The sequence below is a fragment of the Macaca mulatta genome, chromosome 7, assembly GCF_049350105.2.
Source record: "Macaca mulatta isolate MMU2019108-1 chromosome 7, T2T-MMU8v2.0, whole genome shotgun sequence".
In the NCBI taxonomy this organism is placed as follows: Eukaryota; Metazoa; Chordata; class Mammalia; order Primates; family Cercopithecidae; genus Macaca; species Macaca mulatta.
Window position 1 is genome coordinate 130,537,529 of NC_133412.1, and position 72,089 is coordinate 130,609,617.

Consider the following 72,089-nt stretch of genomic DNA (forward strand, 5'->3'; position numbering starts at 1 on the left):
CCCAGCACAGTCCCAGTGGTGGTGGCCACAGGGGTGTTACAGCTTCAAGTGGCTCAAAACAAGGGTTAGGAGGGAGAAGGGGGCAGCTTCTTGTCTTGCAGAAAGTAAAGGAAGAGAATAAGAGTCTGCCTGGTAATCCAGAGAAATCTCCCAGATCTTGTTCAAGACTGTCAAGGTGGTACATCTATGAGTCTGTAAGAACCACAGCATTACTGAGCTTGGGGTGCCCCCTAAAGCAAATACAGCTTAGATCACAACGCTCAAGTTCTTTCAAATATCTAGAAAGCCTTCCCAAGAAGAACAGGTACAAATAAACCCAGACAGTGAAGACTACAATAAATACCTAACTTCAGTGTCAAGACACAGACGGACATCTACAAGAATCATGAGAATCAAGGAAAACACGACCTCACCAAATGAACTAAATAAGGCACCAGGGACCAATTTTGGAGTAACAGAAATATGTGACTTTTCAGACAGAGAATTCAAATAGCCATTTTGAGGAAACTCAAAGAAATTCAAGATACCACAGATGAGGAAAGGGAAATGAGTGTGTGAAGTTTGCATGTGATCACACAGCTAGTAAGTGTCATGAAGAGTTTTGACCCTTGGTCTTTTGTTTTTAAATTCAGTACTTTGTGCAATAAACACTATACTGGGCAACATCTTGTATTTTGACTTTTTTTTTTCCTTCCCAGAGGTAGCTATTCAGGAAAACCAAGACACTGTCTTACATGAAAATGTAAAGCTAGGTAGACCTGTGACATAAGCCTAACAATAGCCTGACTCCTTCTATGACTTTTGCCACAACTTAAATAGAATCCCGTTGAGATATCGATTCACAATATTCTTCTGCCTTGTTTGGGATACAGAGGGACAAGATTGTCTGTAAATTGCATGTATTAAGGCAAAATAGTGATTTATAGATACTACATATATCCTTACATTGCTGCAGAAAAATCATTACATGCCAATAACAGAGGGTCTCAGACTCCAGGTAGGAAGTTCTTCTGAATTAAATTTATATTGAATAAGCTTACTCCATGGGGCCGAGAAGGTGAAATGAGGTAATCCATGTAATATGCTTGGCATCATGGCTGGTACAGACTAAGTAATTGACACTAATATTATCAATAGTAATATTACCAATATCAATGTTAGCCATAATTGTTTTTAACATATTATACATTATTTGGTTTATTAAAATGCTTCTTTTTAATTTTTCATTTTTGTGCATACATAGTAGGTGTATATATTTATGGGGAACATGAGATATTTTGATACAGGCATACAATGCATAATAATCACATCAGGTAAATGGAGTACTCCTCACCTCAAGTATTTATCCTTTGTGTTACAAACAATCCAATTATACTCTTAGTTATTTTAAAATTATTATTGACTATAGCATCCTGTTGTGCTATCAAATACTAATTTACATTCCCAACAACAGTGTATGAGGGTTCCCTTTTCTCCATATTCTTGCCAGCATTTGTTATTGCCTGTCTTTTGGATAAAAGTCACTTTAACTGGGGTGAGATAATATTTCATTGTGGTTTTGATTTGCCATTTCTCTGATGATCAGTGACATTGAGCACCTTTTTATATGCCTGTTTGCCATTTGTGTGTCTTCTGAGAAATGTCTCTTCAGATCTTTTGCCCATTTTTGAATCAGATTATTAGATTTTTTTTTCTATAGAGCTGTTTGAACCCCTTATATATTCTAGTTATTAATCCCTTGACAGATGGATAGTTTGCATATATTTTCACCCATTCTGTGGGTTGTCTCTTCACTCTGTTGATTGTTTCCTTTACTGTATAGAAGCTTTTTAACTTGATGTGATTGCATTTGTCCATTTTTGCTTTGGTTGCCTTTGCTTGTGGGGTATTACTCAAGAAATCTTTGCCCAATCCAATTTCTTGGAGAGTTTCCCCAATGTTTTCTTGAAAAAGTTTTATAGTTTGAGGCCTTAGATTTAAGTCTTTAATGCATTTTGATTTGATTTTTGTATATAGCCAGAGAATAGGGGTCTAGTTTTATTCTTCTGCATATGGATATCCAACTCTCCTGGCACCATTATTGAAGAGGCTGTCCTCTCCCCAATGTATGTTCTTGGCACTTTTGTCAAAAATGAGTTCACCTTAGATGTATAGATTTGTTTCTCGGTTCTCTATTCTGTTCCATTGGTCTATGTGTCTGTTCCTATGCCAGTACCATGCTGTTTTGATTACTATAGATCTGTAGTACAATTTGAAGTCAGGTAATGTGATTTCTCCAGTTTTGTTCTTTTTGCTCAAGATAGCTTTGGCTATTCTGGGTGTTTTGTGGTTCCATATAAATTTTAGGATTGTTTTATCCATTTCTGTGAAGAATGTCATTGGTATTTTGATATGTGTTGAATCAGTTGATTACTTGGGGTAAAATGGACATTTTAACAATATTGATTCTTCCAATCCATGAACATGGAATATCTTTCCATTTTGTTGTGTCTTCTTCAATTTCTTTCATCATTGTTTTATAGTTTACATTACAGAGATCTTTCGCTTCTTTGGTTAATTCCTAGGTATTTAATTTCATTTGTAGGTCTTGTAAATGGGATTTTTAAATATTTGTTTTTCAGCTTGTTTGCTTTTGGCACATAGAAATGTCACTGATTTTTGTATGTGAATTTTGTATCCTGCAATTTTGCTGAATTTGTCTATTAGTTCTAATAGTTTTTTTTTTGGTGGAGTCTTTAGGTTTTTTCAAATATAGGATTATATCTCCTGCAAACAAGGATAATTTGACTTCTTCCTTTACAATTTGAATGCACTTTATCTCTTTCTCTTGTTGGATTGCTCTAGCTAGGACTTCCGGTATTATGTTGAATAACAGTGGTGAAAAGGAGCATTCTTATTATGTTCCAGATCTTAGAGGAAAGGCTTCTGGTTTTTCCCCATTTGGTATGATACTAGCTGTGGGTCTGTCATATATGGCTTTTACTCTGTTGAGGTATGTTTCTTCTATACCCAATTTTTTTTTTTTTTTTTGATGGTTTTATCATGAAGAGATGTTGAATGTTAACAAATGCTTTTTCAGCATTGATTGAAATGATCATATGATTTTTGTCCTTCATTCTGTTGATATGTTGTATCACATTGATTGATTTGCATATGTTGAGCCATCCTTGCATCCCTGGGATAAATCCGACTTGGTCATGATGAACGATCTTTTTAATGTCTTGTTAAATTTAGTTTACTAGTGGTTGCTGAGAATTTTTGCATCAGTGTTTGTCAGGAATATTAGCCTGTAGTTTACTTTTCTTGATGTGTATTTGTCTGGCTTTGGTATCAGGGTAATCCTGTCCTCATAGGACAAGTATGAAAGTATTTCCTCCTCCTGTATCTTTTTAATAGTTTGAGTAGGATTCATATTCTTCTTTAAACATTTGTTGAAATTCAGCAATAAAGCCATCAGATCCTGATCCTGGGTTTGGTTGTGTGTGTGTGTGTGTGTGTGTGTGTGTGTGTGTTTTTTTTTGCTGGGAGACTTTTTATTATGGCTTTGATCTCATTATTTGTTATTGGTCTGTTCAGAGTTTGGATTTCTTCATGGTTCAATCTTAATAAGTTGTATGTGTCTAGGAATTTATCAATTTATTCTTGGTTTTTCAATTTACTGACACATAGTTGCTTGTAGTGGCCTCTAGTGATCTTTTGAATTTTTGCCTTATCAGTTATAATATCTCCTTTTTAACCTGTGATTTTACTTATTTGGGTCTTCTCTCTTTTTTCCTTAGTTGTTTGGGCTAAAGGTTTGTCAATTTATTTATCTTTTTAAAAAACTAACTTTTTGTTTTGTTGATTTTTAATTTTAATTTTATTTATTTCTGCTCTGATCTTTATTATATCTTTTCTTCTATTAATTTTGAGTTTGGTTTGCTTTTGCTTTTCTAGTTCTTTAAGATGCATTGTTCTTTAAGATGTTTATTGGAAGTTGTTTTACATATATATATATGTAAAAGCATATATATATATATGCTTACAGCTATAAATTTTCCTCTTAGTAGTGCTTTTGCTTTATCCCATAGATTCTGGTATGTTATGTTTTCATTATCATTTTTTTCAAGAAAATTTTGTTTTCTTCTTAACTTCTTCGTTTACCCACTGGTCATCCAGGAGTATATTGTTTAATTTCCATGTGTTTGTATAGTTTTCAAAATTTATTATGTTACTAATTTCTAGTTTTATTCCATTGTGGTCAGAGAAGATACTTGGTATGATTTCAATTTTTTTCTTAATGTTTTAAAACTTGCTTTGTGGCCTAACATGGGCTATCCTTGAGAATGATCCATGTGTTGAGGAGAAGGACATGTATTCTGCAGTCATTGGATGAAATGTTCTGTAAATATCTATTAGGTCCATTTGGTCTGCAGTGTACATTTAGTCTGATGTTTGTTGATTTTTGGTCTCAATGATCTGTCCAATGCTGCTGAGAGTGGGGTGTTAAAGTTTCTAGGTATTATTGTATTGGGATCTATCTCTCTCTTTAGCTTTAATAATATTTGCTTTATATATCTGGGTGCTCCAGTGTTGAGTGCGTATATATTTATAATTGTTATATCCTCTTGTGGAACTCACCTCTTTATCATTACATAATGTTTGCTTTTATCTCTTTCTACAATTTTTGTCTTGAAATCTATTTCATCTGATATAAGTATAGTTACTCCTGCTCTTTTTTGGTTTCCATTTGCATGGGTTATCTTCTTCCGTTCCTTTATTTTTAGTTTATATGTGTCTTTATAGGTGAATTGTGTTTCTTATAGACAACAGATCATTGGCTCTTATTTTTTAAATCCATTCAGCCACTATATGTCTTTTGATTGGAGAGGTTAGTCCATTTACATTCAATGTTATTGATAAGTAAGGACTTACTCCTGCCATTTTGTTATTTGTTTTTGGATTGTTTCCTAGTCTTATCCTTCTCTCCTTCCTTCCTGTCTTCCTTATAGTGAAGGTGATTTTCTCTGGTGGAATGTTTTAATTTCTCACTTTTTACTTTTTGTGTATTCATTGTATGTGTTTTGATTTGAGATTACTGTGAGGCTTGCACATTATATTTCATAACCCATTATTTTAAACTGATGACAACACTGATTGCATAAACTAATAAAATCTCTACATCTTAACTTCTTCTATCACTTTTTAACTTTTTGTTGTTTGTATTTATAAATTTTGTACTGTTTGTGTTGAAAAGTTGTTGTATTCATTATTTTTGATAGGTTCATCTTTTAGTCTTTCTACTCAAGATATGACTAGTTTACGTACCATAATTACAGTGTTACAATGTTGTGTGATTTTTTTTGTGTGTACTTACTATGACTAATGAGTTTTGTACCTTCAGATGATTTCTTATTGCTCATTTTCTTTCAGAAAAAAGTTTTCTTTCTGAAAAGAAAGAAAAATATTTCTCCTTTTCTTTCAGACTGAATAGCTCCCTTTAGCATTTCTTGCAGGACAGGTCTGATGTTGATGAAATCCCCCTCAGATTTTGTTTGTCTGGGAAAGGCTTTATTTCTTCTTCATGTTTTAAGGATATTTTCACTGGATTTTCTATGCTAGGGTAAAAACAACTTCTTTGCTTCAGCACTTTGTATATGCCATACCACTCTCTCCTGGCCTATAAGGTCTCCACTGAAAAGTCTGCTGCCAGACATACTGAAGCTACACTGCATGTTATTTGTTTCTTTTTTGTGTGTGTGCTTTTAAGATCTTTTTTTTATCCTTGACTTTCAGGAGTTTGATTATTAAATGCCTTGAGGTAGTCTTATTTGGGTTCAATCCACCTAGTGATCTGTAACCTTCTTGTACTTGAATATTGCTATTTTTCTCTAGGTTTGGGAGGTTCTTTGTTACTGTCCCATTGAATAAACTTTCTACCTTTCTCTCTATTTCTTCTGTAAGGCCAATTACTCTTAGATTTACCCTTTTGATGCCATTTTCTCAATCTTATAGGCATGTTCCATTCTTTTTTGTTCTTTTATCTTTTGTCTCCACAGATTATGTGTTTTCAAATAGCCTGTCTTCAAGTCACCAATTCTTTTTTCTACTTGATCAATTCTGCTATTAGAGACTCTGATGCATTCTTTAGTATGTCAGTTGCATTTTTCAACTCCAGAATTTCTGCTTGTTTTAATTATTTCAATCTTTTTGTTAAATTTATCTGATAGGATTCTGAATTCCTTCTCTGTATTATTTTAAATTTTGTTGAATTTCCTCAAAATAGCTATTAATTTTTTGGGGGGTGGGGGACAGAGTCTTGCTATGTCACCCAGGCTGGAGTGTAATGGCACCATCTCAGCTCATTGCAACCTCCACCTCCCTGGTTCAAGTGATTCTCCTGCCTCAGCCTCCTGAGTAGCTGAGATTACAGTTGCATGCCACCACGCCTGGCTAATTTCTATATTTTTAGTAGAGAAGGGGTTTCACCATGTTGGCCTGGCTGGTCTAGGACTTTTGACCTGTGATCCATCCACCTTGGCCTCTCAAAGTGCTGGGATCACAGGCATAAGCCACCGCACCCCATCAAAATAGCTACTTTTGAATTCTCTATCTGAAAAGTCACATATTCCTTTCTCTCCAGGATTGGTCCCTGGTGCCTTATTTAGTTCTTTTGGTAAGGTCATCTTTTCCTGGATGGTCTTGAGGCTTGTGGATGTTCATCAGTGTCTGGAAATTGCAGAATTAGGTATTTATTGTAGTCTTTGTAGTCTGGGGTTGTTTGTATCCATCCTTGTTGGGAAGGCTTTCCAAGTATTTGCAGGAACTTGGGTGTTGTGATCTATGTTTTTGGTCACTGCTGCCACATTTGCATTAGGGGGCACCCCAAGCCCAGTAACACTGTGGCTCTTGCAGACTCTTGCATGTGGTTTTGGATAAGATCTGGATGAATTCTCTGGCTTACCTGGCAGAGACTCTTGTTTTCTTCCCTACTTTCTCCCGGACAAATGGAGTCCCTCTCTCTCTCTGTGCCGAACTGCCTGAAGCTGATTGAGGGATGACACAAGCAACCCTGTGGCCATGATCAGTGGGACTGAGCTGGGTCAGATCTGAAACCAGCACTGCACTGGGTCTTACCCAAGGCCCACTGTAACAACTCTCTGCTTATGTTCACTTAGAGCCCTAGGACTTTACAAACAGCAGATGGTAAAGCCATCCAGGCTTATGTCCTTTCCTTTAGGGTGATGAGTTCCCCTAAGCTCTGGGTGGTCCAGAGATGTTGTCTGAGAGTCAGGGCCTGGAGTTGGATATTTTAGGAATCAATCTGGTGCTCTATTATACTGCAGCTGACACCCAAGCCACAAGCTAAAGTCTTCCCTCCTCTTTCCACAAGCAGAGGCCACCTCTGTGGTCACCACTATCATAGGGCCACGAGGAGTATCGCCAGGCTACTACTGATGTTCACTCAAGGCCCAAGGGCTCTTCAGTCATCTTGTGGTAAATGTTGTGAAGCCTCAGACTCACCCTTCAGGGCAGCGGGCTCCCTTCTGGCTTAGGGCAGGTCCAGCAATGCCACGCAAGAGTCAAGGCCTAGAACTGATGACCCCAAGAGCCCACTTAGTGCTCAAACCCACTGTGGTTCAGCAGGTACCTATGCTGTAAGACAAAGTCCTCTTTACTCCTCCTTCTGCTTTTCTTAAGCAGAGAAATCTCTCCCAGTAGTCACCACAGCTGGTAATATGCTGGGTCATGCTTGAAGCAAGCACATCTGAGAATCTTAACCCCAGGCCAACAACATGTACTACAAATAGACTATAAATTCCACAGAAGGGGACACATCTTTTTTGCTCATGTTCTTTGCATCTCACACAGTGCCTAATGTGTAAGAATTTGTTGAAATAATAAATAATGATAAGAGGAATTTAAAAGGACACAGGAAGAAAACTACAGCTAAATTTTGCCTCAAATAGATTGAGACCTTGGGGAAAAATCCAAGGCAAATGCACCCTTGTGTTTGTTTTTTGTTTTTAGACAAAAATCAGTCTCTCTCTTGCTCGCCCCTCAGTTCCTCTCTGTTTCTTTCTACTTTGCTATCTCTCTTACCCTTTTTTTTTTTTGAGGTGGAGTCTCGCTCTGTCATCCAGGATGGAGTGCGGTGGCGCGATCTCAGTTCACTGTAACCTCTGCCTCGTGGGTTCAAGCAATTCTCCTGCCTCAGCCTCCTGAGTAGCTGGGATTACAGGCATCCGCCACCATACCCGGCTAATTTTTTTTGTATTTTTAGTAGAGATGGAGTTTCACCATGTTGACCAGACTGGTCTCAAACTCCTGACATCAAGCGATCCGCCTGCCTTGGCCTCCCAAAGTGCTGGGATTACAGGCATGAGCCACTGTGACCGGCCTCTCCTACCTTTTAAAAAAATAGAAACCCATAAATTTGTTTAAGTTCCTTGTAGATTCTGGATATTAGCCCTTTGTCAGATGGATAGATTGCTGAAATTTTCTCCCATTCTATAGGTTGCCTGTTTACACTGGTAATAGTCTCTTTTGCTGTGCAGAAGCTCTTTAGTTTAATTAGATCCCATTTGTCAATTTTGTCTTTTGTTGCCATTGCTTTTGGTGTTTTAGTCATGAACTCTTTGCCCATGCCTATGTCCTGAATGGTATTGCCTAGGTTTTCTTCTAGGGTTTTTATGGTTTTAGGTCTAACATTTAAGTCTTTAATCCATGTGGATGAAGCTGGAAACCATCATTCTCAGCAAACTAACACAGAAACAGAAAACCAAACACTGCATGTTCTCACTCGTAAGCGGGAGTTGAACAATGAGAACTCATGGACACAGGGAGGGGAACGTCACACATTGGGGCCTGTCGGGGGATGGGGGTCTAGGGGAGGGATAGCATTAGGAGAAATACCTAATGTAGATGATGAATTAATGGGTGCAGCAAACCACCATGGCATGTGTATACCTATGTAACAAACCTGCACGTTCTGCACATGTATCCCAGAACTTAAAGTATAATAAAATATATAAACAAATAAAGACAGGAAGATACCCGCCCCCCCGCCCAAAAAAAAAATAGAAACTCTGTTATCTCAGTGAAAAATGTAACAAAGGGAAATGGAAGTTATTCTCTTTTGAAGGTAAGGCTTTGGAAGATCTGAGATGCTCCACTAGAGTCTGAATTAAAGCAACTCCATCAGGGGCCCTTGGACCCCTATGTTTATAATTAACTTCTCTCACTTTCATTTGGTTCTTTAAACAAATTCTTCTACAGTTTTATTTATTTATGAAACTTTTTAACAGAAAATTTCAAAATTATATAGAAGAAAATAGTATTATAAACTTTTATGTATTAATCACCCAGTTTTAATAATTAATAACATTTTGTAAAGTTTGTTTTATCTTTCTCCTCCTTTGGTTGTTGGTGGTGGTACTAAAGTAATTTAAAGCATATGTTAATGTCATATTTTATTCATAAATAGTTCAGTAACTAACTTGTACACACAGGATTTTCAAAAACATATAACCCTAATACCATTATAAACCCTTATAATAATAATAATAATATTAATTCTCTCATATAATTTTAATATTACCTGATTCCCTGCCCATGTTATATCTTTTCTTTTGTTTAAAACTTGTCCTAAATTGACTGTTTTAGATTAGAATCAGACAAAGACTGGACATTGCATTCTCAAGTCTCTTTTAAGCCATAACTGTCCTTTCTTCTCCCATCTTTTTAAATTTCACCTTTTGGATGGAGGAACTGAATCATTTATCTGATACAATTTCTGTTCAAGTTGTTCTTTATCCCCTCCATTTTCTATAAGCTGGTAGCTACATTTCTAGACTTGATTACATTCAGATTGAGCCTCTTTGGCAAGAACAACCTCTGGGTGGTTATGTGGACTTCTTGTTTCGCACATCAGGAGACATATGATGTCTGGTTGTTCCATTTTTACCAATTTTAAGATTGGTCAGCTGATTAGATCATTAGAAGACAATTCTCCATGGGGATTTTGTGTTTCTCTTGATCTTACAAGACAAGGCTCTAACTGCCTGCTGTCTGTATTGTATTTTCAAAGATGTTTGTATAGTCAATGGTGTTGGAAGAAAGTGGTAGTGTCTCCCTCTGGAGCAAAGGGCAGGCAAGCTTCTTGGAGTATAAAAGTATTAGAATTACCTAAACGCAGAGTTTCTTTGCTCAAATGCAGCCCATTACATGTACAAGGTCATCTGTCCCTCTTTGTGTTGCTCTGTTAGAACTGAGTCTTGAGAAACCAGTGCAGAAATTATGATACTCTGGCTACTGCTATTGCTATGAGTAATAAACTGTCTTTGGTCTCTGTATCTTAGTTTGGGTTCTCCAGAAAAGCAGAACCAATAGGATATATCTATATGTATCATATATCTATACCTATGTTCATACCTGTATCTTTTTGTATTATCTATCTATCTATCTAATCTATCTAGAAAGTCAAATATTGTATTTAAAAGTTACTGAAATAATTATTCTTTGTAGTTATGTCACCAATTTGATAGGTTACTTTTTAAATATTTAGTAACTGATTTTTTTAAATTAATAAACTTTATTTTTTTAGAGTGAGTTTAGTTTGCCAGTAAAATTGAGTGGAAAGTAAGCGAGTTCCCATATACCTCCTGTCCCCATACATGCACAACCTCCTCTGCTGCTGACATCCTGCACCACAGTGGTACGTTTACTACAATTGATGAGCCTACATCAGCACATCACTGTCAGCTCAAATCCATAGTTTACATTAGGATTCATTCATGGTGTTGTAAATTCTATGGGCTTGACAAATGTATAATGACGTGTATCCATCATTGTAGTATCATACAGAATAGTTTTATTGCCCTAAAAATCATCTGTGCCTTGTATTATTCATCCTTTCCCCAAGCCCTAGTCCCTGGCAAGCACTTATCTTTTCATTGTGTTTATAGTTTTACCTTTTCTAGAATGTCATATGGTTGGAATTGTACAGCATGTTGCCTTTTCGGATTAGCTTCTTTCACTTAGTAATATGCATTTAAAAGTCTTTCATGGCTTCATAGCTCATTTCTTTTTAGTGCAGAATAATATTTTATTGTCTGGATGAAGCACAATTTATTTTATTTTATTTTAGACAGCATCTTGCTCTGTCAACCAGGCTGGAGTGCAGTGGCATTATTTTGGCTCACTGCAGCCTCGACTTCCCGGGCTGGAGCAGTCCTCCCACCTCAGACTCCTGAGTAGCTGGGACTACAGGTGCGTGCCACCACATCTGGCTAATTTTTTATTTTTATTTTTGTAGAGACAGGGTTTCACCACATTGCCCAGGCTGGTCTCGAACTCCTGGGCTTAAGCGATCCACCCATCTCGGCCTCCCAAAGTGTTGGGGGATTACAGGTGTGAGCCACTGCACCCAGCAAAGCACAGTTTACTTATTTATTTACCTACTGAAGAACGTCTTGATTGCTTACAAGTTTTGGCAATTAAAAATCAAGCTGCCATGAATATCTGTGTGCATATTTTTGTGTAGACATAAGTTTTCAGTTCATTTGGGTAAATACTAAGGAGGGAGACTGCTGGATCGTATGGTAAGAATATGTTTAGTTTTTTTAAAACTGCCAAACTGGCTTACAATGTGTCTGTTCCATTTTGCTTTTTCACCAGTGATGAATGAGACTTTCTATTGTTCTGCATCCTTACAGGCATTTGCTGTTGACAGTGTTTTGGATTTTGGCTGCTGTAATAGGTGTTTTTAATTTGCAATTCCCTAATGACATATTACACTGAACATCTTTTCATATGCTTACTTGCCATCCATATATCTTCTTTGGTGAAGTGTCTGTAAAGGTTTTTTGCTCACTTATAAATCAAGTTGTTCATTTTCTTATTATTGAGTTTTAAGAGTTCTTTGTATATTTTGGATAATAGCGCTCTATCAGATGTATATTTTTCAAATATTTTCTCCCAGTCTGTGACTTTTCTTCCCATTCACTTGGCATTGTCTTTCACAGAGCAGAAGTTTTTAATCTGAATGAAGTCCAGCTTATCAATTATTTCTTTTATGGATCATGCCTTTTGTTTTGTATCTAAAAAGTCAATGGCATATCTGGGATCATCTAGATTTTCTCCTGTGTTATCTTCTAGGAGTTTTATAGTTTTGCATTTTACATTTAGATCTGTGATCCACTTTGAGTTAATTTTTTGAAGGGTGTAAAATCTGTGTCTAAATTCATTTTGTTGCATGTGGATGTCCAGTTGTTCCAGCACCATTTGTTGAAAAGACTATCTTTGCTTCATTGTATTGCCTTTTCTCCTTTGTCAAAGATCAGTTGACTATATTTAGTTGAATCTATTTCTAATATCTCTATTCTGTTATATTTATTTATTTGTCAATCTATTTTTCTTTTTGCCTGTGCCACATTGTTTTGATTACTGTAGTTTTATAATAAGTCTTGAAGTTGGGTAGTGTGAGTCCTCCAACTCTGTTCTTCTTCTGGGATTTTGATTGATATTTTACTGACTCTATAGATCAAGTTTGGAAGAACTGACATCTTGACAATATTGAGTATTACTATTCATGAGCATGAACTATCTCTCCATTTATTTAGTTCTGCTTTGCTATCGTTCAAAAGAATTCTGTCATTTTCCTTGTATAGATCTTGTATATATTTTGTTACATTTATTCCTAAGTATTTCATTTTTGGGGTGCTAATGTAAATAATAGTGTTATTTATTTATTCATTTATTTATTTTCTGAGATGGAGTCTCACTCTGTCGTCCAGGCTGGAGTGCAGTGGTGTGATCTCAGCTCACTGCAACCTCTGCCTCCAGGGTTCAAGCAATTCTCCTACCTCAGCTTCCTGAGTAGCTAGGATTACAGGCATGTGTCACCACATCTGGCTAATTTTTGTATTTTTAGTAGAGAAGAGGTTTCACCATGTTGGCCAGGCTGGTCTCAAAATCCTGACCTCGTGATCTGCCTGCCTCGGCCTCCCAAAGTGCTGGGATTACAGGCATGAGCCACTGTGCCTGGCCGATGTTATTTTTATTTCAAATTCCACTTGTTTGTTGCTGGTAAATAGGAATATGATTGACTTTTGTACATTAACCTTGTATCTTGCAATCCTGCTATAATTACTTATGAATTTCAGAAATTTTTAATCAATTCTTTTGGATTTTTTACATTGATGATCATGTCACCTATGAACAAAGACAGTTTTAGTTCTTCCTTCCCAATCTATATACTTTTTCTACATTAGCTAAGATTTCTAATATTATGTTGAAAAGGAATGATGAGAAGGGACATTCTTGCCTTACTCCTAACCTTGGTGGGAAATTACCCTCACACCTTTTTTTTTTTGAGACAGGCTCTTGCTCTGTTGCCATGCTGGAGTGCAGTGGTGTGATCTTGGCTCACTGCAGCCTCTGTCTCCCAGGTTCAAGCGATTTTCATGCCTCAGCTTTCCGAGTAGCTGGGACTACAGGTGCCCAACACCACGCCTGGCTAGTTTTTGTATTTTTTGTAGAGATGGGGTGGGCCACCACACCCAGCCCCAGGTAGTCTATTTCTTATGTGAATTTTGACAGATTATGTCTTCAAAGGAATTGGTCCATTTCAGCTAGGCTATCAAATTTGTAGGCATAGAATTGTGTATATTATTTCTTTTTTCTCCTTTTAATGTCCATGATTTGCAGTTCAAAACCAGGCTGGTCTTGAACTCTTGACCTCAAGTAATCTGCCCCCCTCGGCCTTCCAAAGTGCTAGGATTACAGGCGTGAGCCACAGCACCCAGCTGGGAAGTTTCCCTTCACTCCTAAATTGCTGAGAGGTTATTTCATGAATGGATATCGGGTTTTGTCAAATGCTTTTTCTGCAGCTATTGATATATTCATGTGATTTTTTTTTAACATATTGATTTTTGAATGCTGAACCAATCTTGCATACCTGGGATAGATCCCACTTGGTCATGAAGTATAATTATTTTTATGCGTTGTTGTATTCAATTTGATAATAATTTGTTGAGAATTTTTGAATCTATAATCATGAGAGATATTGCTCTGTAGTTTTCTTGGAATGTCTTAGTGTGGTTTTTTTCTTAGGGTAATGATGGCCTCACAGGATGAGTTAAGAAGTATTCCCAGAGATTCTATCTTCAGAAAGATTATAGAGAATTGATGTAATATCTCTCTTAAATGTTTGGTAGAATTCACAAGCTAACCCATCTGAACATTCTGCTTTCTGTCTTGGGGGGTTATGAATTAGTGTTTCAATTAATTTAATAGAAGTAGTGCTATTCAAATAGCCTATTTCTTTATTTTCTTTCTTTTTTATTTTATTTATTTATTTATTTTGAGATGGAGTCTCGCTCGGTTACCCAGGTTGGAGTGGAGTGGCGTGATCTCGGCTCACTGCAACCTCTGCCTCCTGGGCTCAAGTGATTCTCCTGCCTCAGATTCCCAAGTAACTGGGATTACAGCTGCCCACACCATGCCTGGCTGATTTTTTTTTGTATTTTTGGTAGAGACAGGGTTTTGCCGTGTTGGCCAGGCTGGTCTCAAACTCCTGACCTCAAGTGATCCGCCTGTTTTGGCCTCCCAAAGTGCTGGGATAACAGGTACGAGCCACCACACCCAGCCCCAGGTAGTCTATTTCTTATGTGAGTTTTGACAGATTATGTCTTCAAAGGAATTGGTCCATTTCAGCTAGGCTATCAAATTTGTAGGCATAGAATTGTGTATATTATTTCTTTTTTCTCCTTTTAATGTCCATGATTTGCTGTGATGTCTCCTCTTTTGTTTCTGATAATACTAATCTGTGTCCTCTCTCTCTCTCTCTCTCTGTCTCTCTTTGTTTTTTTTTTTTTTTTGCTTAGACCAGCTAAAGGCTTATCAATTTCATTTATTTTTTCAAAGAACTAGCTTTTGGTTTTATTGATTTTCTTTATTGATTTTCTGTTTTTAATTTTAATAATTTTTGCTCTAATTTCTGTTATTTCTTTCCTTCTGCTTACTTTGGATTTAATTTGCTCTTCTATTTATAGTTTTCTAAAGTGGAAACTTACATCATCGAGTTTAGATTTTTCTCCTTTTCTAACATAGGCTTTTAATGTTAGCAGTTTTCCTCATGGCATCCTCCAAATTTTGATATGTTGTGTTTTTATTTTTATTTAGTTCAGAATATTTAAAATTTTTTCTTGAAGCATTTTTTCCCCATGTGTTATTTAGAAGTGTGCTGTTTCATCTCCAAGTATTTCAGGATTTTCCAGCTATTGTTTTATCAACTTCTAGTTTAATTCCATATGGTCTGAGAGCATGCATTGTATAATTTCTATCCTTTTAAATTTGTTGTGTTTTATCACCCAGAATGTGTTCTATTTTAGTGAATGTTTCATGTGAGCTTCGGAAGAATATGTATTTTGCTGTTGTTGGATGAAATAATCTTAGATGTCCATTGTATCCTATTGATTTATCATGCCATTGAGTTCAATTATGTCCTTGCTGATTTTCTGCTTCCTGGACCTGTCCATTTATGATAGAGGAGTCCTGACGTCTCCAACTGTAATAGTGGATTCATCTACTTCTTCTTGAAGTTCCATCAGTTTTTGCCTCATGTATTTTCTGTTGTTAGGCAGATACACATTAAGAGTTGTTATGTCTTCTTGAAGAATTGACCCCTTTATCATTAGGTGATGCCTTTTTTTGTCCCTGATAACTTTCCTCGCTCTGCAATTTCCTCTTTCTGAAATTAATATAACTACTACTTTTTAAAATTAATGTTAGCATAGTATATTTTTCTTCATCCATTTACTTTTAATCTATATGTGTCTTTATGTTTAAAGTTTGTTTTATGTAGGCAACATATAATTGCATCTTGTTTTATGATCCACTCTGACAATCTCTGTCTTTTAATTTGTCCATTTCGACCATTGACATTCAAAGTGATTATTGATATAGTTGGATTAAGATATACTATATTGTTACCGTTTTCTATTTGTTGCCATTATTCTTTGTTCCCATTTTTGTCTTCCACTCTTTTTCCAACTTTTGTAGTTTTCAGTTGAGCATTTTATATGATTCTATTTTCTCTTTTTTCTTAGCCAATCAGTTATACCCCTTTTTTCATTATTCAAGTGGTTGCCCTAAAGTTTGCAATATACATTTATAACTAATCCAAGTCCACTTTAAAATAATACTCCCTACTTCTTCAAATGTATTGAGTATCTTATAATAACAAAATCATTCTAATTCCTTCTTCAAGTCCCATATATCATTACTGTCATTCATTTTACTTACACATACACATACATATGCATATCTATCTATCCAAATAATCAAATACATTGTTGCTCTTATTATTTTGTTTTCATTTAGATTAAGATTAATTAATTAATTTAGATTAATTAAGAATAAGAAAAATAAATGGTTCTGTTTTTTATTCATTCTGTGATGCCCTTGCTTGCTTTATGTAGACCCAAATTTCTGACCTGTATCATTTTTCTTCTCTCTGAAAAACTTTTAAACTTATTTTTGCAAGGTTTGTCTACTGGCAACAAATTCCTTCCAAGTTTGTTGGTGTGAGGTTTTGGTTTCTCCTTAACCTTTGAAGGATAATTTCAGAGTATAGAATTCTAGACTGGTGGTGGTTTTCTCTAAACACTTTAAATATTTCATTCCACTCCCTTCTTTTCATGGCTGCTGAGAAGACATTGGATATAATTCTTATCTATGCTACTCTATAGGTAGGCAAGGTATATTTTTTGTTGGTATAGGGTGTTTTGTTTGTTTGTTTGTGTTTTGTTTTTTGCATTTATTCTGCCTGGTGTTCTCTAAGCTTCCTGAATCTGTGGTTTTGTGTTTGACACTGATTTTGGGGAAAGTCATTATTGCTTCAAATATTGCCCAGTTTCTTTGTCTCTTTCTTCTCCTTTTGGCATTTTCATTACATATACTGACACCCTGTGTAGCTGTTCCACAGTTTTTGGATGCTGTGTTCCATTTTTTTTCAGTCCTTTTTCTCTTTGCTTTTCAGTTTAGGAAACTTCTATTGTCATATCCTCAAACTCGGAAATTCTTTCCTTAGCTTTTCAGTTTGCTGATGAATACATCAGAGTCCTTCATTTCTGTTACAGTGATTTTCATCTCTGGCATTCCTTTTTTATTCTTTTTTAGAATTTTCATATTTCTGCTGACATTATCCATCTGGCTTTGCCTATTATTTGCTTTTTCTTTTAAAAGTCTTTGCATGTTAATTATAATCCTCAAAAATTCCTGGTCTAATAATTCTAATTTTCTGCCATATATGACTCTGGTTCTGGATGCTTGTTTAATCTTTTCAAACTGTATTTTTTTACCTTTTAGTATGCCTTTGTAATTTTTGTTGAAAAGCGGACATGATATAATGGGTGAAAGGAACTGCACTAAATAGGCCGTTAGTAATGTCGCGGTAAGTTGTGGGGGGAGGGAAAGCATTTTCTAGTCCTAACATTAGGTCTCCATCTTTTGGCAAGCTTGTATCTCTGGACTGTGAACTTCATCAGCACTTTGCAGTCCCCTCCACCCCTTATGTGGGACAGGATGTGTGTCCCCCTTAGTTGGCACAGAATGGCTTTAGGAGGCTGGAGTTAAGTATTTCTTTTCCGTAAGGTTGATAAAACCCCATTAGGTTAGCCTCTAGTAAAATAGTTTATCCTAAGAGCAGGCGTTAATGAGAATAACAGAATGCTCTGGTGTATTGAAATACATCAGAAATATATTTTGTAAATGATTACTTTTTCTATCCTCCAACTGGAAACATGAGGAGATTTTTCTCTGATATTTCTTGTGAAGACCTTATGGAGTTTTATAGGTAAAACTCACAAAAATGTGGGTATGTCTTTATGACTGTGTCCCCTCTGGAGTTTTTATCTCTCAGACTTGTCTACACTGAGCCTCCAGCAATTCGTCAATTGTAGTTTAGGTTCTCTTACCCTGGCACTGGTTCCTGCAGAAGTTTCTGCTCTGGTGTCATAAGTTTCTGTATTTATTTTGTCTGTCTCTCCAATTTTCAAGACAATGATTTGTCCTGTGACCTCACTTCTCTGATGGATCCAAGAAAAGTTATTAATATTTCAGTCTCATCAGTGTTTTACTTGTTGTTAGGACAGGGTAAGGAATTCTATGCTCTTTATATGTGAAACTCAAAACCGTAATTCTCAAGATTACATTTTAATTTTGATTAATTTCATTTTTAAAATATATAAAACAATACAATTTCAAAAGCTTTACCTTATATGCTAAGTTTAATCAAAACTTGAAGTAGCATATTCATACCACATATTCATTCATTCATTTATTCAACAGATATTTGTGAAATACCTGTGCTAGGCCAGTGCTGAGTCTATAATATTGAACCTACAGGACAGAAATCTTCATCCTCATGGAGCTTGCATTTCAGTGGGATGTTTGGACACACAACACTCTTGACAATCTCTGCAGGTCTCCCTTACTCTTTTCCTCTTGTTCCTTTTGGTTTTTCTCCTCTTGTTCATGGACTTCTCTGTGAAGCAGAAGTTAAAATTGGTCTCGGGTGGTTAAGAAAAAGGAAAACTACCTCCAGCGTCTTTTTCTAATTTCTCAATATCCACATTATATTGGTCAAGTTGCTTAATCTCTGAAGCTGATTCTTCACATATTAAAAAGTAGGGGAAATTTTTAGAAATAGAAAAAATAACTACTACTTCAGAGAATTTTGAGAAGTAAATTACATACATGCCACGCCCTGGTATATGTGAGGGGTTGGTTCTAGGACTTCCCCTCTCCTCCCACATATACCTGAATCCTCATATAGTCAAGTCTCTCAGTTGGCCCTGTGGAAGGAGCTTATAGCAAAAATCAGCCCTCAGATACTCTGGTTTTGTATCCTGCAAATACTGTCTTTTCCATCTGCATTTAGTTGAAAAAAATTGTGTGTAAGTGGACCCTTGCAGTTCAAACTTGTGTTGTTCAAGGGTCAACTGTGTATATATTTATATATATGACAAATATATATTAACGTTAAATCTCTGACCAGAGACAGTGGGTTTCTGTTTAGGGTTTCATGTAGTTGTGTTTCATCAAGGATTTCTGTTGCCTTACCATTTAGACTGAGAAACTTTGGCAGAGAATCACCTGTATTCAAAAATTTCTGGCTTTGACAATATTTTTCTTTTCCAAATCTGTTTCTATCTCCCTATTCCTGGCCTATGAGACTCGATGTAGTTTTGCTAATGTAGTTTTATTATCACAATTATACACCTCCACAAGTGATAGTTCTTATAGGCCAATCTTTATTAACTAGGTTTCATTTATCAAAAGCCTTTCAACTCATTTATATCTGTGATAATGTTTTAAATAAACTCTACAGTTGGGTTGATTTATCACCATAGAATCAGATGATCACAAAGGATTTCACAAATCCTCTAGTCTTGCCCTTGCCCCACCCTAGTAGTTCTGTTATGACCCCATCCTTGATATATCGAGAGATATTTTAATATTTTCCAATATTTACAGGAAGGATTCTAGCCTACAGGATAAAGTGAAAGAGATGCAGAGTATCCCAACCGATTCTGTAGAGGAAATAGGAAAGGCAAAAAGATTTAAAATGGGAGTAAGGAAGGAAGAATAAGTTGTGGGGATAGACTCTGCTATCAGAATTTAGTAGTCAATGTATCTTGTCCTGATACATTCACAACCTAGTCTGTAGAGGATCCCCATGTAATAAGTGGGCATGGCTTTTGGTGCCTACCTCCAATTACTCTATTAGTAATTAGGCATTGTTTTGAAGACTTGGTATGCCTTTTATAGCCTATGTTTCAGACCCCCTGTGAAACATTAAGTCGAGAAATATATCATAAACTAGGTAACAGGAACTTTGCAAATAATAATGGAAAATTTTGAAGCCAGCTCAGAACTAGACAGGTCAGGGCCAGATTTGCCAAAGTGTTTTCTGAGAAAGGGTGATAAGGAATGCCTGGCATCTGACTCAAACCCCAGGAAAGAAAGCAGGAAGGAAAAGAAATGCTAGAGTAGGGGAGAGAACTAGAAGCAGAAATGTTAGAAAAAATGTATTCACTGTTCCCAAATTTTTGTGATTAATTTTATTATTATTATTTTTTAAAACCTAGAAGCACATATAATGAGAATGATCAGTAGAGGGACTTCAAGTGAATATGAATGCTGTTAAATATTTCATGTAGGATCTTTTTGCTTTTGGTTTTCTTTCATATATATACATATACATATATATACACATATAAATATATATATATACACACACACATATATATAAAGCACTTTGAGTTGCTGTTTTACCTATAGTTTTTTTTTAAGAAAAAAGAAAAAATTTACATCTTATTGGAAAATAGTTGCAAAAGGATACAGACCTCAGTCTGTGTACTGGCATTGATTTATAATTATTAGCAATATTTCATGGAGAACAAAACACTTCAGCAAAAAGTAGGTGGCAAACTTCTTCAACCCTTAGGTTGAAGAAGGCCTGTAATATGTACTGGGGGTTCTTGTTTCTTTTGGGGTATCAGTGGTGGTTGACTTATGCGTGTGTATGTGTGGTATGTTGCAAAACACACTGAATGAAAAAATAAGTCCTTTTTCAAATAGCTATGAAGACATTTACCAATTAAGTGAAATAAATATGCATTAAAATCAGCTGGTCAATCAATCTTTCTTGAAGATCACATATAAGTGCCTGGTTAGCTCAGTCCCTGTGGAAGGGAGGTTGAAATAGAATCTTCTTAAATTCCTCTTCAGTCCTAGTAATCTGTGATTTGAGGTGTTCCATCTTGATCCTGAGTCTTACTTTTCCTTAATAAGCTTCCCAATGCGTTATGAACTGAAAGTAGATTTAGAAGGTTCCCAGCTTTACACTGGTGCGGTAATGCTTGAATTTTATTTTTGGAAGAAATTATTTGGGGAAAATGTTGAAGAATAACGGGAGCATTTGAGTAAGTCCATTGGAGAACAAATATATAATACTGTAAAATCACCTTCTGTGTCTTTACTGAAAACCTAGATTTGACGTTGACATATTTTTTTTTTTTATTCAAGGAATCCCAAAACGTAGAGTTTATGCTGATAAATTCTCAGACAATTCCTCATTTATTCTCTTAGAAAGTAAAATAAATTATCTCCAGAGCTAATAAGCCCTGTAAATGTTCTCCTGTCAATCTCATCCATCATTGTCACATTGTTCTTGGATAGGACCACACCATGACTGTGCTTCACAAGTGTGATGTGTTAGAGAGGTAGCCAGTCCCTTATCATCCACTTGTTAGTGGACATCTGTCTTTATTCAGTGGCCTTGAATCCCTTCTTTGAGAAATGACCATTCCTAAATCCGTGTGATTCTGGCCAGACTCAATCACGTGGTACCGCCATTGCGAAGGGTTGGGATGTGACTCATCACAGGCATTTATTTTCATGAATACATACATGAAAGATACATGAAATGTATCTTTTATTTCTGTTCTTCCTAAATTGGAAGGATATATAACTTTGGCTGCTAATGACAATCATGCCTGCTATATGCTCTTAAGTCTATTTTATCTAGTTTTAATATGCTCACTGCTGCTTTTTTTTAATTAGTGTTGGCATGTTGTATCTTTTTCTGTTTTTTTTCTTTTAACCTATTTGCATTTTTACATTTAAAGTGTGTTTCTCATAGATCGCATATAGCTGCTTCTTGCTCTTTTTTTTTTTTCCTATTCAGCCATCTCTGCATTTAAATTGTGTTGTTGACCATTTACATTTAATATGATTATTTAGATAGTTTGGGGTTTTGTTTTATTTTGTTTTAAATTTTTTTATTTTAATAGAGACAGAGTCTTACCATGTTGCCCAGGCTGATCTCGAATTCCTGAGCTCAAGTGATCCTCCTGCCTCGTCTTTCCAAAGTGCTAGGATTATAGGCTGAGCCATTGTGCCTGGCTGATATAGTTGGGTTTAAATCTGTCATCTTACTATTTGGGTTTATTTATTTATTTTTATCTCTTCTCTTTTTTCCACTCTTTTCTGCTTTTTCTGCCTTTTTTTTTGGATTGAGTATTTTTTATGATTTGATTTTGTCTCCTCTTATTAACGTATTAGTTATTAGCTATGCCTTTTTTAAGTGGTTGCTATAGCATCTGTAGTATACTTCTTTAGTGTGTTACAGTCTATGTTCAAGTAATAGTATATCACTCATGAAAGAGACAACCTGTATAATGGGAGAAAATATTTACAAATATATATCAGATAAGGAGTTAATAGCCAAAATATATAAGGGATGCAATCAATTCAATAGCAAGAAAACAATAACCTGATTAAAAATGAGAAAAGAACATGAGTAGACATTTCTCAGAAGAAGACATGTAAATTGCTAACAGGTATATGAAAAAATGCTCCATATCACAAATCATCAGTGAAATGCAAATTAAAACTAAAATGAGATATTACCCTATACCTGTTAGAAAGGTTATTATCAAAAAGACAAGAGATAACAAGTGCTGGCAAGGATCTGGTGAAAAGGGAACCCTTGCACACTATTGGTGAGAATGTAAATTAGTATAGCCATTATGGAAAACAGTATGGTGGTTCCTCAAAAATTTAAAAATAGAACTACCTTATGATCCAGCAATGCTACTACTGGGTATATATCCAAAGTATCTGAAATCAGTATGTTGAAAAGATATCTGCACTCCTATGTTCACAGCAGAATTATTCACAGTAACCAAAATACAGAATCCACCTAAGTGTTCATCAATGGATAGATGTATAAAGAAAATGTGGTATATATACACAATGGAATACTATTGAATCTCAAAACTGAAGGAAATCCTGAAAAGGCATTATGTTAAGTGAAATAAGCCAAGCACACAGAGACAAACACTGCATGATCTCACTTATATGTGGAATCTAAAAAGGTTAAACTCCTAAAAGCATAGAGTAGAATGGTGGTGGCCAAGGGATGGGTGGAGAATGGGGGTTGAGGAGATGTTGGACAAAGGATAAAACATTTCAGTTAGATAGGAGGAATAAGTTCAAGAGATCTATTGTACGACATGATGACTACAATTAATAGCAATATACTGCCTTCTTGAAGATTGCTGATTGTAGGTTTTAAGTGTTCTCACCACAAAAAATGATGTGAGGTAATAATGCATATGTTAATGAGCTTGATTTAGCAATTCCATGTTGTATACATATTTCAAAACATCATGTGTACTATATATATATATACATTTTTAATTTGTCAATTAAAAAATAAATTTTAAAAAGATTATACTACTGATGTGTGGCATAAAAATCTTATACCAGTATACTTCCATTTCCCTCTTCCTGGCCTTTATGCCATTGACATACATGTTACTTCCACATGTATATTCTAAAACTCATAAGAAATTGTTAGTTTGCTTTACACAGTTAATTAGATTTTACAGAGACTTTCAAAATAAAAAAGTATTTACCCACATATTTATTATTTCTAGCATACTTGACTTTTTCTGATATCATTTTCATTCTGTCTAAAGAACTTTGTGTAACATTATTTCTAATGCTGGTTGGCTGTTGAATTACTTTAGATTTTGTACGTTAAAAAAAGTCTTCACTTTGCCTTCATTTACAAAACATATTTTCTCTATGTGTAAAATTCTAGGTCGACAGTTTCTTTTTTTTTTTTTTTTCAGTACTTTAAGGATATTGCCCTATTGCCTTCTGTCTTGAATTGTTTTGATGAAAAGCCTACTGCCATCATTCTCTTTGTTTTTCTGTACATAATGTCAGTTTTCTAAGGGAGGGAATTATTAGATCAGATTTTCATGGTTTACTCCTTTCAAATTCTTAGAGATTTCCTCAGACAAGTTTTTCAGCTCATTAATTACTCCTTAGTTTACTTCCCCAAAAAGTAAAATTACTCTTGCAATCACCCATCTATCCCTTCATTTAAAACAATAGTAATTGAGTTTATGTTGCGTCTGGCATATGGCAGGAATATCTGTTTTGCTATATCTTTTTTTAATCACTGAATATTACTAATTTTTAAAAGCCATTACGTACTATAGTATTTAATTATTCTCCAATATAGTTCTCTAGGATTTTTATTTTATTCCTTGCATTTAACTCAGTAATTTATTTGGAGTTTGTTTTGCAAGCTGAGATGAAGTTTCTACTTTAAAATTATATTTTTCATTTTCAAAACATCTATTGGTTCTTTTTTGACAAATACATTTGTTAAACTATTTGTGGTTCTTCTAACTCATATTATCATTTTATGCATATAAAAATTCTATTTTACAGTTAGTTATTCTTAGTTTCTTTTTTTTTTGACGAAGTTTCACTCTTGTTGCCCAGGCTGGAGTGCAATGGCGCCATCTCGGCTCCCTGCAACTTCCACCTCCCGGGTTCAAGTGATTATCCTGCCTCAGCCTCCTGAGTAAGCTGGGAGTACAGGTGCTTGCCACCACACCCAGCTAATTTTGTATTTTTAGTAGAGACAGGGTTTCTCCATGTTGGTTAGGCCTGGTCTCAAACTCCTGACCTCAGATGATCCGCCAGCCTTGGCCTCCCAAAGTGTTGGGATTACAGGCGTGAGCCACCACACCAAGCCAGTTACTCCTAGTATTAAGCTATCTTTTAGTTCTTGTCTTAATATCAAAAATTATTTTCATTAATTCATTTAAAATTATTTTGTCTTATGCACAGGCAATTACTGCATATGATACAAAACTCAAAGGCACAGAAGGATTTAGTATGAAAACATAATCTCCCTCCTTCTCCCCTGACTTCCCAGTTTTCCTCCTTGGAGCCAATCACTGTTATCATTTTCTTGTATATTCCTTCGGGGAAATTCTGTGTGTAAACAACCATATATGTCATGTATTTTATAGATCATATAGATTATTTCTCTTTTCCTCTTTCTTTTATGCAAAAGTATATACTATACCTTATATATTCTCTGCATGTTGTTGTTTCACTCAAAAATATCTTTGCTCATCTGCATTGTTTTATTTTTCATGGCTGTATTGTATTCCATTGTATAGTTGTTTATTTAACTTGTTTCCTATTGACAGATATTAGGATTATTACCAATATTTTATGATTACAAAAAATACTGCAACACATATCTTTGAATAAATGTCATTTTGTTCATGTGGATATATCCGTAGGACAAATTCCAAAAGCAGAATTACTGGGGCAAAGAGTAATTGCCCTTAAAATTTTGAGAGCTATTTCAAAATATTTTCCGTAGAGGATTAACACATTTATGTAGTTCCAATAGGTAGGTCAGTCCCCTCATCATTATTTCTTTCTATAATGTTTTTATTAATCTACCTGTATATGCTCCTAGATAAATTCAGAATTCTTTTTTTCAAGCTTCACCCTCTCTCCAGTCCCACTGGGAATTAATATCCTGCAAATATTCTAAATTTCAAAACCCAGGAACTAGTTTTTCCTTTCATTTATTTTAATATTTATTTGTCTTTCTTAACAATGTTTTGTAGGTTTCTTCACATAGGTTTTATACATTTTTGTTAGGATCAGTCCTAAAAAGTTTGTGTTCTTTGTTGTTATTATGTAGGATGTATTTTATGCTTTTTTTTCTTTTGAGACAGAGTCTCACTCTGTCACCCAGGCTGGAGTGCAGTGGCCTGATCTCAGCTCACTGCAACCTCCACCTCCCGGGTTCAAGTGATTCTCCTGCCTCAGCCTCCCGAGTCACTGAGACTACAGATGTGCACCACTACACCCAGCTATTTTTTTTTTTTGGATTTTTAGTAGAGATGGGGTTTCACCATGTTGGCCAGGCTGGTCTTGATCTCCTGACCTCATGATCCACCCACCTTGGCCTCCCAAAGTGCTAGTATTACAGGTGTGAACCACCACACCTGGCCATTTTATGCTTTTTTATATGACTGATTATTGTGGGCCATTTTTGTGCATCTTTTTGCTATCTTATGCATTGGAAATTCAGACACATCTGTCTTTGAGATGGTTACTTGATTTGTGGGCTTGTGTTCAGTCCAAACCCAAGTGCCCATCAGTGGATGAATGGATAAAGAAAATATGGTATATATACACAATGGAATACTATTCAGCCATGAAAAGAAGTAAATTCTGTCATTTTGCAGCAACATGTATAGGACTGGAAGACGTTATGTTAAGTGCAATAAGCCAGGCTTAGAAAAACAAATATTGTATGTGTTCACTCATAGGTGGAAGTTTAAAAAGTTGATCTCATGGAGGCTGAGAGTAGAATGGTGGTTACCAGAGACTAGGAAAGGCGGGAGGGGGATGAAGAGAGTCTGGTTAATGGGTACAAAATTACAGTTAGACAGAAGAAACAAGTTCTAGTGTTTGATAGCACAGTAGGGTGATTATTAGGTAACAATAATTTATTGTATATTTCAAAATAGCCAGAAGAGAAAATTTAGAATGATCACGACACAAAGAAATAACAAGTGTGTAAGCTAATGAATATCCCAGTTACTTTGATTTGACCACTGCACGTTGTATGGATATATCAAAGTATCATGTGTACCCCATAAATATGTACAACTTTTATTTATCAATAAAAAAGTTGAATTGACTTTATTGAGGTGCTATAGTATATATATCCTATCATTTTTCAATCATTGCTATAGGTTACCATTAACGTTACTTCAAATTTTATGCTGCTGTAATTAACTTGCAACCCTAGTTTCCAATAACAAAATTCAGGCTCTTGAGAGAGAAGGAGGCTTTTACATTTTAAAACCTTCTCTTTAGATATTAAGAGCCACAGCCTGGAAGTCTGAGAACACAGAGGACATAGTGTTTATGTTCTGACATAGGGCTAAGAGGTGGCAAGATAATGACTCAGGAACAGATTTCCTACCACACCAAGAAGAAATGATTTCTTCTTGGGTTGGAAGAAACTGAGAGAAGAAAGCAAGAGAGCTTTAAAACGAATGTGGAACCTTCTTCCTGGTCTTTCCTTTGGTTCAAAGTCCAAGAGGAGGAGCATATCCTGATTCAGTAAGTTAGGTTTAAAGGACCATGCTGGAGCCATTGATTGGTTGCCGCCCATGCTATGAGCATAAATATTTTGACTATCACTCCTGCCCTCAGGAATATTTGTTGATCTAACAGCAGAAAAGTTTATGTCTCTGACTGCAAGCTGGACAGAAACATATGTTTTTGAGTGTCTCCTTTAAGAAAAAGTGTAGGCCAGGCATGATGACTCATGCTTGTAGTCCCAGCACTTTGGAAGGCTGAGGCAGGATTGCTTGAGCCCAGGGGTTCAAGACTAGCCTGGGCAACATAGTGAGACCCCCATCTCTACAAGAGTAAAAAAAAAAAAAAAAAAAAAGGAAAAAAGAATAAAAATTCTGAATATAAAATTAGAACTGAAAGCAAGTATTTATTATGAGAAAAAAGTTTTAATTATAAATTTTGCGAAGTTTACAAATACCACAAATGTCACAGAAAGCAGAAAAACAACATAGTATTTCTATTAATTAACTGCCCGATGTACCACAGACTGACTAGCTTTTGGCATATGTAAAACTTCATCTCCCCTCCACTACTTCCATACTTCCAGTTCCAGATGCTGCGGGGTACATTCATATTGCAACACAACCCCTGGTCTCACATCTCTGGGTGAGTCAGTGGGCAGCTGGGGTGTGCCTCCAAGCCATTCCTTCATCACAATGGTTACAGATAACAACTACACATGGAAGGGACTGGGAATCACATAATATAACCCACTATACCCCAACTGAGTATAGTCCCAACTGGACTTCCCTTTGGCCAGATTCTGAGAGCTGCTGGTACTTTTCACATACTACCCAAGCGGGGGGAACTGTGACAGAGGGGAAATTGGAGGGGAAAACATGACAGCCTTTATAAACTAAAAATTTTTATTTTTATTAGACTTTTTTTGGAGTAGTTTTGGTTTTATAGAAAATTTGAGACAAAGATACAGAGATTTCCCAAATATCCCTGCCCCCACATATATACAGCCTCCCCTGTTACCAACATCTCCCACCAGAGTGGCATATTGGTTACAACTGATGAGCCTATGTTGACACATAATGCTCACCCAAAGTCCATAGTTTACATTAGGGCTCACTCTTAGTGTTGTGCGTTCTATGGGCTTTTGACAAATACATAATGACATGTTTCCACCATTGTAGTATCTTCCAGAGTAGTTTCATTGCCCTAAAAATCCTCTGTGTTCCACCTATTCATCTCTTTCTCTCCCCTAATCCCTGACAACCACTGATTTTTTTTTTTTTTTTTTTTTTTTGAGATGAAGTCTTGCTCTGTCACCCAGGCTGGAGTGCAGTGGCGCAATCTTGGCTCACTGCAAGCTCCTCCTCCCGGGTTCACGCTATTCTCCTGCCTCAGCCTCCAGAGTAGCTGGCACTACAGACTACAGGTGCCCGCCACCATGCCTGGCTAATTTTTTTGTATTTTTAGTAGAGACAGGGTTTCATTGTGTTAGCTAGGATGGTCTCCATCTCCTGACCTCATGATCTGTCTGCCTTGGCCTCCCAAAGTGCTGGAATTACAGGTGTGAGCCACTGTGCCCGGCCACTTTTGCACATTTTACAAAAACATGTAACCAAGTTGTAGTAAGCTCTTGGTGCCCCATCCATATCCCCACAGGCCTTAATTTGGCTTGGTTTTTACCAGCGTCTGGATCTCTGAGCCTGAGAACTCTCCGCAGATAGACCTGAGGACACACGGCATTTAAGAAGTACCAGAGAATTAATTCTTCTTCCCTGGTGCTCCAGCAGCCACCAACCAATGATTGACTAAAGGTGGTGTATCAGACCCCAGCATACTTCCTCTGCAGATGAGATAACTTTGAGGCACAGAATTCCCCAACAGGATTAAGCCTGGTACCCAGAATAGTAACTTCCTTGATTATGCCCCTTGATTGGCAGCTTTCCCTGTCTCACTTTACTCCCCTACTGGTATTTCGTGGCATCGGCTCCAACATAAACTGCTTGCATTTCATCCTTGTCTGCTCCTGGAGAACTGTAATGAAAACTCATGTAAATGATTTGCTGGTGCCCCTCCCAGGGCAGGGGGCTGTGTGCATGAGGGGCCTTGAAGCTTAAGCTTTCTGAGCTTCATGGTACATTGCCTCCACCCGTTTGCTACATCAGGAGGGCAACATCTGTGGACTGCAGCACAGTAATAATGGCAGCAAGACATGTTTTGGTAGAAAGTGCCTGAGATAGACCCCCCACCTCCCCACCCCATAGGTTATGGAGAATATTTAAGAAGTTTCCAAGGCTTCCAAAGCAGAGTAGGGGGAGGGGAGCTGAGAATTGAGAGCCACGGGGATTTCTTAGCACGGCATGAGGCATGGACAGCCTACCCTAGGGACTGCATAGAAGATATAGTTGATTACTGAAGGACGAGTCCCACCCTCTAGACTGAGGTGGTGACCACCTCAGCAGGAGAAAACCACTGGGCTTCTTCCTGAGCAATCATTAAATGAGGCTAGTGCTGAGAGTATGGTGGGAAGTGACAGCAGCCAGGGAGGTGGGGGTAGATGCTCAGGAGAGGAAGGCTGATGCCCAAGATCATCAAGATGGGGATCATTCAGTCAAGGCCAGCTTGGACAAAGGATGGCGCCAATGAGCTATTCCCCACATGCCCCCAGGATAGCACCATAATCAAGGCCTGTGTGTCTTCCCCCAGACATGGACCCTGGCTGGGGAGGAAAAAGGGAGAGTGGGAGAGAATCCTGAGGGTGCACTTTAAGCCAGGAGTGACAAACATACCTTGGATTGGCAAAAGGACAGTTTTGAATAGTAATGGAAAGGGGAGCTTGAGATCTGGAGTTACAGAGAAAGAATATTCCAAGATAGTGTACCCTGAGGCATCTCCCTTGTGATCGGTGAACTCACTCTTACCCTTGAGCATTTGTCTTTGCGCAGTGGTATTTTTATTCTGTTGGATAAATTCTGAGAAATGGTTTGCAAAAGCTGATGATTTTAAAATGTATTTCTTTTATCCAACACCCATTTAATTCCATTATTAATTCAAAAAATATTTCGGTTGATTCCCTTGGGTAGTTCAGCCATATAATTACTTCCTCTGCTAATCGTGATGCATTTATTTTCATGGTTCCATAGTTATGTACTTCTGGCTTTTGTTCCATGTCTTGTTGAACTGATTAGACTTCGAGAACCACTTTCACACACAAAATCTTATTTTATTCCTGATGTCAATGGTAATAACATTGTTTGGTAACTAGCGTGTATTGAACAGTTATTATGTGTCAGGCATTGTTCTAAGCACTTTGTGTGTGTTATCTTATTTCATTGCCACAACACGCTGTGAGGTAGGCATTATCCTAATCCCCATTTTACAGTGAGGGTGCTGGTCAGACAAGTGAAATAACTACCTAAGAGAGGGAGTGGCCAAGCTGGGATGTGACCTCTGGCTCCAGAGCCTGGTGGGCCTTACTTCTAGCCAGGTGTGTCAGTAAATGCTTAATATCAACTCTGAAAAAAACCCTGATCTGCAACTTTCACTAATTTTTCTGGTGTAAATGTTCCCACCATGGCCGGCATGGCATCACGGAACACAGATTTGGAAGAGATCCTTATAGTTCCTTTTGAGAGCCCGTGCTGAACACTCATGCCGATTCCGGCACACCACAGCCTCTGGTGTTGTGCCACGAGGCAAGGTGGTGGCTGCTGCTTAAGATATCTACGTTTATTTTTTGAGACAGAGTCTCACTCTGTCGCCCATTCTGGAGTGCAGTGGCCCACTCTCGGCTCACTGCAAGCTCCGCCTCCCGGGTTCACGCCATTCTCCTGCCTCAGCCTCCCAAGTAGCTGGGACTACAGGCGCCCGCCACCACGCCGGGCTAATTTTTTGTATTTTTAGTAGAGACAGGGTTTCACCGTGTTAGCCAGGATGGTCTCGATCTCCTGACCTCGTGATCCACCTGCCTCGGCCTCCCAAAGTGCTGTTATTACAGGCATGAGCCACCGCGCCCGGCCGAAGTTGTTTGATTTTAAGAACCAGAAATCAGTTGGAGCTGGCCCAAGCAGAAACTGCAATTTATGATAGGGATACAGTCTCAGAATGAAGGGCAGGAGGCAGCAGGGCCTTGGGCAGGGCTGGGAATGAGGAACAGATGTACTGTCAGGCCTCAATGGGTCTCTGGTTCTTCATCTGCTACAGGTCAGCATTCTCTGCATCTCTGGCCTACAGGGCAGAGCACTGCCACCCATTGCTACTGAGCTTCCTTGCTGAACTTCCTGCCACCAGCAGAAACCAATGCCCTCTCTGATTAGCTCAGTGGGTCCAGGGTCAGCCCCAGGTCAGCTAGCTATAGCCATATGACTTTAGTGGGTCTGTTTACCTTTGTTCATGACCATATTGGAGCTATCAGTCTAGACCACGAGTACTCCCTTCTGACTCTAAAACTGTACTACACTTCAAACCCATTGTCATACTGTGCTCCTCTGGGCTCCTGACATCTGGGCCCTGTCCAGCTTTCTGACATCATCCCTGTTTGTCTCTCCTTTGGTCGCTCTGTCGTTCTGGCCTTCTTGTTGGCCCTTGAACCTTATAAGCTCGTTCTCGTCTCAGGACCTTTGCACCTGCTCTTCTGGTGTTTGGAAAGCCTGTTCCATGGATCTTCTCGTGGTTCACACCTTCCCTTCGTTCATGGTTCTTCCTCAGAGTGCCTCCCTGAGCATCCTGCCTCAAGCAGTTCACTCCATCCCCGCCTACCCTGTTACCTGCTTTATTTTTCTTAATCATGCTTAACATTACATGTAGTTGTATTATCTTGTATTTGACTATCTGCTCGTGATCTCCCCCACTGGAATGTAACCCATGGGTGCAGGGACTTTGTCTTGTTGATGGCTGTATTCTCAGCATCTGCAACAGTACTTGGCATGTAGGAGATACTCACACCCACTCGTTGAACGCATGATTAAATGATGAATGAATGAATGAATTGCAGACTTTTTATAAAGTGTGTATCTTAAAAAATCCTTAACTATTGACTTAGTTTCCAATTGTGTTATTGTGTATTCTGTACTTGAATGAAATAGCATTTCTCTTAAAATGAGATGTAATTCAGAGTTTTAATGGTCTGACCTTCCATAATCTACCCTTTAGCATACTTTCTCTGAAGACTTCCCTGTAGCATTCTAAATTGGTGAGGTTTTGCAGTAATATGTGGAAATAGGCTTTTATTGTTTATTCCAGGCAAGAAATAGTTGATGTTAATTATAATATGATGACCATTATGTTTCTGTGGTAAGAAAGAGAGGGGCACAAAGAGCTGGGGTTCTATTTTCTGTTTTTAAAGTCTCTATGTAAGCAGCAAACATTATCCATTTGTTCAAAAGGCTATGTCATAGGTGACTCCTACAAAAGTTATCTTTAACTAAACCCCAGTACAGTAACTCTGAATTATCATCAAAATAAGTATGTGATGAAAAACAGTGCTCTTCTTGAAAAAAAATTGAGAAAAATATATTTCCAAAAGTATTGAAGGAAAAAAAGATATTTCTCTTTCTCGTGAAAAATTCAGAGCAAGAACGAAAATATTATTTTCACAAGAGAAAGTATGCTTCTCGTCCTAGACAAGCTTTTTTTCTTTCCAAAGCTGGAGTTTCAGCTGAAGAAAATTGACAACTTAGCCTCCAGGCTGAATTTTATAGTTTTTATCAACAACAGCTGTGTTTATGATGGCCGTACATTGCCCTGAACAAATTCAAGATTAACTGTAGGATTGATGTTCTCAGAAAATTACTTACAAAATGAACATTTCTCTTACTGTTTTGTGACGCTCCAGGCCTAATGTCCTTAACCTTAAAAAAGTACCTCAGAAGTTCTTTCTTTTATAGATAGAAGGTGATACAATCTAGTGAAATAGAATGTTCATATTACTAAAGCTGTAATTTTCTGCCTTAGCTGCGTGATAGATTCATCTGGAAGCTTAAAAACAAAAACCAAAAAAAACCCCAACAACCCAATGCCAGAGCTCTACTCCAACCCAATTAAATCAAAAGCTGGGGACCAGAAATCTTGGTTGTTAGTAGTTTTTGATCCTTTGACAGGTGATTCTAACCTGTCACCAGCATTGAGAACCGCTACCCTTGAGTCCTTGTCACAGTGTGCAACTGATCCACCCTGGATCGGGCTTTCTGGTGGGGATGCTCACCTATGCTGCCCCCCAGCCAGGGGTCTCCAACCCCTGGGCCATGGACAGGTGCTGGTCCGGTCCATGACCTGTTAGGAACTGGGCCATACACAAGAGGTGAGTGGTGGGCGAGGGAACATTACTGCCTGAGCTGCCCCTCCTGTGAGGTCAGCAGAGGCATTAGATTCTCACAGGAGTGTGAACCCTATTGTGCACTACTCAGGCAAGGGATCTACGCTGCATGCTCCTTATGGGAATCGAATGCCTGATGATCTGAGGTGGAACAGTTTCGTCCAGAAACCATCCCCCGCCTCACCCAGCTGTGGAAAAATTGTCTTCCACAAAACTGGTCCCTGGTGCCGAAAGGTTGGGGACTGATTCCCTAGGCCGAATTGGGAAGACAGTTAAGGTTTCCTTTACTCTCTCATCTGACTTTATCCTGTGCTTTTATCCTCCGTTTGCCTGCAGTTCGGCTATCAGTTAAGCTAGTCCTTGCTAAAACATAATTCCACAAAGCTCTCACCCTTTCTAGTGAACTATTACCTCTTCCCTGCTCCTCCCAAAAGGAACCACACCATGTGATGCAAAAGAAATACAGAGTGACGTGTAATGTAGCTGGTGAGTTGGAAGTAAAATTGAGGAAAGGAGGGAAGAGTCCTTGGCTTCTATCAGGTCACTTTTGGTAAACAATCGTCTACTCCAAAGGGAAGTTCTGCTAAGTGACTCCGGCAACTTACTTAACCTTTCTGTGACCCAATTTCCTCATCTTTAAGATGGGGATGATATTAATACTGACCTACAAAATCACTGTGAGGATTACATAGATAAAAGAGTACCTGGCCCACAATAAACAGACCATGCATGTTGGCAATTATTACTGTAATTGTTACTCCTTTAAAATCCTTGAATTCATAACTGCATTGTAAGGAGTTCTACATGGAACCGGCAAACAGAGAAGGCATTAGGATGGATTTTCTTTTGAAGCTAACACACTCTGATAGTTTCAAAAAGTATTTTGAGCTATGGCATCCTTATTGGCATATACACATAGTTCCTGTATCCCAAGGCAATGCTTAATTTTGGCCATTCATTTAGATGTATAAATGCCAACAGCTTTTGGAAGAAAAAGCCATTTTCTTTACTGTATAATCAACCTTGTCTATCCAAGACTCCTGGGAAATGATGGAAATGAGGGTGAGCAAGTGCATAGCTGGAGAGAAATAAGTGTTTCTCTAATTGACTAGTCAGCTCAACACATTCATTAATTCCAAAAAACATTTAATGATAAACTCTTTGCCAGTTGTCATGCTAGGAAGCAGGAATACCATAGGAAGAAGACATAGTTTGTGCCCTCATGTAGCTCACAGTTCATTAAGCTTATGGAAGCGGGTTTCGTGAAACTGAATTTCAAGTCACAGAGGAGAATGGTGAAGACGTACCTTTGGCTCCACTAGTTTTAGTGTTCAAAGTTGTCCATCCCACTTTTTGTGTTTTAAGCCTTTCAGATTGACCACAATAAGTGAGGACACCATGAATAGGTTGGATTTGTTTATCCTCTCAAGGATCTCATTTTTTCTAGAAGGCTGGCTAGTCAAACAATGTATGTATTCTTTTGGTGGAAATATGCTTCTTACCTACCACAGAAAAAGTAAGAAGAGTACTCACAAAGAACTGGGAGTAGATATGACCAGGGACAATCTAATAGCCTTCTGTCCTTGGAAGAAACATGAATTTTTATCGCCTGACATTTCAGGCTTGTTATCTTCTTAGTTCCTGATGTGAATGCATTGAATGTCAAATTGAAGTGGTGTTTTCCTCTATTTTTCCCCCTTTTTGGAAGCTTCCCGTATACGGCATAAAAGGGTCTTTTTGTTTTGCTTTGTTTTAAAGCTTTACTAAATTCTTGAAAGATTCTGGATTGCTTAAAATTATTTTTAGATTATGCTAAACATGGAGCTGCATTGTACACAAAAGTTCTTAAAAATTGTCCCAAAAGCTAATTTTTCTAAGTGGAATAACTTTTGAATTGAACATTTATAAGATTCCTTTTATTTTTTAAGGAGCTCTAAAATCTGCATCATAATCTAAGAAGTCTTAATTTTGAACTTTAACTCACAATGATCTTCTACACTTGACATTATTTCACCTGTATCCTGTAGGCTCTCTGTTATGGTTAGCTTAGAAGGTGACCTAAGTGAGCTTAGTGTTTAATGTAGCATTACTGTGACTTTCCTTTAGAAATTCACTTTTATTTGTCTCCAGTCTACTTCGTCTATTTGTTTTTGGTTTTTTATTTTTTACTTTCGAGACAGAGTCTCATTCTGTCGCCCAGGCTGGAGTGCAGTGGAGTGGTCTCGGCTCACTGCAACCTCCGTCTCCCGGGTTCAAGCAATTCTCTTGCCTCCGCCTCCCCACCAAGTAGCTGGGATTATAGATGAACGAACGCCACCATGCCTGGCTAACTTTTGTATTTTTAGTAGAGATGGGGTCTCACCATGTTGGCTAGGCTGGTCTTGAACTCCTGACCTCAAGTGATCTGCCCACCTCGGCCTCCCAAAGTGCTGAGATTACAGGTGTGAGCCACCACACCCAGCCCATCTATTTGTTTTATATAATCTAATTTTCTTTTTAAAAACATGGTGAGGTGGAAAGTCTCAAAGACGAACCCCAAAGGACCACACTTTGGCATTCATGCCCTTATGTAATCCTCTTCTGCATTAACTCCAAGCTGGCTTATGACTTTAACCAACAGAACATAGTGGAAGTGATGCAAAGCCAGTTCTATGACTAGCTTTTAAGAAGACTGGCAACTTCTGTTTCCTCCTCTTGGAACAATTGCTTTTGGGAGCCCTGGGCTCATATGAGAGAAATCTCTTCAGTGTCCTGCTGAAGAGATCATGTGAAGATGCTCTGAGACTATATGGATAGGGGGCAAGCTCCCCCTGTCTCAGTGTCCTAATGGGGCTTCAGATGACTCCAGTCCTAGTAGTCCAAACGTAGTCCAATTTCAATGACATGAAAGATTTCAAAAGAGAACAGCCGAAGAACCACCTAGCTGAACTCAACAACCCACAGGAAAGTGAGTCAATAAAATGGCTGTTGGTTAGCCCCTGTGTTTTGAGGCATTTAGTTATGCAGCAATAGTTAACAGCACATATGATAGACTTGTTAATCATAAGACTCTAAATATATCATTTCTTTTTACCAAAGTGATTTGCTTTCTTCAAAATACTTCATATATCAGTCTGAAAGATTTCTAGAGTAAAACAAGCTTTCAGTGCACTCAATATCTAGGTTAGTGAATAGTATTCTTATTCTCGATCAAAAAACTCATCAAAAAGTGGGATTCTCTCTGTCCTGGTCCTCACCAGTGCTCGTGGCTTCTTCTCATCTTTCCCCAACTCATCTGAGTCAGAGCTGGAACTGTCCCAGAGATGCTGTCTCTGGGCCTCTTGTTCATGAAGCCATGTTTCCATTGTGCCAATTTTCCAGGGACAGTAGTTATTCACTGCTTGATGTTTCAAAAATTCTGTATTCTGTGAATTACCTACAAAAAAAATTAAGTTTCTTTAATTTAATTTTTTCCTTTAGCAATGATTATTTGTTTATTAAGTGCCTAGCTTAATAAACAATCTGGTTGGTGATTTTTCAAACTGTATATACATATGTGTATATATATGTAACTTGAGGTATATATAAATATATACATTATATCTATAAATTTCAACTGGTATCTCTGTAAGGATTAAACTTTTTTTTAGTTGTTATTTTTTAGTCTATTTATTTATTTTTTTGAGGCGGAGTCTTGCTCTGTAGCCCAGGCTGGAGTGCAGTGGCACCATCTCAGCTCACTGCAAGCTCCACCTCCCAGGTTCACGCCATTCTCCTACCTCAGCCTCCCGAGTAGCTGGGATTACAGTCACCTGCCACCATGCCTGGCTAATTTTTTGTATTTTTAGTAGAGACAGGGTTTCACCATGTTAGCCAGGATGGTCTCGATCTTCTGACCTTGTGATCCACCTGCCTTGGCCTCCCAAAGTGCTGGGATTACAGGTGTGAGCCACCACGCCCGGCCTAGTTGTTATTTTTAAAATGATTTAAATCTTCCAAAAGTCACAATAATGCAACACACACCTATATACCACATCCATCAACATTTTGCCACAATATTGCTTACATCATATATATGCATCTATCTATCCATCTATCTCTCTATCAATCATCTATCTATCTAGCATCTATCTATCTATACATGCTTTTCAGCTGAACCATTTGAAAATTAGTTGCAGAGTCACCTCCCCCCTAAATATATCACTACAAATCTCTTAAGACCAAGAGCATTGTCTCTACGTAACAAAACAATTATTACACTTTAGAAATTTAACATTGATATAATACTATTTTCTAATATATGGTCTATGTTCAAATATTCATGGTTGTCACAATAATGCCCATTATAGCTGCTTTTTATTTTCTGTTTTAGTTTTAATTTTTAGGTCCAGGATCCAATCTAGGATCATACATTGCTTTTTATTTTCTCGTCTCAGTATCCTTTAATTCAAGAATACTCTTCTATGCTTTTCTTCTCTTTCTCTCTCCCACAGTCTCTACACCCCATCACCATTCCTCCTCTTTCTCCTCTTTTGTCTCCTCTTCCATCTTCATTGTCTTTTTCATTTTTCCTAACGTAATGATGACATTTTGAAGAATCCAGGTCAATTATTTTACAGAAAGATCCTAAATTTTAGCTTCCCTTATTATTTCCTTGCAATTAAATTGAGGTTAAACATTTTGGGCAAGAATATTGCACAGGTGCTTTATATTGAACATCTACTATGTGCTAGACACATAATATATACTTCTGACATAGCAGAATCACCTGTTGCAGCCTTTTAGAAACAGATGTTTAAACTGTACTCCAGACCCATAGTACTGGGAAGTTCAATGAATCTGGCATTCTATTTTATTTTATATTTTTTATTAAAAGAGACAATTTATTTTTAGTTTGGGATTTTATTTATGTGCATATGTATTTACCTTAGCTTTTTATTTAAGCAGTTCCCAGCATTCTTTATAATGCACTCCAGAAAGCAACAGGAGCTTTGTTCAAGGGAAGCTGGCTTTTAAGCAAACAAAATCTTCCCAACCACTTTGTAGCTAAAACAAAAATTTTAGGTCAAAGCCCAGAGTTTCCCACTAGACTGGTTGAAACGACCATAACTTTTGAATGTTATCTTAATGATAATTGTTTATTAAATCTTTTGGCAGTTTATGTAAGCCCTTGATATCTGAAGTTGTGTACTATTATATAAGAAAATCAAATATTTCTTTTTACCTTGTACACCATATTTTTAAAAACTACTTTATTGAACTATGATTGACATACAAAAGCTATACATATTTAATGTATACAGCGTGGTGAGTTGGAAACAAGCGTTTTAATGTGAGAATTCATGCCTTGTGATATGTTGGGCCTCAGTGAGAAGCTACCAGTTTTTCCCCTTGAATACTATTATAATGATTGTTGTTGCCTATTTAGATAGCACTGGCAGATAACCATGTTAATTAATGTCTGCAGCCCTGGTCTCTCTCCTAAGCTACAAAGGACGTTTTTGTAAAACTGGACACCTCCACTTTGATATCTACTTGGCAATAATGCAGCCCTACCTTCTCTTTCTCTCACAAACCTGCTTCTGCTCCTGGCTACCCTAATTCAGCAAACAGTACTACCTTTACCCCATTGTGTGCCTAATTCTTCAAGAGAAACCCAGGAATCCACCTGGTCTCCTTACCCTCTCCATGCACTCACATCTAACCTATCACCTGATAATTCTGATTATTTTGTCTCCTAACGATCTCATATCTGGCTGCTTCTCTCCATCCTCATCGAGACCCTACTCTCCTGGTCTCAACATCATCCCTCACTTGCGCTTTTGCTCTGTCCTTATAATTGGTCTTCCTTCATCCTTTTACTTTCCCCTCCCACCCATTCTCTACAGTGTAGACAGAGTGATATTTAAAAATATGAACCTGCTTATGCCCCTCTCCTGCCCTATCAGTGGCTTCCCAATGACCTTAAGATAGAGTTTAAAATTCTTACCTAACATGGCTTACAAGACCCCGTGTGATTTGGCCCTGTCCATATCTCCAGAGCCATCTCCATTTACTCTCTGAATCTCTCATTCGCCTAGAGTCCATCATGTTCCTTCCCCCTGCGGGACTTTTGCACGTGCTGGGGTTGATTACCATTTTGAACATTCCAGTACCCATGGTCCTCACACTCGCATGCCCTCCTCCCCACTTCATCCAGCTACTTCTTATCTCGGTTTAAATGTCCCTTCCTCATGGAAACTTTCCCTGACTCCACAGATACCAGGTCTACCCAGTATACTCTCGTTAAACAACTCCTTGTTAAACATCTCTATGCAAGATCCACAAACCAGGAACCATATCTGCCTGGCTCATCACCATACAATGAAACGACCACACAATGCCTGGCACTTGGTATGTGCTAAATAAATATTTGGTGAACAAATAGATGAATAAATGAATAAACAAATGAGCAATCAGAGAATTTTGGGAGATGGGAAGTATTGGTAACTAGGATCTAAAAAAGGCCCCATTCATTGGGGCTCAGGAGTGTCAGTCATCTCTGTTCTGCAAAGTAGTCAAGAACTACCAGAGGCACCACTCAGACTGGGAACAGAAATTTTCTAGAACATCCAGCTATCGGCAGGAGATCTGAAACAGAAGGGGAATGATTGTTTGTGTTGGGATCTAATGAAATATTAATGATAGCCTAAGTCCCACAACACCCTTGATGTTATGAAAATTCAGGTCTAATGTTAGTGTATGCGACAAAATTCAAATATTCAGTTTCATCCTTGAAAATCAATCCTTTGTCACTCATAAAGTATTACATATATAGTTTTGTGTATACAGCATTAAAATTTGAGCACTTCTGAGCTAGATTTCTTATTACTTGTTACATTTTTATAAATCCTTGTTTGATTCTCTGTGGTTTATAGACTTTAAAAAATAAAAACACAGTCTTTAAAAACCCAAATGGGTTTCGGGTGAGCAGAGTAAAGGAAAGTGTATCCTACTCCAAAATTAATTTAGGGAGAGAGGAAGGCAACAGCTGCCAGTGGGAAAAATCGGAAGTGATTTAGGTAGTAGAAGAATCACATAAAGCATGAAACCTGTTTGATGGTTGTGTATTTTATAATATGTGTTTCAGAAAACTGTATCACTGCTATGTCAAACCCAGAATTTCACATACAGAGCTATATTGAAAAATAAAACAAAATAAGATTCTTTATAGAAAGAGTGCAGGTGGCCAGATAAGACCAGAATTTTGAAGCTGACATTCAAATAACGGATTCAAAGTGACACATCCCTGAAGCATATGACTGTTTTCACTATAAGACATCAATTCTGGCCGGGTGCGGTTGCTCATGCCTGTAATCCCAGTCCCAGCACTATGGGAGGCCGAGGCCGGCAGATCACGAGGTCAGGGTTTCCAGACCAGCTTGGCCAACATGGTGAAACCCTGTCTCTACTGAAAATACAAAAGTTAGCTGGGCGTGGTGGCAGGCGCCTGTAATCCCAGCTACTTGGGAGGCTGAGGCAGGAGAATCATTTGAACCTGGGAGGCAGGGGTTGCGGTGGGTCGAGATCACACCATTACACTCCAGCCTGGGCAACAAGAGAGAAACTCCATCTTAAAAAAAAAAAAAAAAAAAAAAAAAAGACATCGATTATACTCTTCTTCAGTTTTGTCTATATTCCCATACATTTGTATGGTACTTCTTCTTCTATTTTTTTTTTTTCTTTTTTGAGAAAGAGTCTCTCTCTGTTGACCAGGTTGGAGTGCAGTGGTGTGATCTCGGCTCACTGCAACCTCCGCCTCTCAGGTTCAAGTAATTCTCGTGCCTCAGCCTCCCCTGTAGTTGGGATTACAGGCATGTGCCACCACTCCTGGCTAATTTTTTGTATTTTTAGTAGAGACGGGGTTTTGCCATGTTGGCCAGGCTGGTCTCAAACTCCTGATCTCAAGTGATCCACCCTCCTCAGCCTCCCAAAATGCTGGGATTACAGGCATGAGCTATGGCCTGTAAAGTGCCTGGCCACACTTTACATTTTATGTGTGCTTTTATACATGTTATTTTTTACATAAACTTTATGTGATATACAATACTTTATTCCCATTTTATAGATGTGGAAACTGAGGTTCCTGGAGGTTAAATAACTAGAATTTAGCTATATTCTTTCTCTCTCCAGAATGAAATTATATAAAAAATAAACAGTTAATATTTATTGAGAGGCTATCATGTGTCAGGTACTATTCTAGGAACAAGAAAAAGTCCTTGCCTTCATGGAGCTTCCATTTAGTAGATGCACTACTGGGACTCAGTGAAGGGCTTTGAGGTCAGTTCCAGTGCTCTTCCCACCCTCTATGTTCATTCATATCACAGCTTCAGCAAAGGGTAGGAGCCACAGAAACACATTAAATCTCATAGACTTGTACACCAAAAAGAGTGACATTCACTATGTGTATGTTATATATAATTTGTGTCATATGATTGTATATGTAATTTATTATATGAATGTATGTAAAATTTATGTAAAGCATGGGAGATTTCATTTTAAAGATGCAGTAGAAAGCAGTGACTGACTTTTATCTCACAAGAGAGCCACAACCCTCATTTCACCTTTCAACAGGGGAACAAGAAAGGTCGAGAATGTCGTTAAGTAAGAAGAGACAGCTACAGAGGAACCTTAATGACCAGACCCTGACAGTAGAATGCTTATGTAAGTGTAAGATCTTAGCTACACCCCATTTGTAGGAGAAAGTGAACTACTTTTAGAAGGCGCGGAAAGAAATCAAAGACGCTCTCTGGGAATAAGTGAAAAGGAATCATCGCTAGGACAAATGCTGAGCACAGAGGTGAAGCCTGTCGGCTCAGGAGTCAGGTGCCCTGTAAGTGCATCCCCGAGCAGCTTCACCTCTCACTGGCTGGCTGTGACCTTGCACATGTGACTGGACCTCTCCAGACCCAGTCTCTTCATCTGTAGGAGAGAGGTGGTAATAATTTTCACCTTGTAGAGTTAATATGAGGATTAAATGATGCATTTAAAATTCTTAGAAGCACTTTATAAATACTAGCTGTATCCATAGTTATCCCAGTATCCTACACTTTTACATGTACAGGGCTGCACAGTGAATATCGAAGCACAGAACAGAATGACACCCTTTGTAGGCATTGTAGTCTCTCCATCATCAAACACATTTCCGGTGATATTTGTCTTACTTCTCTTTCCAACAACTTCAGCAATAGGCAGGTGAGTTGATGCAGACATGTCATTCTAAGAGTCTAGTTAATTATGATATCATTATAATAGGAAGAGTTAGAATTCCCTGTCTATTTCATGCTAGCAAAATCTACATTTTCTAGGCTTATTTTGTCCTGTGTATCTCACACACACACGAGTTGTTACAAAGAAAAAGATTCTCATAAGGTTAAAGTGTTGAAAGAGTTCTCAAGGGTTATCTAGTCCATCTAAGTTTGGCTAATGTTCAAAATCACTTGAGGACTTTTTAAAACGTAAAATTCTTTCACCTTCAACCTAGAGATTCAGATTCAGTAGGCTGAAGCTGGGAGACAGGACTAGGTGTTTCTTTTGTTTGTTTTGAGATGGAGTCTTGCTCTGTCGCCCAGGTTGGAGTGCAGTGGCATGATCTTGGCTCACTGCAACCTCTGCTTCCCAGGTTCAAGTGATTCTCTTGCCTCAGCCTCCCAAGTAGCTGGTATTACAGGTGCCCGCCGCTGTGACCGACTAATTTTTGTATTTTTAGTAGAGATGGGGTTTCACCATGTTGGCAAGCTGGTCTTGAACCCCTGACCTCGGGTGATCTGCCCGCCTTGGCCTCCAAAAGTGCTGGGATTACAGACGTGAGCCACCATGATCGGCCCTAGGGCTGAGTGTTCTTGAGAAGCTCCTCAGGTGGTTTTGCTCTTAACTGAGCATTTGTGCACTACTGATGCAGCTACGCCTCCCTGACTGGCACTTGAATTGGTTCCTGCCTGAGTTACTCCTTCTGTTCTCTCTTCTCTACACTCGGTCACTTCCAGGAGAACGTGAGCTCCAAAGTCTGCCAGCTGCTTTAACTTTCCTTTCAGAAGTTGCAGAGTGTGGCCTTCTTTGAAAAATAAGGTCAAGGAGTCACAACCCCTACATTTGCAAACTTTTCCAAAGCTGTCCTTGACAGAGTTCCAAGTCCTTGGTGGTCCTGGTGGGGCTGTGTGAGTGCAGGTCAAAAAGACCTGAACTTGAATCCTGGCTCTGTCACACTGGGGCGAATAGTAGCTCCTACCTTCTAGGTTGTGTAAGAGTTAAAAGAGATAATGCATATTTAAGGCAAACCACAGTACCTGGCTTATAGTAAGCACTCAACAAACCTTAGCTTGAATAAAATGAAGCAGCTTTAAAAAGCATCAGGAGAGCAGAGGACAACTCCTTTCTCCTGTGCCAGTTTCTCCTCGGTCCCCTCCAGCTCTGAGACATCTTCCAAGGACTTGGCCGATGCTGGTTTTTCTTGACGTGCTCTCAGGTGATGACTGTTAAGTGTCTAACTTTAGCTGAGGCTTTTTTCTTGGTTGTTTTGCATATTTTTTAAAAGATATTGTTTAAATGGTAAAAATTGTGTGACTACAAAGGATATTTCATTCTGAGACTTGGGAGTATAGATTAAATAGATGCCTCAAGTAGATTTTCAATTATTCAGCCTTTTCTTATTTAATTAACTTATTGATTAAGCATCTTGTTTCTCCAAGTAGGAGCAGTGTCTCTTTCAGCAGGCGATTTTGCATCTTAGAAGTTCAAGACCTCTAGAGACATAGCCAGCTTTTCTGCAGCTCTCTCCGTGGTGGGTCGGTCCTGGTGATGTGGGGAATTTGGCTCACAGCACAGCAATCTGTGTGTGTGAACAATATTGGAAATTTCAACTGTGGGTTTGCCCTGGGGAAATACAAACAAGGAAAGCTTTATGGGGCTCTAATTGGTGGGGCAATGTAGCGTAGAAGTTGTGGACAAGCCTGTCCATTAGAAAGCATAGAGCGATCTGAGAGCATAAACAATTCGGCCCGGCTGAAATGTGGGGGCTGGGTGCGAGAGTGGCAGAAGGTGAAGCTAGAAAGGCTAGGTGGCAATGACTGGATCCTGAAAGGCTTAGAGTCCCAGGTTGAGTTTATTTTATTGAGACAGGGGGCTTGCTATGTTACCTAGGCTAGGTTTTGAAATCCTGGCCTCAGGTGGACCTCCCACCTCAGCCTCTTGAGTAGCTGGGACTATAGGCATGAGTCACCACACTTAGCTCCATGTTAAGGAGCTTAGACGTTGTCTTCAGGCTGACAGAGAATCACGGAGGATTTTTGTTTTTCTAAGCAGGAGAGTGACATGGTCAGATTTGCATGTTATAGGATTACTCTGATGTTAGTGCGGTGCTTCTAGAACTTCAGTGTGCATGAGAATCATCTGGCAATCTTGATAAAATGCAGATTCTCATTCAGTAGGTCTGGGGTACGACCTTCAATTTTGCCTTTCTTAATAAACTCCCAGGTGATACTGATGATGCTGGTCTGTGGTAATACTTCAATTACTGAGTAGAGTTAGGAATCACTTAAAGTTAAGCTTTTCTTAAACTTTAAGAGCATCACAATCACCTGGAGGGGTGGTTAAACCCAGAGTACTGGGCGTAACCCCTGCAGTTTTTGATTCAGTCACTCTGGGCCCTAACAGGTTCCCAGGTAATGCTGATGCTGGTGGTCTGGTGACCACATGGAGAACCACTGAAGTGAAGTGTTGATGGATGGAGAGTGAGACCTAATGGGAGGGGCCCAGTCAGGAAGCTGTAGCTGGAACCCTGGTGTAACAGGACCAGGGTCATACCTAAGGCAATACTACCTGGAATGGAAGAGAAAGGGCAGATTTTACTTCTAGGTGACATCAGCAGGGCTTGGTGACCGACCAGCTGTAGGGAGATAGGGAAGAGTGACATTGGAGACCTTGTCCACTGAGCCGATAGATCAGCAGGAACAGCAAGCTCAGGGTGGGCAGGGATTCATTCTAGAAATTCTGAATGTGCCAAAGAGGGTTGACCTGCGTGGAAAAGGGTGCAGTCGGGGAGATAAGTGTCTGCATATGGTACCAACCCTGCTGAAGCAAATTTGCCATGTGACTGCAGGCAATATATCTTCATGTGCTTCATTCTCTCTAACCACAAGATGAGGCTATTTTGCCTTTTCTCCTTCTAGGGATGAGGCAAGCCTTGCAATGAAGCATGCAAAGCATATTAAACCCATACAAAGAAAGAGACATTTAATCACCAAGCGGAAGTTTCTGTCTTTTCCTCCCAGCCATCCAAAATTACATGACAACATGCCCACTATATTCTGGGAAGTAAAACTCTCAGCAAGAACTCAAAGCTGTGTGCTGTCTTCTCACCATGCCCCTTCCTTGGTAGTTTATTTGATGAAGTTTAAAAAACTATTTTACTAAAAAATTGTACATGACTCACCGGGACGTCTGTTCAAGATTTCATCAGGCAATATGGTTAGAAGGTCATGGTCATCATTCTTTGGGGTGCTTTGAAGGGTTTTCTTGGCTTTATGGTCCCTTAGACTTCGCTTATTAATTCTTGTCTCTCCGTGAAGACTTTTCTTTAACTCCATTTGGGCCTGAAAATCATCAGCCATAAATGATCAATGTCCTTCCCAAGCTACTTTCACCAGAAGAGAGCAACAGATCAGCCACTTTGCAAGTTGTGTGCTTATCTGTAGACATCTGCAGTCCTCTAAGCAGAACGTGGTTTTCTTTTTCCTACTAGAAGGTATGGGAACTTTCTTTATTCACAAGCTTGTTAGGAGAAAGGTGAGTGTGCCCAGTCTCAAAAGGGTATGGCTCAATTAGGATGAGGCCCCTTACAAAAGCGTGTTTCTGTAGGCTAGCTGATATAATTGGAGTTGCAGAGAGCAGTAACTAAAGGCTTGTTTCCTAGAGGGAGGAATTTGGAATATGACAGTTACAGGCATTACTGGTAAAGGGTTTTCGTTTGTTTTTTTACAAGCAGTCTTTCTTGTTAGATAATTCTATGGCAAGAATTATAGAGAGAGGCCTAGGTATCAGAATAAAGAACAACTCACCCCCTCCTCCTTTCACTAAACCAAGAAAAATGATCTAGCCCCATTTTCCTATGTCCAGAGTGTCATAGGAGCAAACTATTTTTAAAAATGGAGACTTGAGGCACAGATACATCCTTGATAGGACTGAAAACTTAGAAGAGACTCAACAAGGTTATCAGCAGAAGGGAATCTTCCTGATTCTTCTCAGCTTTAGTAGTTGAACTTTTAACCTCAGTGACTAGATTTAAAATGCTAAGTAAAGCCTAGGTATCTATGCTTGATATATTCATGTGGCAGGGCAGTGATTATGTGATGAAAATTTGGTAAATATGACACTCTTTTCTCTTCTCATATTTACCTCTTGTCTTTTACGAATCATTTCCAGCATTTGCATCTTATGCAAATATTGTCTGTTCTCAGAAGTATACATTGGAGTTTGCATTTTCTTTTCTAGTACCTGCTATGAAAGATGACACACTTGTTAGTATGGGGTAATTTGTTACTGACTCTGCAATTCACAAGTTTACATCCTTCTTGAAACAGAGTGAGATCTTAATCAGTCATAACCCGTAGAGATATCTTGTGATGACAAAAGTGGACTATTGTATGTCCCTGACAAGTCCTTTGTGTCACTGTCAATGAATGAAGTGACTCTTTGATATGTATATTTGTAGTTTTTTAGGTTGCTATAGAGTTTTGTAAACCTTAAATGGGAATATCTTTCCACATCTCATTTTTGACAAGATATCACTTCCCTTGTAAACAGATGCTTATTACTACTTATTACTAGTACTATCCCCAGAAATGTGTTCAGTTTGAAGAAACCTTCCTTTTTCTCCCTATCTCTTCTACCACTAATTGACTGGCTATGAAATGAGAGGGAAGCTGCTGAATGGTGAAATGGAACCTATTTCTATAGAGTGCATTTCCATATGTCAGCCTAAGCCTTGGAGAATATTGCAGTTTAGGGAGGATTTGAAGTTGATTATTTGTGACTCTGAACATCTCCCCGCTGGTGCATCATAAACTCCAGTGGGACAGTGCAGACAGTTATTGAGGGCAGCCAGAGGTGAATATACCTTCATTTGTCATTTGCTGTTGCCAGGAAGGGTGATGTGTTTGACAATACCTTTTGTGTTGCCGTGAGGATAGTGACTGTCAGCTGATGTGAACCTCAGGGAAGGGCCATCTCCGCAGATGCTGTCAGCACCACAAACGTGGGCTTGATTCTGATAGCACCTGGACATCTTTACCAAGTCAGCCAGCCACACAGCAGCACCTAGCTAGCTCCAAAACAATTAGGAGTGGAAAGTGTTGAAAATCTGCTTCTGCCTTCCAGCTTTCATTTCTATGTGAGGGGAGTTCTAGTCAACAGAACATTACAAGTGAAAAGCAGGGAAAAGATATACAGAAGACATTTCTCAGGATTAATTTTTGGTGAGGTTGTGGCAAATAAGTCAGGAATAACTTGTAGATAAGATTTCTCCTGCAAACAGAACAAAGAGGATGTTTTAAACTGAGGGGAGGAATGAAAGGGAGGACTTATGCTGAATTTTTCACAGATTTGAAAACTTCAGAATCACCAATTTCTAAGTAAAAGTCTTTTCTCATCTACATTGCCCTGTTTTCAACACAAAACAGAAAAGGGCGCAGAGCTCATGCAAGAGGTAAGAGCCACTGCCAGTTGGAGGCATGCACAGAAGAGAATAAATAGCTTTGAAAAGTTCTCACTCTGAATGACTTAACAGTTTGATTTGTCTTTGAACTCCTCCATGCAGAGAGTGCATGAAAGGACCAGTGTGCTCCAGTGCCCCAATCCTGTGTCGCCCACCCCTAGTTCACCTCCCTGTCAGGTTACTGCTACAGCTCACCTTTGCTTTGTGCATTGTCCTGGCTTCTCGCTGGCTCAGGAGTCTTCCTGAAGTAATTACTCGTGGCAAGTCGACGGGTTCGAGCTTCTAGAAGTTCAACGTTTAGAGCAGTCAGCATTCCTCATGCCATGAGATGATGAAACACAAAAGCCAGACATTAAACTATCTTAACACTTTGCAAAAGTGGCATTTATTTCTGAGAGCATACAGGAAAGGTGGTTCCAACAGCATTACAGTTATATTAGTGCAAAAGGCTTTTCAACCTATCTGGGTTCTTTATTATTCTAGTGCACTGTAGACAGTGCCTTATTGATCTAAGTACTGGTCAGAGAGTTAGGAGATTAAGAATCCTCTTCTGTCTGCATTGAGGGACCATGTCCAAAATTATCAAACCACCAGGATCTTAGAATATTAGAGATAAAAGAGGCACTAGGAATTTATTTTATTTCACACATTCCTTAGGTACCCAGCTGAACTATTCCAGCCCTTAGGGAAGCAATCTGTTTTTAAGATCTCTAGAGAAGCTCCTTAGTAGTAATCACTGGTGACTATGAGACACATTTAAAATGAAACTGCAGTGTGCTAACACATTTTAGAGATGTCTTTTTCTAGAAGGGGCTTGGCTTGATAGGGGAGATATGTTGGAGTTTCAGGGGGTCACTAAGACTGGGCAGCAATTCATGTCAGCCGGTCTGCCTCCAGCCCTTCTTGCCTTAGAAGCTGAGCACTGAGAAGTGATCAAGCAGGTTTGGGAGACGAAGGGTGGTCTCTTCACATTGACATGCAATGGGGAACGTGGAGGACCACAGAGTTTATCTGTTCCTTCAGTGAGTACTTAATGACTGCTACATGCCAGACATGGGGAGGCAACGGTCAGCAAAAACGGACATGGCCCCTCATGGAGCTTACAATCTATGCGTAATAGATGTGCTTTTGCTTGTGTGATTATTCAAGTGATCATTACAAACTGTGGTCAGTGCTTTGAAGAAAAAATCTGCAGGGCAGAACTATGATGCTACATAACTGAAGGACTCCACCTGAAAAATAATGTGTGTTAGGGGTTGAACTGTGCTACCCCACAAAATTCGTATGTTGAAGCCTAGCCCCTCCATACCTCAGAATGTGAATTTATTTGGAAATAGGGTCATTGCAGATATAATTAGTTAAGATGAAGTCATACTGGAGTAGGGCAAGCCCCTAATTCAATATGATAATGTCCTCATAAAAAAGGGGAAATCTGGACGCCGACACACACACAGGCAGGACACGATGTGAAGATGAAGGGAGAGGTTGGGGTGATGGTTCTTCAAGCCAATGAACAGCACCGAAGAGTGCCAGAAAATTACCTAAAGCTAGAAGAGAGTCATGGAGCAGACCTTCCTCACAGGCTTCAGAGGGAACCAACCCTATGGACACCTGGACCTCAGTCTTCTAGCTTCCAGAACTGGGAGACAATACGTTTGGATCATTTAAGCCACCCAATTTGTGGTACTGTGTTACAGCCTTAGCAATCTAAGGCAGGAGGGAAAGGGCTAGGGAGGCAGTTCAAGAAAGTGCTTTAAGGTAGTACCTTTTCAGTAGAAATGGACAGATTGGGAGTTTTTAGGGGACTAAGGTGTGCCATAGCCCTGAGGTGGGGAGTGATTATGATCTGTTGAAGGAATGGAACGAAGTCAGTTGGCTGCAGTTTAGGTAAGTGAAACAGCAGCTTGAAATGAGCTAGGGAGGTGAGGCAGGGGCCAGGTCATGTAAGGCCTGACAGGCCATCAAGATAGTGGTCCCTTACGAGCAATGAGAAGCCACTGATGTGTTAAGCAAAGAAGTGACATGATTACCTTTGCTTTTTTAAAAAAGGTCACTCTGGCTGCAGTGTGGAAACTAGAAAGGAATAATTATGGATGTGGAGAGATCAGCTAGGAGGACAAAGATGATGGGCTGGGGTTGAAAGAGGGAAACTGATGATCTCTACAAATGTTTAAAGCTGACCAAACGAGATTCATTATGGTTAGTAAATGGGAATAGAGTCCACAGCACAAGGAATGGAGGGTGTTATACCCTGTGATGGGCAATCCAGAGGAAGACCTAGTTTGGCTGGGATGTAGAAGGAAAATACAAATTTGGTGTGCAGTAGATTGAGTTTGAGACACCATTGAGACAGGCCAGTGTAGCTGTTGAGTTATACAGGGAGCTTGGGAGGAGAGGTCTGTGCTGGAGACTTTGGGGAATAATCCCAGAGTAGAGCATGAGTGAAGCCGAGGTCATGGTAAAGGTCAGGAGTGAGAAGAGGAGAGCTAAAGACTGCAGACTCCAGGAGTTCCAGTGGTGAGGCTGGTGGCCAGGAATAAGCTGGCCAAGGAGACTGGGAAATGATGGCTCAAGAAGTAGGAGGAAAACCATGAGGACATCATGCTGCAGCAAAGAGTGTGAGCCCTACTCCCACCTTAGTTCACTGCTGAAGGCACATGCTAATTTACTTTAAAATGGTTTAGTTTTGGTGTGATTTGTTGCATTATTAAGAGGTACATTTGGAAGTCAACTTGGCTTTCAAGGTGACCAGGAAAAAAGGAGTGAGTGGACCAAAGAAGATAAATACTGGATATTCAGTACTTGTAATGGGGAGCATGACCTGTGTCCACCACTACTTCCCTGTACAACCACTTCTAGGTCCCTGGTCCTGGACTGGAGAGCACCCAGCAGTCCTTTCTGCTGGAGCACCCCAAAGTAGACCTGGTAAGGAAGAGAAGAAGGGCAAAGAATGTGGAGACAAAGAAGAGACAACAAGGGGAAAGAGCTCATCTTTATGTTAGATATGTGCCAGGTAATAATTTGCATTTGTGGTGGGAAGTGGTTCTCTGTTCCATTCTCACCTCAGAGGAGGAAGTGGGTCTTTTTAACATAACTTAGCAAAGATGTAATGAGAGATCAATCCTAGTAAGAGGAGTTTGTTCCCCTGGCTCTTAACCCTGCAGGACATAAAGATGCAAAGCAAATGGGACCTGCTGGTACGAGAGGCAGCTGCTGATCAAGTCAGAACACTGCAAGAAAAGTGGAAGGAGAGGAAGGGGAGGGGAGGCCAAGGGAGAGGAGCCCCTCAAGGCACCTATGGGAGGAAGAATCAGGAATGACTCAAGGGGGATTTCTGGAAGCTGGGGAGAACAAGTGTTTGTGCCATCCTCTGGACGTGGAGAGTGTTCAGGATTTGGTTCTTTCTTATTAGGTCTATATGCCTTTGCAGCTATTACTGCATGCCATACCCAGGGTTATAAATATGTAATCTCATTCAATCCTCATGTGAACTCCGTGGATAATTATGATGATTCCCCATTTCAGAGAGGTTGCTGACTTGTCTAAGGTTGAACAGTTAGAAAGTGGCATCTCCATGATTCAAGCACAAGTGTGTCCAGCTCCAAATCTAAACCTCTTTTCTGCACTATATGTTCTCCAGAATGGCTTATCTCAGACTTTTCTGGCATTAAAAAAGAAGAAATTCTTGGCCCATTCACTAGAGATTGAGATTCAACAGGTCTGGGGTATATCCTGGAAATAAATATTTTCACAACTCTCCCAGGGATTCTGATGATTTCTTCCTAGGTTGGGGGCCACTGACTTCCACATTGCCTTAAGTGAACAAAGGAATGACATCAAAATAGCCTACGGAGGATCTTTTTTTGTGGAATATTTTTGAAAAATTGAGTCTGAAAAAGCCACGAATTTTTAGTTTTATTAAACTCATCTATCCATAAATTCATAGACCAAGTTTTTGCTTTGCTAGTATAAATATGTAGTTATCACAGATCTCTTTCTGCTATTTTCAGTGTTTCTATTTAAACACACAATTCTAATAAGGGTTCAGTGGTAGATATCTGCAAGAACTCTCTCCAGGTTGAGTTTCTCCCTGGCCGTTGAGAAGAGCCTAAGGAATCACACTATTCCTTCACAAAAGCCACTAGATGGCAGCAACTAACATTGCAACTGGGATCTCTTCGTTGAATCATTTACCACTTGATTTGAGAAGCACTGCAGAAAAAATTGTTGGCGAAATTGGCTTCAGCTAAATGAACCAGTCAGATGAAACTGCCTCAGAATTCTGGGTTTATATGCATGTTCCTTTTCCCTGCCCAGGAAGTGAGATGCCTCACTTCATCATCTTCAAAGAGAACACAATGGAAGGAACTACTAGAGAATCGGTTAGAATGACACCTTATTTTCACTTTATAATATAAGTATCATTTGTTTAAAGACTTCTGGATTATTTGACTTCTCAAACAAAACAAATGGTCAGCATAATCAGTTGAAGTGTCTGCTAGGAGATTTGGGAATCTAGTGAAGGGCCAGCGGACTCAAGAGTGCTGACGTGGGGGTTGCAATGTCAATTGATTGGTCGGGGTGAGTCTTATAGGGACAGTGAGATTTGAAGAAATATTTGAAGATCAGGGAGTTATCCAAGGAGATCATCTGAGGACACACTATATGTTGGGGGGGGAAACACCTCCAATATAAGCTAGAAATGGATGCATAAGAAGGTGATCAGGCCAGAGGGGACAGTGCTAATCAACTCTTCAATAAAAAGGCCCATTTGATGCAGAGTTCCCTGGCAGAGGCTCTCAGAGCCTCTCAGCTCTAGGTTGGATAATGCTAGTTCATGACTTGCTCTTTATTTGAGGAGTAGATGTTTAGGAAGTAGAAGGTGCCAAAAATATAACTCAAATAATTTAGCATACAATTAGGTTTGGTTTAATAATTAAAAATACTTTTAGAATTTTCTTTGGCAGAAATTAGGCTATTAATTAGCATGTCATGAGGACCCAGCATGTATTATTCTCTCAAAAACTCATTTGTGCTTGAAAATGTGCTGAGCTTCATTTGTGAAGATAATTATAGCTGGTCTCTTTGGGAGTGTCTGCCAAGTTTCTAGTGATTTCCCTCCTCTCTGGGAGCTGACTCCAGAGTCTATAGGGGAGACTCCTCTGCCCACATATCTACTGCATGAGTATATCCTCTGGCCATAGCTCATTGGACCAGAGCTGAAATCATGAGCAAAGATGAGCCAATATCCTTTCTCCTAGGAATCTGGAATTGGAGTCAAGAAGGCCCATCTGTCCATTTGACTGGAACTGTAAGATACAAGCTCAGGGTGGCCATATTTCATGTGTGGCCATATTTCATTCCTGAAGAACAGAGAAAACTCATCTTTGGTGAGAAAGAGTATAGCAAATGCACAGAGAAGAGCTTAGGAATTGAGAGAGCTCTGCATTTCAAGTTCCAAGGTATAATTCTTCCCTGAAGCTTAGGTGTCTCCCAGATCTTTGGTTCAATAAAGCATTCCTATATCCTTCTAATTAATCATGTTAGTTATTTTTGCTAGTCAAGGAGACTTCTAATACAGTCGTGTTACAGTGATGGTACAGACTTCTAATACAGTGATTACAGATCTGCAATAGCAGGGAGTGCACTTTGAGTGCTTTATCCTTCCTCCAGCAGGGATGATGGGTCTCATTGTCATTCATTCACTCATTCATTTTACTCACAAACTTTTGTGGATCTCATATTAAGTATTAATGGCTGAAGACATAAGATTGAATAAGACATAGTATTTGCAACCTACAGAATGGGAGAACATTTTTGCAATCTATCCATCTGACAAAGGTCTAATATTCAGAGTCTGCAAGGAACTTAAACACTTTTACAAGAAAAAAACAACCCCGTTAAAAAGTGGGCAAAGGACATGAACAGACACTTCTCAAAAGAAGACATACACGCAGTCAACAAACATATGAAAAAAAGCTCAACATGACCGATCATTAGAGAAATGCAAATCGAAGCCACAATGAGATACTGCCTCACACCAATCAGAATGGCCATATTAAAAAGCCGAAAAACAACAGATGCTGGAGAGGTTGTGGAGAAAAAGGAACGCTTTTACACCATTGGTGGGAGTGTAAATTAGTTCAACCATTGTGGAAGACAATGTGGTGATTGCTAAAAGACCTAGAGGCAGAAATACCATTTGACCCAGCAATTCCATTACAGGGTATATACCCAAAGGAATATAAATCATTCTATTATAAAGATACATGGATGCATATGTTAATTGCAGCACTATTCACAATAGCAAAGACATGGAATTAACCTAAATGCCCATCAATGATAAACTGGATAAAGAAAATGTAGTACATATACACCATGGAATTCTATGCAGCCATGAAAAGGAATGAGATCATGTTCTTTGCAGGGACATGGATGGAGTCAGAAGCCATTATCCTCAGCAAAACTAACTCAGGAACAGAAAACCAAACACTACATGTTCTCACTTATAAGTGGGAGCTGAACAATAAGAACACATGGACACAGGGAGGGGAACAACACACACTGGGGCCTGTCAGGGTTGGTGGAGAGGGAGAGAATCAGGAAGAACAGCTAATGGATACTGAGCTTAAGACCTAGGTGATAGGATGATCTGTGCAGCAAACCACCATGGCACATATTTATTTATGTAACAAACCTGTACATCCTGCACCTGTATCCCTGAATTTAAAAGTTGAAGAATAAAAAAGGCATAGTCTTTGCACTGAAATAATTCATTTGTCTTGATTCTTTGTTTTTAAGATGGTTGGTTAGGGTGTATGTGTATGGAGGTGGTGGTGCAGTGTTTGACTCTGAAATACCAATGTTCTCTCTTTGACCTTGTTTGACTATTGAGAAAATCAAAACTTAACCTCCTTTGTTTAGGATTGATAGATATAAAAAAGTACTTGTGAGCTATAAAGTACTAGACAAATATTTTTCACTAGTTAGAGTAATATCTTCTATTTGAACTAATCAGCTTAGAGGCTTCACGGAAACATGTATTAAACACACTCCTTTGAAAGGAAGTATTTGATTTAGGAATAAAATATCTTTTAAAACTGTCCTGTTTACTTAGAGGATTTGTAAAAACTTGTAAATTAGATATTAATTTGTTATATTTCATTTTATTTTTCTTTATCTAAAGAATAATTTTGTAGTTTCTAATATTTTGGGAAAAAATACTCTTTTGAGACAAAATGATATAATCACTTCAAATAATGGCTGTGAGCTTCTGCAGAAGACAGGTAAAGAAAAACCAACTGAAACAGAAATAATCCCCAACAAATGAGCTCCAGTACCTCTGGGATTGGTCCAGGCATGTGGGTGAATTGTGTAGCAGGTGGGATTTGGCTTCAAATGTCAGTGATAGATCCTGCTCACAAGAGAGCCCTAAACCCTCCTTCCAATGATGCTCATTTTCAAGGACCACTCCAAACTACCCATTCCCTTTCTAGGTTGAGAGTTCTTAAAATGTATAGCTATCTACAGAGAACCCATTAAATATTTATTAAGGTGAATGTGTTTAAAGCTCTTGCTTTGCTTCCTTGGAATCCAATGTCCTGAATTTAAACAACCAGTTAACATCTAGAACAATAAAAGGTTAAAGATAGAAGGACTATAGAAATTACTTACGCTGATAGTTAGGAGTACAGATTTTGGAGACCTGGTTGCTATCTGACCTCTGTGAGTCTTTGGGGGTAGTTACTGAACTCTCTGACTAGCATATATAAAACAAAGATAATTCTTCCTTTTCATAGATGGCTAAGAAGATTAAATAAATAACAGATTGAATTGCCTGTTATAGTATCTGACTTGTAGTAGGTATAGTAGGTATAATTAAATAGTAGTAGCTGTTATTATTTATTACAAGTTGTTTTCCCATAGTCACTCAACTAATTAGTGCTAGATTCAAGCCTCTTGAGTTGCATCATACTTATGTCCTTGCTACTAAACTTGCTTCTTTCGGTGGCCGGTCTTAAAAGCAAAATCATTGCTAAAGGAAAATCTTAAAGTAATAGAGTATTTGTGACTGATTGCATTTTTCTTTAAGAACATTCTCATTAATAGCTTGGTCATTATCAATGTCCCTCTTTGATGATTATAGTTTAAAAAGGGATGTTACCATTATATCCAAGAAATTCCTTATGAAGCCTTTTAAATTCATCTTACTTGAAGTCTTTGGGGTGGATGCCTTTTAATAATACTTGTTTCTCTGTGTTCCAGTGGGATGTCAAAATCCACATCTCTGGATGCTTGAAGGATTGGAGAAGAAACAAGAATAAAACGTTAAATATAATTTACTATTAGATCAGGTAATCATTAGTTACTAGACTTTATCAACACAATTTTGTACCTTTCCAGTTATATATGTCTAACCTGTAGGTTGAATGTGGAGATGAAACACAGAAAGCAGGGAACCTACATTAGTGCAAATGACACTGTTTTAGTCTAGACTTGGGATTTAATATCTGCTCTCCTAACTTCCTACTCAGGTTCATATTTAGGGGAAGAATTACAAAATTACCAATATGTTGACTGCAAATATTTTTCAAACAGAATTTGGCCTGGAAAATAGAAATTTATTGACTTGTTTTAATTCCATAAAATCTCCTCACTGAAATATAAGACATCAGAAAAATATATAACTTTAAAAAATGAAAATAATCTTCTTAGATGAAATAGATGATAGATAGATAGATAGGTGATTATACAGAGATGAGACAGAAATGGAGTATGTGTGAACACAATTCAATAGCCCCTTTAGTGAAAAAAATTTCCACAGATTGCCACTATAATACAGCATATCAATATTCTTTCCTGATGAAACAAGCCAGGGATACAGAGTTAAGCCTCTATTAGGAAACAGAGAGGCTCAACAGATCCATTATGGATTTTATTTTCCAGCTTGATTATCCTGAGCTCTTGGGAGTGCTACCATGACCAACGCTGCATGAGTGCAGTTCTTGTCTTTCCCTTTTAATAATCTGGACACATTCTGATTTCTAGATTGTTTCACAGAGTATTTTACAGTCCCACTTTGCATTTTAAATGGAAAAATCCATGGATAATTATGCATCTTTCTCTTTAAGACATGTGAATGACCGCTTTAAGGACTTTGTTCTCTCTGACTTTTAGTGGTATGCAAACTATGTCCTTATTTTCTTTTGAAAAGATGCCAGCATATTGAGCAGGATGGAAACAACAAACATATTGGATTTAAAAATGTAAGTATTTTCAGCTATTTTTTCAGAAATCTTACTAATCCTTATTTTTTTATTTTAGTGATGTTAGTCCATTATTTAATTAGATTCTCCTCAAATGGCATAGGCTGTGTCAGGCATTTATTTTTACCCCTGATTACAAGTGAAAAAAATTGATGAAGTAACTTGCCCAAGGTCGTTCGATTTGGTATTTGATGGAGCTGCGGTGAGAATATGGGAGATCATCATGAGAATCCTCATGATCTCCTTGTTATTTATTTTCAATGTGATTTTGTCACTTCAGACATAAGCATGTTTTCCAGTTGGGACTCTAAAGCACATGAATCAGCTTTCACCATTTATTCAGTTACCTAAATCTTTTTTTTTTGAAACAGAGTCTCTCTCTATCACCAAAATCTTAAAACTCTCAATGGGGATTTGGATAAAAAGGGAATTCCTCAGTAGGAGCATTGCATACTCTTAGTGCACATTCACCCTCCATTTTTTAAATCGTGTCTTGTCACCTATTCGTCTGTCATAAAAAATTTCCTAAGGGGAAAATTCCCATCTATGTGCTTAAGAACTTGAAGACCATAAAGAACATAAAAATAGGCCATATAGAAACAACCAAAGGTTATCAATTCTGCAGACAGTAGACATGAAAAATCATTCCAGGCAAGATTTGCTAGGTACCAAAAGAGAATGTGAGGCTTTCTGAATGAGGCATCCAATAAGGGAAACTTATTTGTGTTATTGATCCAGAAGGTGAAGGAAAGGGAAAACAATATACATATGCATATATATATATAAAAAATAAACATATATTTTTCTAAGTGAAGATGTCTGTTTAATTATCATTGTGGTCATGATAAAACATTTTACATGGCTTATAAAATATTCCAGGATAATTTATAGCCACTTCAGGCTCAGAGCTTCCAATCATAGTGGGAAAGAATTCTGTTAGTTCTGCAGATGACCATGAAGAATGTGGGGTTGGGAAAAGGGTGACTCATCCACTCCAATGTACTGTAATAAATCAATTCTGTTTAGGGTGGTTTCAAAATTCATGTTAGAATTAACTCACTCTTAAAGTGCTGCTTTCAAAACCACAAAGCCCGGTGCATAAAACTATACTGGAGAGAATGATTTAAATTTAGAATTTAACTGAAATGCGATTGCTATCATTTATCACATTAGTATCTATATAATTTTAATGGTCTGTCAAAGCTAGGTATAAATATTGAAAGCATTACAAACTGAGCTGAAACAAAATGATTTATCCTTCTCATATGGAATGGTGAAAAGCCCTTTGTACAGTTTATACTCCCATTCTAATGCACCCAGAATACTTTCAATTGACATTCAATCCTCTTTGAAAGATTTGAGTTTTCAAAGATAGCCTAAATTCCTCTACATTTCAGTAATTTAGAAACTTTCTGAGATCATGGAGACAGTCAGATAAATCTATTAATAATGCTCCTTGGTCCAGATACACACATCTCATGCTGGGTTTTATGTTTACCTGCATAGTATCTTCCATACCAGTTTTCTTGTAAAGGTGGCAGCTGCCCTTCCAAGGCTTTATTCTGGTCCTGCAGTCTTGCCAGTGAATGTGAAGTCTTTTCTTCCAAATTCTGATTGAATGCAAAGTCCACAGGGCCAGCTGAGGGAGTCTCTACCTCTTTGTTTTGCAAAGGTGCTACTTTGATCACCCTCGGGTGAGTCTTAGAGTGACTCAGGCCCATTTCATGTGAAAGACATTCAGAGGAAAGCTGCGAGGAAAGTGGTTTTGGGGTCTTTAATATAGCTTGTTTTAATCAAGGCATTTCAGAAGTTTACCCTGGCTTTACAAAGCAGTCATTTCCTTCATGGCATCCTTCTAGCTCTGTTTCACTGCACACTAACCCTTTTGGCCACTTCCTGGGAGGCTGGTTTCCATGGAGACTTCCCTTCAACTTTGCCATTTCAGACCCAAAGAATCCAGTTAAACATTGACTTGGTTATGCTGCTTTCTGAAATACTCAGTGATAGGAATAGAAGCCACTATTGATCATTAAACAAATATCTAACACCAGGAAGATTATTAACACAGAGAGAGATGTAGAGCAGAGGTTTAGAGAAGTCTTGAACTTGACGCTTTCACTGCAAGCACCTTTGTAAAAAAACTAACAGCTGAGAATAGCTAAGCCATCTTTGCAACTAAGAGGATGCATGCTAATTACCAAGGCCTTGTTAATCTTTAATTTAATTGAAGAATTTATCCTCCAAGTAGGAAAGAAAGCAGCGGAGTGGCTAAAGCGTCATTTGATTTTTCTGTTGATGACTTCAGTTGCCTTTGAAGGGGATGAATACATTGCAGGACAGGAGGATAATAGAAACTTTTTTCCTGGGGATGAGGGGAAAAACTTCTTAAACATAAAAAGATAGCCTATTTACTATGTTTTTAAATTTAATTAAATTCATTTATTTATTTTTGAGACAGAGTCTCACTCTGTCACCCAAGCTGGAGTGCAGTGGTATGATCTTGGCTCACCACAACCTCTGCCTCTCCAGTTCAAGTGATTCTCCTGAGTCAGCCACCCAAGTAGCTGGGATTATGGGCACCTACTACCACCACACCCATCTAATTTTTGTATTTTTAATAGAGAAGGGGTTTCACCATGTTGGCCAAGTTGGTCTCAAACTCCTGATCTCAAGTGATCCACCTGTGTTGGCCTCCCAAAGTGTTGGGATTACATGCATGAGCCACAGTGCCCGGCCTATTATGATTTTTAAAGTAGAAAAAAGACTAGAAGGAAATATGCTGAAATATTGAGTAGTGATTTTTGAATGGTGGGATTATGGGTGATTTTTATTTTATTCTTTATACTTAGAAGTGGGACTAACTTTCAAGCTCTAATTGTTCATGACCACAGATTACTTGTGTGTTCATCACATCTCCATAGAGAAATTAAAAGAAAATGTATTTTTCATCTTTGCAGAATCCATTTCCTAAGGGACTAAGGTGGTGTTTGGAAAGTCTTGGTAGACAATCACATTTATCTAAAAAGATGCCTGAATTTAGTTTTTTCCTTATTCTCTTTGCATTTTCCACATCATTTTCTCTGCAGCAGAGAGATTTATAAGTAAAGACTAATATATTAACAGTATCTGCAAACAAAACAACTTTTGGTAAACAGACTAGTTTAATTACAAGGATAAAAATACTTGAACAAGGTCTAGTAAGATTTATTTTGGGGTACAATCAGTTTAATTATTTCTAAGGGCAGAGGAATGTATTACAAACTAACAAATGAACTAGACATTGTGCTGAAAACTGTGGACTTCATGGATCTGGACCAGTAAGAGGGATTCAGCTCTTATGTTTTGTTTTATTATTATTTAATTTTCAGACAATATTTGTGGAGAACATGAGCCTTTGTTGAGGAAATTGGTTAGTCATTGAAGGAATGATTAAAGAAATAAAGATGCATTTCTGTGTTTCTTTCTCTTTTCATTACTAATGACTATCAAGCTTTGTGACTTTCCTGATCTGTGAAATGGGGTTAATAATAATACTTTGTGGGAAATGAACCTGATTCCATTTATAGCACTTAGAATAATACCTGACATGTAGTAAGCTCACAGTAATCATTAGCCAGTATCCTCCTCCTCTGAGGAAGTATTGCTACATATCTACATGTGCATAGGATAGTCCTTGTTGCCAACTGGTCAGAAATTAAAACAGACATATTCCTGTCTAAAGGAGTTTGCCCCTAGGTATAGAAAAGACCAATGAGGGAAGGGTAAATTAATCTGGCCAATGTTACTGGGAAAACCACCATGTCTAAGGATTATCATGAGAAAATATTCATACGCTGAAAGGATTTTGTTAAAATGATAGTGAAACATTTAAATTTTATGAAAAGAGAAAAAGGAGAGTTTAATTTCACGTATAGAGTTCGATATAAGATGTAATTTCTTATTGCTAGAGTTGTAAAACATTAAAAAGCTCTCACCCAACTAAAACCTTGACTACTTCCCAAACACTTTATGGATACTTTATAATGACCACTCCCTAGTTCAAGAATGACTGTGACTATACATTATTGTGTTTAAAAATGATAAAATATGCTGTTATTTGTAACAGTCAGAATTCATGAACATGGAATGAGAATATTAATTTATAAAACTCTTAAGATGAAGCTCAGAAGCGATTAGCTAAAGTTTTCTAAAGCTGAAGATAGTGTCCAGAGAAAAATGTATTAAGAGAAAGTGGTGAGGCCCCAGAGGAGATGGGGAGGAGCAGGAACTCATAGCCAAGTGTGCTATTTCTGCCAGGAAGAATGAAAGCCCTCAGTCTGGAGCAGCTCCACAGGCAATGTGACCTTGAAGTTCCCGAGAAATAGCCATGTACAAGCTCCAAGTGCTTGGACCTTTCTTGCCTTCTGTAGAAAATGCCTTCCTTCAAGACATGGAGTGAACCAAGCAGGAAGAAGGCAAAATATAATGTCTATTTCAAAATATACATTCATTTTGAAGTTAAGAATCTTAGCTTTTGTTCTGGGTTCACTCCTAACTAGCCTTGGGGGCAAAACTATCAAGCAATCTTGTTTAGTGAATATAAGTTCTATAGAAACTCAATACAAATTCATTATGAGATGTGTGGATTTTTCTGCTAATAACAGAAAGTTTTACACTTGAATGATGGGAGGCAAGATCCAGGTCTTTAAGTGTGAATTTGGTATCATACTTAAGAGAGTAGGTGTTCTCTAACTTTCCTTACAACCTCCTACAGCTTGATTTACACTGTAATATCCACTCAGAGCCAGCACAAGGAGAGGAGCTTTTCTTCATGTGTGGAAACATTACCTATCTTGTTCCATCAGATTGTGATGTGATAGCTCTTGCCTTAGTTTTGATGGATTTCTCAGAGTCATCTACAATCTCCTTCCCCATACCTTGGTAAGACGACTACGTGGAGATAAGGAAAATGCCTGGGATGAATAAATTTATCTATTTTCTGCAGGTAGCTTACCAGCTAACAGGAATTCGTGACTGCAGTAGCACTATGTTCTGAGCAGCTACCTAGAGAAAACCATGCAAACGCTCGAGGAATAGTAAATCTTAAAGTTTAAACAACCTAATATTGGACAAATGAGTTTCTTTTTTTAATGAGCTGTGGGTAATTTCATCTGGATGTTTTATATTAAGCAAGTGACAAAGGCTAAGGTGATATTCCTTAGGATTGGATGGTGGTAGTCTGGAGTCGGGTTGGTTAAATTGCCTTTTGATCCTTCAGCATACAGTTTTCTTGGAAAGGCTTCAGAAGGGATTTAAATCAACATGTATATAAATATTCCATACGGTTGGACTTAATTCAGTTAGTGGGGCTTAAATTCTAAATGTTTATAGGGTTCCTAAATTATGCTTCTAATAAAGTTACAGTCTTTTTCTGCAATTGATCTGTAATGGATAAGCAATCACTGGAGGCTTTTCAGCAGCAATGTGAATTATAGGTTTGGATGCTAACTAAGCAGAGCTGATGTATGACCCGAACCTTAATTTTCCTTCCAGTGATTATTTTCCTCCCTATTTATTTATATATTGATGTAAAGGTGGCAGTGTAATCAGACATACTGGGTTTGGAAGTACTCAAGCAAAACAAATGGGAAAAGTGTGAACTGAAGCGTCTTGTATAAACTCTTACATGAGATCAGTTGCATACGATTTGTATCTTTACCCTTTGAATGCAATCTGCAAGTGCATCATTGAATGAGATGCTAAAATCATGCCTTCATACACTATACTACTCTGAAGACAGCCAGCGCATGGGTTTCTTAAAATGTATTGCCAATGGATTTAACCTAGATAAAATAATATTTGTAGATTATATGTCTAAAAGGAACATCAACCTTTGGTTATCACAATCCTTTTTATTTTTAAAATTTTTATTTTTAATAGACAAATACTTGTCAATGTTTATGGGGTATAATGTGATGTTTCAATACATGTATACCTTGGAAGTGATTAAATCAGGGTAATTGTATCCATCACCTCAAATATTTATCATGTTTTCTTAGTGAGAACATTTAACGTCTTCTCTTTTAGGTATTTTGAAATATACATTATTAACTGTAGTCACCTTGTTGTACAATGGAACACCAGAACTTATTTCTCCTAACTATAACTTTGTGACCCTTGGCTGATATCTCATCTCTCCCTGTCCATTCCCTATCGCCTCATCCCCCAACTCCACCTCCCCATCCCCAGCCTCCGGCAACCACCATTTTAGTCTCTACTTCTAGGAATTTGACTTTTTAGATTCCACATACAAGTGAGATCATACGGCATTTGCTTTTCTTTCTTTTTCTTTTTCTTTTTTTTTTTTTTTTTTTTTTGAGAGTTTCGCACCTGTTGCCCAGGCTGGAGTGCAATGGCGCAATGACCACTCACTGCAACCTCCACCTCCCAGATTGAAGCAATTCTCCTGCCTCAACCTCCCGAGTAGCTGGGATAACAGGCGCCTGCCACCATGTCCAGCTAATTTTTTGTATTTTTAGTAGAGATGGGGTTTCACCGTGTTGGCCAGGAGGGTCTCGAACTCCTGACCTCAGGTCATCCACCTGCCTCGGCCTCCCAAAGTGCTGGGATGACAGGCATGAGCCACTGTGCCCAGCCGGCATTTACCTTTCTATACCTGGCTTATTTCACTAGGTTCATCCACATTGTTGCAGATGACAGAATTTCCTGTTTTTTAAGGCTGAATAGTATCCCATTTTTGTGTGTGTGTGTGTGTGTGTGTGTGTGTATACCATATTTTAAAAATCCACTCATAATAATCCTTTTAAAGGCATCTTTAGAAAATCATTTTCTTTCCTCCCTGCCCTTTCTTAAAACAAGGTTATGTTTTAGCTGTTAGTCCATGAATGTTTGTCTCTAGAATTCACACTGAAATTTAATCTTTAATACATGGTCTCTGTCCGGTCTCAACAGTTACTCGGAATACAGGCCTAAATAGAATTATGTGCATTTTTCCTCTAGGGCAAAACACCTACTCTTACTGATGCCTAGCTTACTAAAAACAAATTTTAGAGTCTTTTTTTTGTTTTGTTTTCCTTTGAGAACTTTAAATTATGGACCCAGAAGCGGATATCTGAGCTTCCAACTTCCAGGCATCATAAAACCAGGGTGGAGAAGAACATGGTAAATCAGATGTTCCAACGGTCAGGATTAAAGTGGCCGGAGTGAAGCTTCAGCTGGTTTCATTGAACTAAATGCCCGCATGGCCAGTGCTAGAGCCTGAGCTTCAGAAACCTCAGTTTTCAGTTATGTGTTTTACACACAGCAGTTCTGAGTCCAGCCCAAATTAGGATGCCTCTCTGCCCTGGGAAAGTCTGTACTTAGATTTTTAAAAATCGCATTGAGATGAAATTTAGAGGACACCAAATAAAAAGGCCCGTCCAAAAGATTTCCCTTTCTTTTCATTCTTTCTTTATTCCTCCTATTTCCAATCAAATGCAATGCCAAGCAATATCAAGATATCACCCTCACTGCTCTGGCTCTCTGCCTGGCATTACACATTTGTCCAGGTGACCCAGGGCCCTAGACCTGGCTCAGGTCACTAAGCAAAGCAGTGAAGACTTCCTGTTACCTGTGGCTGAGCGTCTGCAGGGCCAGTTGGATGACTGCTCTGGCCCCATTTCTTACTTTCCTCGAGGCCGAAATTATATGACCATGATGACATCCAATTCTAACTCTGTGACCTCTTTTGGAACTCTGTAGGGCAAGTTTCTGCTTGTCTTTGTTGTTTAAACAAAAACGGAAAGCAAATCGGCCTGATTGCTAAACAAAGGAATAGAGTCAAAAGATTTGCTGATCTTAGGCTTACTTCCTTGCTACCAATTTGCATCCTGGTAAAGGACATAGATCTTGGGGTATCTAGCGTTAGAACAACAGAATTACAGAACAATGAGCTCAGTCTGTTTATTTCATCTACTTCTCAGGAGAAGGGAGAGAAGTGTCAGGTATTCTTAGGTATTACTGGGGAGATTTTTCCCAGGTACCTTCCATAAGAATACCAACTTGGACCCATGCCATTTCTGAAGCATGCAAGTACAGTACGCAAAGCCGTGCCAGTGGTGTGGCCAGTTGTCTGATCTTACTTCTTCCTGGCGTGTTGTGGGTCCTCTCAAGCATGCTCATGGGCATGGCTGCTGAAGAGAGACAGAGGGCTTAGGAGTCTCTGTATTAGAGCAGTGCAGTCTTCCACATGTCTTTTTCAGGGCTTTCTCTGTTATCATGTGGGAGGTCGGTCTCCTTGGTGCTGGACTCACAGTGGCCAGACGCTCCCTTAGACCTTCATCCCTTCTAGATGTAGATGTCTCCTGCTGTTACTGGCATTTTTCGTTCTGCAGGATTTTACACTTAGACTTTAGACATCTTCAAGCAGAAAGCAACAGTTACTTTCTATTTAATTATTTGCGGCCAACGTGGCTACGATGCTTAGGCTCTGTATAAGCAAGGTCTCTGTGGGTACCTCCAGCTTTCTTGCCTGTGCTCCTGGTGGGAAGGCTGCTGTCGAGGAGAATCTGAAGGCAGCCCCTGGTGCCAAGCACTATGTGGGGAGGAGCTGAGGTGAATGAGACACAGCGCCTACTTTTCTTTACTGAGTTCAAAATTGAGCTCCAATGATGGAAAGGCAAAGGGGGAGGACAGAGTCTAGAATGACATTATTAGCCATGGTTTAACAAGCACTTCAACAGCTTCCCACTGTCCTTAGGGAAAAATCCAAACTCATTTATGTGGTGTCTCAGTTTGGGTTCCCTCAGACATAGCTTTGAGTGCAAATGATTTGTTTGGGAGATCATCCTAGGAGACAGAGGTAGCAGGTGAGGAAGTGATTCAGGGGAAAGAACAAAAGCTGATTAAGGGGTGTCTTCTAGCTTGTTCCATTGTGAGTAGAACTTAATTCCGCTGCAAAATTCTGGGAAACACTATAGAATACACTCTTCAAAGATATCCCACCAGAGGAGTGAGGGAACTTTGAGAGTTTCGCACCTGTTGCCCAGGCTGGAGTGCAATGGCGCAAGGACCACTCACTGCAACCTCCACCTCCCAGACTGAAGCAATTCTCCTGCCTCAACCTCCCGAGTAGCTGGGATAACAGGCGCCTGCCACCATGTCCAGCTAATTTTTTGTATTTTTACTGTCCCCAACTCTCAGTGCCTGGCTGAGAACTGCTGAGGGAGGGCGCAGAGCGGTCTGAATTTCCTAACCACATGCATTAGGTCAGAGCAGGCTCTAACAGTCAAAGAAAGTCCTAAGGCAGAGAAATGTGAGTGCTGGCAGTGTGCCCTGAAGTGGGAAGGGCCCAGGAGATCAGGCAGCATCTGCCAAGGGTGCTTTTACATCTTCCTACACAAGCAGGCCTCTGGCTGCTTTTCCAGCCTTAACTCTGGAAGAGGGTGTATATGACGGGGATGTGTGTTGGGGAGATGCTATTTCCCATAGAATAGGTTAGAGATCCTTATGCAGAGAAGCTGGTAGTAGTAAGCAGGAAGGCCGGGACAGCACCAGACCACGCTTTTAGGGACAGGTGCAGCTCGTTCCACAGGTACAGCTTGTTAGGCAGTGGATCTCTAGGGCGATACCAATAGCTGCCATGTATGAGTGCTTGGTATGCACCATGCACTGTGCTGAAGGCTCTCAAGCACTTCTCAGTGGACCTTCACAACAGCCCCCTGAAGCAGAAGGCATTATTCTCTTTCTGCAGGTAAGGAAATAAGGCTCAGAAGTTATGAACCTGAGGCCACATGCCTGTTTTTTGTTGTTTTTGTTGTCTGGGGGAGGGGTTGTTATATTGAAAATGTCAAATCTTTCCATCTCAAGCAATCCTCCCACCTTTTTCATGCCACTAACTTGTTATCTGATGGAATATCCTTTGGTTTTGGCATCTGATGTGGTTTGGCTCTGTGTACGCACCCAAATCACACCTTGAATTGTGTAATAATCCCCACGTGTCAAGGGAGAGACCAGGTGGAAGGTGATTGAATCATAAGGGCAGTTTCCCCCCGGCTGTTCTCGTGATAGTGAGTGAGTTCTCCTGAGATCTGGTGGTTTTATAAGTGTTTGGCTGTTCCTCCTTCACTTTCTTTCTCACCTTCCGCCATGATGGTAAATTTCCTGAGGCCTCCCCAGCCATCCAGAACTGTGAGTCAATTGAACCTCTTTTCTTTGTAAATTACCCAGTCTCGGGCAGTTCTTTAGAGCAGTGTGAAAATGGACTAATACAGGGTCTTATTAGTTCCTCCTTGTGTCATTTTTTTACCTTGTGTCTCCAGTCCCTAGATTTTCTTAAACTGGAAGGTAGTCTAACTCGAAAGGGCTTCTTAAATGTAGTCATTCACCAATACTACAACCCAGCTGGTGCTGTATGCGTCATATTGCGTGGTGTGAGGAGGCTCGATGCTAAGATTGCTCAGTGGGTTCAGGAGGTAACAGTTCATCCTTCCATTGTTACACTGCACTTTTTCCCCTTTACAGTCAGTGAGTAATCCATGGGGTGATACTGTAAAGCCTGTGCTCTTAACTATAATATACTAGAACTATCTCAACGCCAATGTTTCACAGTAGGTGTGCGTCATGTAATCAGGGTGCCCAGCCCAAGCTGAAAGGGTCTCAGACAGCCTTGGCCTTTTACAAAGACATGAAGAAGCAGCAGGCTGCACATGTCCCCTTAACATTTCCGTAGACCTGGCCATGGTGGAGCTCTTATGATCTTATCTTTTCAGGTTCCATGTGGAGATAACAATTAGGCTCTTGCTGGCTGCAAAGGTTGAGCAACGAGGAAAAGACAGGAGATGTTGGCACAGAGCTCTTTACCTGGGGACACTGGCCATTGCTCTCACCTTCTTTCCAAGGCCTGCTAAGTGTTAGGTGCAGCCCCTCCTTTCCTGCACTTACTCAGATTTACACCAGATGTTGCTGGGCCCCTCTTTGGTTCTCATGCCAGCTGCCACAGGTCCCGAACAAGCAAAGAAACTGCCAGCTTCCACTTCCAATTATGTCAAAAGGGCCAATTATGCAATCAACTCTGGTTGAGCCTCAAAATAGACCCCAAAGCACCAAGTGATTTGATGGCATTCATACACACTCTGTTCTCGTTAACCCTTGCCAGGCCTGGTAAGCTGCTCTAGGACACCCAGGTGTGTCCTGGGGTCTAAACTATGCAGGGACAGCCCAGGGCTGAATTGCTGCAGCTGCTTCCCTGGGGACCCTGAAGCAGTGCCTGTCATTTTCCCTGCACCATCACTACATTTCCGTGACATCTAGGTCTAGGGAAACAGTTCACGGACCCCTTCATTTGAAAAAGCAAGATGTAACCAATAATAGTAATTGTGGTTGCCCTAAACAGCAAGCACAGGAGTTTGGAGCATATAAATGCTGGGTCAAGAGATTCCTAATATTTTTTCTCTCTCATCTCTAAACCTTGCTGGGTCATCAAAGGGCACATGGAATCATATCTAAGAGAGAAACACTTTTCTAGACTTTTGGTCAAATTTCTGATCTTATTTTCTTCCTGAAGGGCAGGCCCAGTTCTGCCTAAAAGAGGCAAGTTTTAAATAAAAATTTTGAGGCTAAATGAGAATTCAGTGTGAATAATGAAAAACTGGCATAGGCAGCCCTGTGGTCATAGTAGCAAGGAAACTCCAGGAAGACTGCTTTTGTGTTTGGATGGATGCAAGGCCATAAAGTCAGATGCAGAGCAGACAGAGTGGCCAGCACAAAGACATAGTGGGGTTAGGATGTGTGGTGGTCTAGAAACAGGGCTGGAGTTTAGATATCACGGAAGAGAAGATTAATCCTTATTTTTGGAGAACTTATAGCTATCCTTTCTTTTCAAATGTTTTATAAAACTTCCAATCTTACAGGAGGCCAAATCCCTTCAAAGTTGTGTCTCTATTCAAAGAACTACTTTTCATATTTGTGAATATCCATTATTAACATGATTTTCATCTGTTTTTGGTTATTTATAATAATAATAACAAATAGCATACAGTGAGCTCCAACTATGCACTAGGCACTCTACAGAACTTTCAAAATACGTAATTGTTTCATTCTTACAACAACGCAATGATGGCCGTCCTGTCATTTTTCCCATTTTAACAATAAGGTGATGGAAGCTTAGATTAAGCGATTTGCCCAGAGTTACACAGCGTGTATTCACTAGGATATGAACTCAGGCACTCTGACTAGTCTAGAACTCTAGCTCTATCTGTGCCTTATTGTGTAGGAAATCATAATTCCTGAAGCATAGCATTGCATAGTACTCTCATCTTTATACTGTCTCTCACCCCAACCCTCCATACACTTAATGATGAACCTTCTGTAGATGGGCCCCTGTAAGTATTTACTGGAAGAATAGGTATCTTACTCCTACTTCCCCTCTCTTCTGCCTCATGCTCAGGGACAGAACCCTGGGTTTCTAATTAGTGCTAGATCTTTAGAATAACATAAAGAAAAAAAAAATCTTTAAATTCTCATTAAGCTTCTCGAGTTTTATTATAGGAACAAACAAAGAGAAGAAAAGTAGTGGCCATTTTGTATCTTGTAGCTGTTAATCTATAATTGTCTTTATTGATGCATACATTGTAAAGATTCAGGTGAAGCCTTTTGAGTACCTGCCTTTGAAGAAAATCTCTTTGGAGGCAGAAGCTGCACTTTAGAATCCATAATACGTGCTGGGGAATTGTGTCATGAAGAACGTGGCACGCTCCTTACCCAGAAAGGTGAAAGCTTCCCATGGTTGGTCCATGCTACGCTGACCTCCTGTAGGTATTTATTGGAAGTATACGCTGCTCCCTGTGATCTTACTGCCATCTTCAGCCCTTGTACGGAGCCTGCTGATGAGGATATCCTTTTGGCAAGGTGAAGACCTCCTCACTCAGAAGGTGAAAGGGTGCTCCAGTACATTTCACATACATTAAATGAAGATGATTTCTAGATGCTCTGAGCTGAATGGAACCTAGTGGAACACCAGCATGGCCTGGACATATTGTATCCTGTTTTTGAATATCCATTGTGAGCTGCTATAAGATGCATGAATCGATAGTGTTGCAACTGGGAAATTGAATTAAAAAACCCTCCATATGACCAGAAAGACTACCAAATGTTGATTCATGATCCCTCTGTGTTATGCAATACTTGGGTTAGCCTAATTCCAGTAGACCAAAAGAGCTCAGAACAAGGTGACCAATACAGCATAGTGTAAAGGAATGAAACTGGGGTCACCAGGAAGCCTGAATTCTAGTGCTACCTCTTTCTGTAACTAGTAATAAGAGTTCCTTTTTTTCTCACCATTTGCCACATGTACATACTTTACATAAACTAAATTAGAGGTAGTGGATTGAGTGCTGAAGAACTTGGACTCAGAGGCCAGCTTTCTGCTTTGAATCCTGGTTCTGTAACTTTCTATCTGTGTAACTATGTCCCTCTATGCCTCAGTTTCTGGATCCCAAAAAAGGGAATAACAATAGTTCTTACCCTGTAGAGTTATTTCGAAAATTAAGTGAGTTAATATTTGTGAAGAACTTTGAAGAGTGATTGGCATGGTAGAGTTTTGAGTTCATTAACAACAACAATAATAACAGAAATAAAACCTAACAACTCTATGAAGTAGTCAGCTTTCACTCCTGTTTCAAAGATGAGGAAATAGTGGTTCAAAGCAGTTTCTAAGCTACTAAGAGATAGAGTCTGGATTCAAAACCATGATCTTACACACAACACTTCCCTGGCCTCAGTTTACTCAAGTGTAAAATGGGACAAGGTGGGCTCTGAGATTCCTTACAAATCCAAACATTCTACAAACTGTCCTCTATCTCTGCCCTCTCCATGACATCTATTACTTATCTCTCTTCAAGGGCTTTTTCCCTTTCAGCTTCAAATATACCCGGATCTCCCTTACTGTAATAATTGTTCATTGTACCTTTTAGGCTGTGCCAGCTTTGATATTCCTCTATCTTTAAAGTCCAAGTTATAGGCATAGAGACCACTCCCACCAATCTCCCATCATCTTCCTGCCTCTGCAATGTTTTTCTCACCTCGGCTCCTCAGCTGGGAGTCCTTTCCTGAAGATCAGATGACTTTCTTCTAACCAAATCCGTTTGCCTTGTCTTAGTTTTCTGGACTCAATATCTTTGCCATATGCAACGTGTCAAAATGTAATGATGTGTAATGGTCTTCCAGGTCCCTCTCCTCCAGAACACTTCTGCATTAGGCAGGTCTCTTTCTCTCTCCCTGTTGTTCATCCCTCTCAAAAACATAAACTGTTTCATATAGTTTATAATATAATATAGATATCGAGCCATTTTTCTCACTCGATTCAACATTATGTATTGGAGATCTTCCCATATTAATCACTGAAAACTACCTCATCCTTTTGCATGGCTATGGATTATTTCAGTATGGATACACATAATTATTCCCCTATGGATGGACATTAACGTTGTTTTCAATTCTTTGATTGCAAACAATGCTGCCATGAACATCCTTGCATACACTTCTTGTGCAAGGTGTAAGTATTTTCCTATGATTAATACCAAGATGGGCTTTCACCTTTTAGCTCAGTCTAGCTCAAATCTAAGACGAAGGCACCTTCCTGGATAGGGAAGATATTATGAGATCCTACTTCAGTTTATGACTTATCAAAAGCAAATTTTGCTGGTGCCTGGCCTCTGCCCATAGTAATTCATTTGTCTGAGCTTCTGCTTTTGTTTGTTTCCTTTTCTGCCTCTGGTTTATCCTGACTTTCTCTGTGCCAATGTTTCTGAAT

The 72,089-nt window shown here is 38.9% G+C and overlaps 1 protein-coding gene across 5 annotated transcripts; it reads right to left on the reverse strand.

Annotated features, from left to right (window-relative positions):
* Positions 1 to 18,188: 18,188 nt before the first annotated feature.
* Positions 18,189 to 59,281, reverse strand: CCDC198 (coiled-coil domain containing 198). 5 transcript variants are annotated; one of them, XM_077941064.1, is made up of 6 exons: positions 58,800 to 59,281; positions 56,247 to 56,329; positions 48,231 to 48,317; positions 46,718 to 46,819; positions 45,756 to 45,915; positions 18,189 to 18,529 (listed from the first exon to the last, which is right to left on the reverse strand). In XM_077941064.1, exons 1-6 carry the CDS (start codon positions 59,020 to 59,022, stop codon positions 18,408 to 18,410), a joined length of 777 nt encoding a protein of 258 aa, XP_077797190.1. In that variant the 5' UTR covers positions 59,023 to 59,281; the 3' UTR covers positions 18,189 to 18,407. The 5 variants fall into 5 exon arrangements, with proteins under 5 accessions (XP_077797190.1, XP_014999260.3, XP_014999259.3 ...); XM_015143774.3 differs by lacking the exon at positions 18,189 to 18,529 and adding an exon at positions 34,437 to 36,722 and having other exon boundaries at positions 46,718 to 46,816; XM_015143773.3 differs by lacking the exon at positions 18,189 to 18,529 and adding an exon at positions 34,437 to 36,722.
* Positions 59,282 to 72,089: the final 12,808 nt, after the last annotated feature.

Bases quoted from the DNA above. Each gene is read 5' to 3' on its own strand.
- CCDC198 (XM_015143773.3), bottom strand. From the start codon at position 59,022: ATGGGCCTGAGTCACTCTAAGACTCACCCGAGGGTGATCAAAGTAGCA. The intron at 45,916-46,717 runs GTAAATATGAGA...GATGATTTTCAG, and splicing joins TGATTCGTAAAAGACAAGAG to GCCCAAATGGAGTTAAAGAA. The intron at 36,723-45,755 runs GTGAGTCATGTA...TTTTTTTTGTAG, and splicing joins AATCTTGAACAGACGTCCCG to GTAATTCACAGAATACAGAA.